We start from the raw sequence: 72089 nt of genomic DNA, 5'->3' as shown, positions 1-72089 counted from the left end.
TATATTAATGTATATGAGTAGGCAGCAAGGAATATTGTCCACCTAGTCATTTTTTGAATCAACAGTGTAGGACTTTGATGATCTCCAGACAAAATGCCTAATAAAGGTTTGTGATCGGTCACAAGCTGAAAATGCTGACCATAGAGGAACTCATGATTTTTTTTTACGGAAGCGACTGCAGCTAAGGCTTCCTTATCAATCTGTGCATAATTTCTCTCAGTACCTGATAAGGTCTTGGAGAAAAATGCTATCGGAGCTTCCAGGCCATTTGGCACTTTGTGTGCCAACACAGTGCCTATCCCAAAAGGGGATGCATTGGCAGCAAAGTATGAAAGGTAAATCCCTGTCAAATTGTATTAACACACTGTCAGATGACAGCAGAGCTTTGACAGCATTGAAAGAGAATTTTTCTTTGGGCCCCATTACCAGGAAGCTTCGCATCCAATAATCTATATAACGGTTCTGCCACAGAAGCCTTATGTGGAAGAAAAGAGCTATAGAAATTCAGGAGCCCCAAAAACGCCTGCAGTTCATTCTTATTGGATGGTGTAGGGGCATCCTTAATAGCTCTTTCCTTTGACTCAATGGGATGAATACCTTTGGCATCTATGTGGTATCCCAGAAAATCTACTTGGCTGACTGCAAATTTGCATTTGTTTTCCTTCAATTTAAGGCCTACTGTTTTGAAACAGGCCAGGACCCTTCTGTGGGCCAAACCTGAGGGAGATAATGGGATAAGATAGTAGAGATTTTTGTAGGCCAAGCCTGAGGGAGATAATGGGATAGGATAGAGGAGGTTCTGTGAGCCAAGCCTGAGGGAGATAAGGGGATAGGATAGCAGAGGCTTCTGTAGGCCAAGCCTGAGGGAGATAAGGGATAGGATAGAAGATGCTTCTGTGAGCCAAGCCTGAGGGAGATAATGGGATAGGATAGCAGAGTCTTCTGTAGGCCAAGCCTGAGGGAGATAAGGGGATAGGATAGAAGATGCTTCTGTGAGCCAAGCCTGAGGGAGATAATGGGATAGGATAGCAGAGTCTTCTGTGGGCCAAGCCCGAGGGAGATAATGGGATAGGATAGAGGGGGCTTCTGTGGGCCAAACCTGAGGGAGATAAAGGGATAGGATAGAAAAGGCTTCTGTGGGCCAAACCTGAGGGAGATAATGGGATAGGATAGTAGAGATTTTTGTAGGTTCGAGCCTGAGGAAGATAAAACCTTCCCATCTATCTTAGAAAGATTTGCTTTTAAAGAAATCTTTCTTACATAGCCTCCAAAATAAGGTAAATAAGTTACTTTGAATTGTGTAGTTATTTTGAGATATTGTCAATGAAAAGAACTGACACAGGCTTATGCATAGCCAGAAATTCCACAAATGCAGGTTACAACCATAATTAAGCCCAACATTTATTGCTTTGCCCTGATTGGGTTGTGTAGTCCATATGTTTTTGCAGTGTACGAGTTTCAGATTATGGGATAGTTTTTTTCCGAAACCAAATTGTTTATTAGAGAGTAGGTTGTTTGTCTCTAAGTGGAGGATAATGGATTGGTTAATAATTGATTCCATGACTTTACAGGTGATGCAGCATAAAGGGATTGGTCTATAATTTTCAACTAGGCTGGGGTCTCCCTTTTTGAATATGGGGATGACCGTGGCTAGTGACCATAGGTTTGGCAAGGAGCTGGTCCTGAAGGATTTTTCAAAGATTATGCTTAGAGTTCGGCTATGGCAGTGGATAGCTTTTTAAAGAAGTAGTCACATATTCCACCCAGTCCAATAGAAAGAGATGGTTTCAGATTGTGCAGTGCTTTTTCAACATTGTCTTCTGTAAAATCGATATGTATTAGATCATTGTAGTTGTCTGTGGTTCGACTAGGAAATACTGAGCATGATCCATTGCTGTTTACAAATACTGAGCCAAATAATGTGTTAAAGAGGTTGCCTTTAATGGTGTCGTTTTTGCAGTCTTTACCATTAGGTCCTTTCAGGGGTGGGATGGACCTTGAGTCTTTTAGTTTGTTGTTTACAAAATTGTAAAAAGCGCGGGTGGAATTGGTGCCTAGAAGGTTTTCCTCTTGTTTAATGTGATAATTGGTGCATTCAGTCTTTATCTGGTGGTATAAATTTTTGTATCGGCTTTTGAAGTTGGAAATATGACCAGATTTGTTTTTTCGCCAAAGTGATCTCATTTGGATTGAAGTTTCCTTATTGTTATAGGTAATCTGTTTTTTTCTGGTTTTGGCAGTTGTTATTGGTACATTTAGTTTGATGACTCTTTTGACTTCAAGTAAAATTATGTTGGATGGTCTTCAACAGTATTGCATCCAGTGAGTAGAGATTGCCAATCAAGGGATGAGAGATCATTGTCTATAACTATCATAGTTGTCTTTTTTGAAGTTATAATTGGGGATCCTGTCATTATGATGATTTTTGTGTGGACGTACGTTGAGACAAAAGTCAACCATGTTGTGGTCACAGTTGGAAAATTGAATTCAAACTATTGCAGAAGATGAGATCGAGGCAGTTGTTTAGTCTAGTATTATTGGTTACTAGTTGTTCCAGTCCCAGATTTGTTACAGCATTGTAGAATGTTGCATGTATAGGTTCAGTTTTACATTAGTTTAGGGTCCAGTTAATATAAGGTAGATTGAAGTCACCAAGAAAGATAAAAGTGTGTGGGCAGGATGTTGCCCATGTTAATAGTGAATTTAACTTGTTTACATGTTCAGTGTCATAATCAGGGGCTCTGTAACATAGTAAGAATTGAAATGTGATATTTAAGGACAGTTCACAAGTGATGGTCTCAGGAAGAGCTCCTGGGTAACTTGGATGTTTTTTAGATGTAAGGACTTTTTATAGAAGATAGCAATACCACCTCCTCTACGGATTTCACAGTCTGATTGGTAAACATGATAGTCTCTTACTGTGGTAATAGAGTCAGGGAGAGATGCGTTGAGCCATGTTTCACAGATAAATATAATGTCAAATTTAGCTGTATTTAATAAGAGGAGAAATTCAGGTATTTTATTCACAAGGCTTTTTGCATTGAGTAGCTTGCATTTAAGGCCAGTTGTAGTTGGAACTGAGTTAGTTAGGGGTGTGCATGCCTAGTTTTGGGTGATGGTGGATTGATTGAAGTAGGGTTGGATGCTGAGCTGCAGGTTTTGTGACTTACTTTTGATACAGTCAGCATGGTAGTCAATGTACAGGTCCTTCTCTCCATTGTCTATACATTTTTTGAGTTCTGTGAGGAGTTCACGGGAGTGGACATATTGCTGCAAGCTTAGGTCAGGGTGAGAACAGAGGTTCTTATGGTTGGTGTTGCTTTTGGCGAGTGAATTTATAGTATAAATGAATTTACATTTGTTAGATTCATTTTTGCAAGTGACCCTGAAGAAGTGTGGGGCCACCGAGCCGTCTCTGTTTTTGAACTCTAGGCCGATGCGGGAAATGTCAAGTATTTCATCAGGGCAGATGTTGATGCTTGATTGTAACTGATGATGTTGTGGACAATTGTGATGTCATCATTGTCATTGATGTCCTCTAGTCCAAATAAGATGGCATTTGGACACTTCTGTTCGCACTCGACAGCTTCTCTGACGAGGATTGAGATATCATTATTTGTTGGATTTGTGGTTTTTTTTGTGAATAGGATTGTGGTTGTTGGGTAGAGATATGGTTTGTAGCTATTGGATGTTCGGGTTTTTGTGTTGTGTCTTTTTTTTCAAGGTTAGTTAATCTTTCTTTTAAAGTGTCAGGGATGCTACTATGATGTCAAGGGATGTTATTTGTGTTTCTATGGTATCAACTCTTTCAGATTGGGTTTTCATGATGGGCAGAAATATTGAAATTCATGGTTGGATAATTCTAGGAATTGAGTCATTTGCTTGGGTAATTCCAAGTAGCCATGGTGAGCATAATTGTCACATAGGGAACATTTGGTGGAATTTTCATTATCCTTTAGAGTTTCATTGTATGTAAGACATGTGCAGGAGTCTTGTGGTTCATTGGTGGGGATTTCTTTCTCTTTAGGTTGTGGTTTAGAATTAAGGGGATGAACATTCTGAAACTCTATATTAGGATGCTAATTTTGGTTTGCAACCCACAGGTGAAAATATATTTCATTTTGAGACTTTATTGCTTATATTGTCCATATATATAATCTATGTATAATTTGATATTTTCAGTGTAGGGACACCTTCATTCAATTTAAATCTAGCAAGCAATCCTTTTTTCCATATTTTTCCTTGATTCTTGTGAATAATAGCTCTCTCTCTTTAGTTTAGTTGACTTATGGCTCTTTTGCCCAAGAAGAGTTCCAGACTACTAAGTTATCTTCACTTTATTGCATGGTACCACATGAGGACCATCAGTATACTGGAGTTATACAACTTCTTGTTCATTTTAAATGGACATGGATAGGAGTCTTCACTCTTGATATGAATAAAGGAGAACATTTCTTCCAGAAACTGCAACCATTGCTTTCCCAGAATGTGCATAGCTTTCTCACAAAATATTCCACAATTAGTTAATTTGGAAAACATGTCTGAATTATTTCAGGGAAACTTAATTATACATAATAAACCGATAGATCAGAATGCAAATGCTTTTCTTGTCTATGGAGAATCATGCACAATTTGGTGGCTCAGAATTGTTGCATTTCTGTGTGAGCTAGAGATCATATCATTTAGAAAAGTTTGGATCCTGATGAATCCAACTGATTTCATACTGACATATTTCAAAGAGGTTTTGATCCCCAGTTGTTCCACGAGGCTCTGTCCTTTATTGCGCACTCAAGAGAAGTTCAAGGCTTCACAAAATTTCTTCAAGTCATCAAGCCTTCAACCCACAAAAGTGGATTTTTTCAAGAAGTTTGTGAGCAATTATTTGACTGTTCATTTTCAAATGAAGTCTTCATATCTGAAAAAACTTGTAGTGGAGAAGAAAATATGGGGGATCTGCCTGCACCTCTGTTTGAGTTGCAGATGACTGACCAAAGTTACAGTATCTACAATGCTGTTTATGCAGTTGCACATTCTTTGCATGAAGCAGTGAATTCAAGATTCAGAAAGAGAGAGATTCAAAGGATTGAATTTCCAGATCTTCAGCCTTGGCAGGTAATGTCTCAAAGGATGTTTGATCTATGTTTTGTTTTATTTTTTTAATATATGTTTTATTAATATGTTTTTAATATACATAAAAAACTCCATATCAGTCTGAACAATGTATTGACTGGGTACAGTTAGTTTTGAGTAGAGTAACAACAATAATCATAATGGTAATCATAATATACATATCAATATTAATCACATAGTAATAATATGATTAGTTTATCCATCTTAAAAAAAATTCAATACATAATTAATTATCTTTTTAATCTTTTTAGTTTCTAACCTCTGTTTCTGTTAGTTAGCCATTGGTAAAACAAGTCCACTGTTAAAAAGTATTCTGTTTCTTTCTTTTCTTTTCTTTTAAGTGTTAATCTATCTATCTCGGCACATTTCAATGTTTTTTATTACACTTTCCTTTGCAGGGATCTCTTCATTTTTCCATTGCTGTGCAAACACAATTCTTGCTGCCATTTAACACATGTAAAATTAAACGTGTATTCCCTTTATTATAATGTTCTGGTAAGATACCTAACAAGAATATTTCTGGCTTTAAATCTATGTGTTGCTTTATCAATTTTTTCTAACCATGTATGTATTTTAGCCAGTATTTTATTTTACTTTTGGGCATGTCCACAACATATAATAATATGAACCTGGTATCTGATTACACTTCCAACATTTAGTTGACAGATTTTCAAATATCTTTGCTAATTTTTCCACTGGTAAATGCCACGTATATAATATTTTGTATAGCTTTTCCTAACAAGCTGTTGACATTGTTAATTTACAATTTCTATCCCACAGTTTCTGCCATTTATCTAATTCTATTGAATAACCAAAATTTTTGGCCCATGTTATCATTGTTTCTTTCACTTATTCTTCTTCCATTTTAATACTCAATAAATAATTATACATTTTAATCAAATTTTCATCTGTCCCTAGTAGTATACGATCAAGTACCATTGGTTCTTTATAAAAAACATATATTCTTGCATTTTTCTCATATCTTCATTGTATTTGCACATGTGGTCACCATGCTAAATCAATCCTTTGATTGGTCAGCTCTTGTTTAAATTTAAGTTCCCCTTTGGCATTCAGAATATCCTTATATCTTACAATTTTTTTCCATATTAATCATATTCAGATGTATCAGTGCCTGCATTGTGGAGAGCCAGACTGGTGTTTTCATATAATGTCTTTCTTTGTTTTTCCCCATACTAGCAACATTGCATTTCTAACAAAGTTTCTTTGAAAATATCCATGTATTTTATTTTTCCCATACCATAGAAAAGTATGCCACTCCAAGTGGAGATCATGGCCCTCTAGACTTAATAATCTTTTGTGTCTCAGATTATTTATCCATTCTTTCACCCATACAAGTGCAGAGGCCTGGTGATATAACTCCCAATCTGGCAACCTGAAGCCCCCTTTATATTTGGTATCTTGTAACAATTTCAATCTTATTCATGCTTTTTCCCATTGCCAAATATATTTTAATATTATATTTAGTTCTTCAAAAATTTTATTTTCTAATTTTATTGGAATTGTTTGGAATAAGAATAACTGTCTCAGCAAGATATCCATTTTTATTGTGACTATTCTTATCATCAGTACTGCAGGTTTTTCCATTTCTCCAAGTCTAATTTGATTTGTTTGTGGAAAGGGAATTTCACGAAGGCAGTAGTGTCACAAAAAACAGGAAAAGCCCAAGGGGAACATCAGGTCAGCTAGAAAACAAACTTACATAGGAAAAGGAATCAAATAAAAAGTATTAAAGAATCCCTATAGATAAAAGCCTAAGTAATTAAGAAAACTAGACAAATAGGAAAAGGAAACAAAAGATAATTTAGAAAACCCTTACAAACACAGGACATACCAAATAAGCAAAACAAACAGACAAAAGACACAAAATATAAATTACAAAAGGGACAGACAGGAGATTGCCACAGAACAAATATGAAAAACTATCTTAAAGCTTAAAGAGATTACAGAAAACCAGTAATACAATCTGGCCATCCCGTGGAGTTTGTCCTCCGACGGAAATACAGACAAACTCAAAGAGGATTTGAAACATTAGGCACAAATACAAACACTCACACAAAATCAACTTACAAAGGGAGAAAAGGGTATAAAAAACCAGGGGCTTACCTTCCTGAAAAATAAAAAGATCCAGTTTTCAAGCAGTTGTCCATATCTTTGCGCCGGAGCTCTCCCAGCGGGAAAATCAAATCCTCGAAAGAAAGGCATTTTGACACCTTTCAATATGTTGTAACAATTTCATTTTGTTTTAGTGAATTGTCATTTTCATCCAGTACTGATTATGGCTTATTTGCTTTGGCCTATGCTCACATATCAATAGAAATATCGAGGCAACAAAACTGATGGTATAAGAAGTGATCCTAAGTTATAAAACACAAGAAAATGAAATGCCTTTGTAAATTTCAGTCTAGTCAATGACATTTATATATCATCCTTGGTTCCATAAGTAACCATTTCATTTCCACATAGAATTGGTCTGTCTTGTAAATTTATCCAGTCCAGTTCCAAGAAAAAAATAATGAAGAAGGGTCTGAAGGCAGTGCTTCTTTGCTTTGTGCTCAACACACTTTTTAAAAATGTGGAGATTTCATTTTTCTTATTAGTATTTTGCAATTTAGTCAAGACAGGGTTGTTAGACTATGAACTCAGAGGCTATGTCATTTGGTGTTGTTTTTTTAAATCAATAGAGGTGCACTATTTTTATGAAGTGATGATAGTCTTTAGACTTAAAGTAAACTACCAGGAAAATTGTTGAGTTCCAAACCTCATTTATTGAACATTCAATGTGGGTTTTTCTTCTTCTATATTTCAAGATAGAAAGACTTTTTTTTTTCATTTCCTGGAAGCTATAAATAAAATAATGGAAGATTTAATCTTTTTATCCTAATAATTTGTTTTCTTTTGGACTGCTTTTTTCTTATCCTTCTTTGAGTAGCTCCACAATTTTTTTCAAGGGACTTCTTTTAACAACTCAGCTGGAGAAAGAGTCTTTTTTAAAGACAAAAGAGAAGGTCAAGGTTGTTTTTGACATTGTCAACATGATCACCTTTCTGAATAGATCTTTTCAAAGAGTTAAAGTTGGAGAATTAAGGTCCAATGCCCAAGAAGGAAAAGAACTCATCATTGAGAGGAGCACAATCCTTTGGCACCCTGGTTTTAACCAGGTAGGTAATCACAATTGTATAAAAACCTGCATAAATTTCATCTTAATCTAATATAATATGTTGATCTTTGTCTGTTAAACCATATTGAAGATAGTCACTTTCCAAATCTGATTTCGGTTGTTGAAAAGGGAAAAAGGCATGTTCTGTACAAAAGTTCATTTATGACATTGACAAACTGGATTTATGATTTTAAAACCAAGTTTACATATGAGGGTTACAATTCCATTTGAAATTACAAGGATCGTATCCTTTCCATAGTATTTTGCCATCATGCCAATTTTGTTTAATAATTAACACTGCCCCTCTTCAAGACCTCTTACATATCCTTGTAATTTCAACATCTTTTTAATGTACAGTAAAAATCCCAATTGATAAAATTCAGCAGCCTTTGGGAAAAATAGTAATCTGTTCCCATAAAGGAAAACAATCAGAAACTGTTTTAAAGATCTCCCTTTTCAAAACCTTTTATGTTTATCACCAGGTTCTTCCACTTTCTCAGTGTAATGACCATTGTTTTCCTGGATATTGTAAGAAAGGAGATGAAGAAAAAAAATTCTGTTGCTATGATTGCGTCCGATGTCTGGAAGGGAAGATTTCAAATCAAATGGGTAGGTTAGACATTCCTAGAAGCTTTCAACAGATATGCTTAAGCAAGTTGTAACATGTTACTTTAGGATGCATATAATTATTAAATTTATGAGTACTTCAGGGCAGATATTCATTTCTTTACCTGTGAATCACAATCCATTTGTCTATCAGATTCTTACAAGTCATGTTTCCTATACAAACTCAAGCTATATATGCATTGAACCATAGAGTTTATATGATGACATGATCTATATTTTTAATTATTTTGTGTGTGTGTGTGTGTGTGTGTGTGTGTGTGTGTGTGTGTGTGTATGTATATATGTATATATGTATGTATGTATGTGTATATATATATATATATATATATATATATATATATATATATATATATATATATATATATATACACTAGACTATGAAACAAAATTGACAGACCTACTCCAAGACCCCACATACAAACCCATAAACACAGACCCAACCACATATCTGGAAAAATTAACCAAGAAGAAAATTATAACCAGCCACATGAGCAAAGAGATCCAACAGACGATCATCCCAAGAGAAAAATCTTCCAGATGCCCCAAACTATACGGCCTCCCAAAAATACACAAAGAAGGCATACCTCTCAGACCCATAGTCAGCTCCAGAGGAGCACCACTACAAAACCTAGCTAAACACTTAGCAAAATAGCTACAGCCCCATGCTGAAACATCAGCTTCACATGTACAAAACTCATACCACTTCTTGGAAATGATCAAAGATCTACATGTGGAGCAAGAAGATCTGCTTGTAAGTTTTACTATTCACTCAAGTCCCGATAAAAGAGACCCTTGAAATCATCAAAAATAAATACCAACCAGCTAAACACCTCATGGAACTAACAGAACACTGCTTAACCAACACATATTTCATATACAAAGGACAAAGATACAAACAAATTGAAGGAGCCCCTATGGGATCACCACTGTCACCCGTCATTGCAAACCTGTTCATGAAAGAATTCGAATTCAGAGCCCTGGCCAATGCCATCCACAAACCCAAACTATGGTTAAGATACATCGATGACACATTTGTGATTTGGCCCCATGGAAAAGAAAACCTAAACAATTTCCTAACACACCTAAACAGCACACACCCCAAAATCAAGTTCACCATGGAAACGGAAACAAACAAACAACTACCATTCCTAGATGTACTAATCTACAAAAAAACAGATGGCACACTAGGACACACCGTATACCAGAAGAAAACACACACTAACCGCTACCTCAACGCCCAATTCCACCACCACCCAGCACAGATAAACTCCGTGGCTAAAACACTAATTACTAGAACCAAACGCCTGGCAGACAAGACACACATTAAGACTGAACTATGCACCCTGACTAAAGTACTGACAGCCAACGGCTTCCACAAAAGCAAAATCACCGGCTTGATCCACAAAAACACACTGAGACATAATAGAGACCCAGAAGATGAACAGACCTATGGAACAGCTGTCCTGCTCTACATAAGAGGTACTACAGACAAAATTAGTAAGATACTACACAGACATCACATCAAGACTGCCTTCAAAACAGACAGAAAAATAGCAGCCATCCTTAGAAACCCCAAAGATAAAATTGACCTGGAAAACCAAGGCATATACAAAGTCCCCTGTGCATCATGCCCGGCCACATACATTGGTTGACCAGCTCGTTCTTCATTATGCCTGTCTGCTATAACTTGAGGCAGCTTTGGATGAGTCCACATGCCCAGGGATGGGAGGGGGGGTGCCATCGGTCTCTGCTCCCCAATGGGAAGTGGTCTCTGCTCCTCCTACAGACTCTTTCCTGCTGTTTTAGTGCTTGGTAGGCCAGTGGTAGGCTGGTGTACATACACACACACACACACACACACAAATAAATGAATTTTCAACCTTATTTGTATAAGTTGTACTTCTCCCTAAGACTAGTAACAAAATATTGTTTTTTGTGTATGTGTAAGCTCAGAATATATTCAGCATTTAATATCTTGGTTTCTCCTGTCTTACGATGTTACCTTCATAACTTATGAGGACAACCTTCTTATAAGAGACTCATTATAAGTCCAGCTAACCTAATAAATCTTTAAATGAGAGCTTGCCAGCTAATTACATTTTATAACATAGTTTAGAATTAAAAAGAAAGTGTACTGAATAAAACAAGGACAATTTACCTGATATCTACCAAAAAACCCCACCTGAACACATCATTGGAATTTATGCTAATTGACCTGATTCAGAAATTTGTTAATTTCTTCTTCTTTTTCTTTTTGCTCATATAAAAGTATGACTGGAGGGCCACAATTTTCCTAATTTAAGCATGGCAGAGAAATAAGAATCAAGTTAAATCTAAACTTCTAGTTGCAATTTAAATAAATTCTACTGCGAAGCTGAATGAATAAGGGGAATAAATTAAATTAACATTAAAAATGACCATTGTTAAAATTGTAAAGTACAACTAACAAATATTTGCATGGCTCAGGTCAGTTTAACTGCCAATGAACTGTCACTTGTTCTGCCATTTTTCAGACTTTTACTTCCATGAAAACATAAAAATAAGGGAAACCAAAAAAGCTTCATTAGACATGGGAAGATTTGTGAATTGATCTAATATTCATATAAAGGGTGTTGCCTGTAGAACCTACTAATGTTATCTCAAAGAAACATCACAAAGGCCAGGACAAAATTCATGAACTACAGTAATGTACTTTTCCTATATTAAAGATTCATTCCTAAAAGAAATAAACCTTGACTCTTCTTTGAAAGGACAAGTACTGAAGCTAAAGCTCAAATATTTTGTCCACCAAATAAGAAGAGAGGACACACTGGAAAGATTGAAGGCAAAAGGAGAAGGAGACTGAAGAGCATGAGATAGGTAGATAGCATCATTGACACAGTGGGTATGAGTTTGGGCACATTTAGGGAAACAGTGAGGATAGCAGGGGATGATATTATATGGTCCATGAGGCAATGAAGAGTTGGACATGACTTAGGAACTGAACAACAACAATATTGAAAGTAAATTTATGTGATTTTTTGTTTTGCTTGTTAAACCACACCACTTTTTCAAAATAAAAATACTCTTTAGGAAGGATAAAAGCTAGAGGGTTTAAATAATTATATTGGAATGAATCTAAGAGATTCTCCATCTGCTTCTGTTATTCAAATCTTACATCTATCAACAGAGTTTTTTTCTCCATTTTTGGAAATTGTCTCTATTGTAGTAATTTTCAAAAAATGTTAGAAAGACTGCATTTTAAGAGTAATTGCACTTTATTTTAGGCCAATCTTAAATGATACAATAGAATTAAAACTGTACATACATAGAAACACAATCAAACTGAGAACAATTGGAAACAACTAAAAAAGAATAGCATGTGGCTATTAATAAAACTAGGGAATGCATAATGACAAATTCCTTGACTTTTTCCCCTAGATATGGATGACTGTTTTGAATGTCCAGAAGATCACTATCCAAATAAGGAAAAGATAGAATGCATTGTGAAGCCGGTGGTCTTTCTAAATATTGAAGAAACCCGAGGAATTGGTTTAGCCTCAGCAGTGCTTGGTTTCTTCTTCTTGACCTCATGGGTACTTGGAACATTTATTAAGTACAGGAATACACCTATTGTCAAAGCCAACAACCGGTCCATAACCTACACCCTCCTTGTCTCTCTTCTGCTCTGTTTTCTCTCCTCTTTGTTCTTTCTCAGCCAACCTGGCAAAGTGACCTGCCTTCTCCAACAATCAGTGTTTGGCATCACCTTCTCAGTAGCCATTTCTAGTGTCCTGGCCAAAACTATTACTGTGGTTGTTGCTTTCATGGCCACTAAACCAGGATCTCAGATGAGGAAATGAGTGGGGAAAAGACTGGCCTTTTCTATTGTCCTTTCCTGCTCTCTCTTACAAGTATATATTGGTATTCTTTAGTTTTAAATATCTCCCCAATTCCCTGAGCTGGACATGCACTCAGAGTCCCAAGAAATGATTTTACAATGCAATGAGGGGGCAACTTCATTCTTCTACTGTGTCTTGGGCTACATGGGTATCTTGGCTATTTCCAGCTTTAATGTGGCTTTTCTTGCCCGTAAATTCCCTGACAGCTTTAATGAAGCCAAGTTCATCACCTTCAGTATGTTGGCCTTTTGCAGTGTGTGGATCTCCTTCTTTCCAGCCTATCTGAGCACAAAAGGAAAAGCCATGGTAGCTGTGGAAGTCTCCTCCATCTTGTCCTCCAGCGCTGCGTTACTGGGATGCATATTTTTGCCAAAATGCTACATCATTGTTTTCAGGCCTCAGCTAAACCACAGGGAGCAACTCATAAAGAGGGCTTAGTACTTCATATATTTTTCTTGCTATATTAAAAGAAGAATAAAAAGCTTATTTGTTGTGTATATGAAACTTATAGAAACTATTTCTGTGAAAGGAAGATTTTTGGAAGCTTATGATTATTAAGATTTATTACTGTCACCCATTAAAAAAAGAAGTGTTCATGTTGCTGCATTTTCAAATATTTTTGAAGATTGTTTAACTTAATGAATAGAATATAATTCTTTATTGGGCAAGTGTGGGTGGACACACAAAGAATTTGTCTTGGTGCAAATACTCTCAGTATACATAAAAGAAAAGTTACATTCATCAAGAGTCAATCCCTTTCACCCTTTCAACACCTCACCTCAAGAAGATTTTGAGAATCTACATTTCTTGGGTACTCTTAGGAGATTGCAGATATTGACTCAAACTCATGGTTTTTATACTTTCTATACATAAACTACTGTATCAATATAGTAAAAAGCTGATTAACATTTTATGAACACATATTTGGAACAGTTTTCAAATGTTTAGGGTTCTTTGTAATGTAAAATTTAAAAAGTTTCTGAATCCTGGACATTTAATTGAATTTGTAGGTCACAAGCAGTTATTCTATTTCCAATGTGATCTGTTACTCAATTTTGAAAATATTGGAAATGAAATGAAATAAAGTGATGTGAAATGTATTTTTTCTGTCTCATCCTTTAATTGACACATATACTTCTCATATATGTACTTATAAAATTTAATTTGCTTTGGTATACATTCTTTCCTCTGTAACCTTTCCATGGAATTGTGGAAAAACAAATTGTGGATATATCAAGATGTGGTGTTCTGTTTGTTGCTCTTTAGAAGAATACCCAAAGCTTCTAAGGACAGAATGAAATTGTTATGATGGGGAAGTGATAAAAGATTGAATAAGTAAATGATTTCCCATACCCAGTTAATTAAAAGAAAAATTGTCCTACTTTCTAGTGCTTTGGAAAATAAGTTGACTCCACTCTTCTTTGTGGCAGTCTTAAAAAGATAAACAAAATACTGAATTGGTGGATAGATTTTTTTCCTCTTAACATCAACTGTGAACAATAAAGGAATCCACACTCAATAAATGTTGGTATAATTTTGAAGCTTTGATGAATATCATGTTCTACCATCTTAGGGATAGATTCAGGTAATCAATTCTAACACTTGTGAAAAATGGTCATACATCACTTTTTTCAGTGCCATTGTAACTTTGAATGGTCACTCCATACAAGCAAAGTACCAGCAAAGGAGGGGAAAAAAAAACTCCAGAGACGTTCCTGAGACAGGAAGTCTAGTCCTGCCAAGAATGTAATAAGGGTTAATGGAGAGGCAGTTTCTGTAAGCAACACCAGAATGTTTCCTTCCTGCCTTCTTTACAGGATTAGGCCAATAATTTCTTCTAACAACCGGTTTTTTGAACTGCTTAGAATGTTAACAACCGGTTCTAGCGAATAGGTGAGAACTGGTACAATCCCACCCCTGGTCAAGATCCATCTGGATCTTGAGCCTATCTTTTTGGGTGTTAGCTAATAGACATTTTAGAATAGGCTTAAACTTTATCCAGGTTATTATTTCTGGCCCTCATGACACATGATTGACCTCAGGGAAGGACTTTAAAAACCAGATTCTGCAGATAAATTCTTCATTCTTAAAAATTGTTTATTTACAACTTGGCAGGGCTTCCAAAAGAAGGAAAAGAGATAGAAATTCATACGGCCATTGTTAATTTTTACCAGTCTACTATTTGCAAACAAATTAAAAATGAGAAATGGATCAAACAAAGATTAACTTCCTTTTAAACATCACATTCCATGAGAATATTTTCATAAGCCTGAAGACAAGTAAAAAAAAATATTAGAAGCAGGATTCCAGAGACAGACTGCACACTTTAAGAGAAATCAGAAGAGCCCATGTGTTTAAATATTCATTTGTTTTAATTTCCCATTTTAAAGGAACATTGAAAAAAATAGTTTATGCTCATAAACAAATGGCATTTCCACTTTTCTTGAAGTTTTAGGGCCATATTTTTAACCTGTATATTTTTTTAAAAATATACTATTATCAGGATTTCCAAAGACATTCCAAAGATTTTAGATGAACATCATAAATTTGGGGTGATAAAATGTCTTTAAAAGTCAATTCCTAAAATAGTAATTTAATTTAAATTATTTTTTCAACACAGCCGTAACCAAATTCTATCAGCATGTTGCTGTCTTCACTGTGAAGGAAATCAATGAGAATCCCAGATCCTTGACTAACATCACCCATGGGTTCCATATCTATGACAGCTACTTGGAATGATGAGTTATTAGACCACTTTAAACCTGCTTTTCAGCTCAGGTAGACTCATCCCCAACTATAAATGGGGCACCAAGGAAACCTTCCTGGGTATCATTGGTGCACTTGGCACTGATGCCTTCAACCCCATTGCTGAGATTCTGAGTCTTTATAAGTTTCCACAAGTAATAAGTTAATATAAAGTTACTGTTTCTGACCAAGGAAAAATAACATAGTCATAAAATAGCCTCCTATTTTCAGTGGTGGAGAATATTCTGATTTGACTGGCAGTCCATTTCCTGGATCCATGCTCTGTTTTGGAAATATCTCTTGTTTTAATGGGTTCAAAATTGAAAAAAAGCTAATGATACAGAATATTTTTTTCATGTTGGATCAAAGGTTTCCCTATTGAAGGTACAGATTTAAGGATGGAATGAGATGCTTATTTGAATAACTCTCTCCGTAAAACTTGTATAACTCATAATATTTTGACACAAGTGGAAAGAAAGATTCCCTAAACTCACACTCAGTTCTCAGTGAAATTCTCGCATCTATGTGTGGTTTTTCATTGTTATATTCTCTGAATTTTTCATGACCTCCCATCTACAATAAGTACTATCCCTATAAGGCCTCGTATTTTTCAAAATCGCTAAGGTGTTGTTGTTTTTTACATATATTTTGTTGTAGTGTATTTGATTCTATAAGTTGGAAATACTAACGTCATGAACGATATTCTTTCTGAAAAATGGTTTCTTTGGTTTCATGCTGAATTAGTAATTGCATTAAGATTTCCTATTGCACATCTTGTTTATTATTCAATAGATAATTAATTTTCCTTAAAGAATTGAAATTACTATAATGTATTTATCTACTTAAAGCTCCAGAGATTTTCAGGAAAGTCATGAAAAATAAAAAGCATAGGTGAGAGAGTTTGTAAATTAATTAGGTCCATGAAGATCTTGAGCCTGTGGAAAGAGTCAAACAGGGCTATTGGATTCATTTCCTCCAGCATCTGTTCTTTCTTTGATTGGACCAATTTTAGACTTGGGTTGTAGAAATCTCAGTCATTATTTATTTCTGCATCTCCATTGAAATTAAAGATTTAGGTTGATGCTATTCTCTTAGAAGGTGTGTTGGGAAAATCCAGGATGCTAAGTCAGATCCATTGGTGTAGGTTGGTATGGTGGAGATCTCTTTTAGAAGATTTTTTGGCTGTTGATGTACTGTTCTTCCTGATCTTCCCTGTGGTGAAAGTGAATGCACTCAAGTGTCCAGAGGTTGACCCTTTTCCGGTTCCACATGAATGGTACCAACCAGGAGATCTCCTTATTGGAGGGATGGCTTCACAGATCATCTATGCATTCAGTGAGCATTCATTTTATGAACATCCATTTCAGGAGTTATATGGATTTTCTGAGTAAGCAAATCCCATACCTTTCTTCACCTAATGATAATTTATAGATATCCACATCAGTTTCTTTGACTCACAATGGTTTCAAGGGAGGCAGATAAGTCCGGCCAAGATTTCTTGATTTTTTTCCTGAGATTTCAGATCCTATGTCTCTATAGGAAATGTGATACAAGTATGAATTTGAATGCCTAAGAAATACCTAGGTTACTAAGGAGAACATGTATAGCTCAGATATTAACTATATAATTCTTGGTGCTATCTAAGCTTGGCTATTTTTGGCAGATATTTTGTTATCGGCTTAGTTAATATTTTTAGTATTGTGAAGAGCATTGCAAAGCTTTTAATATGATACTTACTGGGGAGGCAAAATATTTGAAAGAGAACATTCAAGATCTGAAAGACCCACACATTTCCCAATACCTAGAATATAAATACATAAAAATAGAAATTCATAATATAAGAAGAAAATGTTCAGAAATGATCACTCCTCATCAAAGCAATGAAAAAATGTTCTGCATGATTAACATATTTTCTCAGAAAAAGGAGAAAATGGAAGAACAAAAATGGTTAATTAAATATATAAAAGTAGGAATTCCTAATATAAGATGTTCAGAAATGATCCCCTATCCCCATAAAAAGCATACAAGCAATACAAAATGTGGAAAATGTTCTTCACATTTAACAGATTTTCTCAGAAACAGGAAGAAATGGGAGAACAAAAATGGTTAAAATAAGTGTAAAGTAAAGAAGTGGAATAAGTTTAGCTTCCTTTAAATGAAACAGAACATATCATCCTTCTCATTGGCAATTAATAGAAAATATAAAAATATAAATTAGTGTATTGTTTAATGCATGATATAGTGTAATGCACAACAACACCCACACCATGATACTTTGAAGCAGTATAAAAGGAATTTAATCTTTTTAATTCCAATCACAGGCACAAATGGCTATTCTTGATGATCGACTAATTCATTCATATTTTTACTTACAGTATGATTACAAAATTCTACCAACATGTCCTTTCCTTCGCCTTTGCTGTCAAGGAAATCAATGATAATCCAGAAATCTTGTCCAATATTACTCTTGGGTTCCATATGCATGACAGCTATTATGATGCAAGAATGACTTATCAGACCACCCTGGACCTGCTCTTCAAATCAAATAGACTTATGCTCAACTACAAATGTGGACTTGAGAAAAATCTCATGGCCATCATTGGAGGACTTGGTTCAGATACTTCATTCCATATGGCAGAAATTGTAGAGTTCTACAAAATTCCACAGGTATGTCCAGGAATGAGGAAATGTCTACAGATCTTAGTTAAGAACCTTTTCAAATATTTATTGTCATGTGTTTATCTCCACAGAAACATGATTGTAACAAAATCTCAATCAATACTTAGCAAGAGATTGAAAATTAAAATTAGCTTGGATTGGTAAAGGTGGCTTTTAACTTGCTGGCATTTGATCATGTTCCAATGAGAAAAATAAAGTCAATTCTATAAGGATTTACATGAGAGAATCATTGAGATGGGACAAGATAATGTATGCATTGTGGGAGATCTTAATGCGGTAGTAGATATAAGGAAGGATTATTTTAGTAATGCAATGAACAATAAGAAAAGGAAAATTTTGCCCAGATCCTTGTTCAATATGACACAGGAACTAAATTTGATAGATCAATGGAGGAGAATAAATTTGGGAAAAAAAGAATTCACGTTCTACTTTAACCCACACAAATCGTGGTCTAGATTAGAAATGGCATGGATGAACGCAGAACTAGGAAAGCAACTAGATACGATAGAGATTATGACAAATGTATGGGCTGATCATAACCCATTAAAAATAATTTGGAAAGGAAGGAAAAGGAAGAGTAGAAGGTGGATACTTAATCCCCAAATTTTAAAGGAGAAAGATTTTGTAGAGAAAATTAAGAAAGAAATGGAACTTTTTTAAAAAGGAAAATACAGTGGAGCAAACATCATTACAGAATATATGGGATACAGCAAAGGTAGTCTTGAGGGGGCTAGTAACAGCATAAACAGCGAAAAGGAATAAGGAAAGATGGTAAAATCAGAATAAATTACAGGAGGAGATTAAAGACCTAGAAAGTAATTACACACACAAACACACAAAACACAAGATGAAAAAATGAGGAGATGATTCTTACTAGGCATAAATTGAACATTATAAATCAGGAAGAGAACGTTAAAGAGGTGAAAAGGGCAAAACAGAATTTTTTTGAACATGCAAATAAACCAGGGAGATGGTTAGCCTATAAATTAAGATTAAAAAGAGAAAGAAGGGTGATACAAGAATTGGAGGATGGTGATGGAAAATTAGAATATCGAATGACTGAGAAAAAGAAAATAGTACAAAAATATTTTGAACAACTATACAGAGAGGATGGAATAAACCCTGAGAATATAGAACAATATTTGAAAAGGAAAGGTCTCCCAGAAATTGGAGAGGAACAGAAAGAGATATTAAATAAAGAAATAACAGTGATGGAATTGAAAAGGGCGGTTGAAAGGCAGAAAGATAATAAGATGCCAGGGCCGGATGGTCTTCCAGCGGAACTGTATAAATGTATTTATGAATGTCTTGAACCAGTGATGTTAGATGTGTACAATGAGGTATTAGACTTTGCCAAATTACCCGATTCATGGAGAGAAGTGAATGCCTCATGAATTCCTAAAGAAGATTTAGATCAGAAACAGATTAAAAATTATAGACCAATCTCACTCCTGAACGTAGACTATAAAATATTCGTAACAATAATGTTGGAAAGATTAAAAAATATATTAAATGAACTTATTCATATTGACCAGAATGGCTTTCTACCTTTTAGACAGATAAGGATTAATATAAGGATAGTATTAAATTTATTAGAATACTATGAGGCCCACCCGGGAAAGCAGGCAGCATTGATTTTCTTGGATACTCAGAAGGCCTTCGAAAATCTCAGCTGGCAGTTCTTCATCCAACAGGTCAATAATATGGGATTTGGATCTAAATTCAAGAAAATGATTGGCACAATTTATTTGAACCAAAAAGTTAGGGTAATTATAAACGGGGAGATTACTGAAAACTTTAAAATTATGAAAGGTGTTAGGCAGGGATGTCCAATGTCATCTCTGCTTTTTATCTTGACCATCGAAGTGCTTTTAAATCAGATTAGACAAAGAAAGGAGATAATTGGACTGAAGAGCAAAAAAGAAGAATATAAAGTACAGGCGTTTGCGGACGATTTAGTGTTTTTTGTGGAAGATCCAATGGAGTCAGGGACCTATCTAATTCAAGAATTAGAAGAATATGGGGCGGTAGCAGGACTAAAAATTAATAAAGATAAAACAAAAGTAATAACCAAAAACTTGACAGAAAGTAAAAAAAAAAAAGAATTGGAAAGGAAATTGGGATTACAAAGTGTCAACAAACTTAAATATCTAGGAATTTGGTTAACAGGAAGATGCTCTTCCATAAAAGAGGATAATTATATGAAATTACTTTCACAGATAAAGAAAGATCTGGCCAATTGGGGAAAATTACAACTATCACTAGTAGGCCGAATAGCAGCCATAAAAATGAACACACTACTGAAACTTTTATACAATTTTCAAACAATACCTATAACATTGGATAATATTTTTTTTCAGGAATTAAATAGGATGGTAATGAAATTTATATGGATGGGAAAAAAAGCACGAATAAAATTGAAAATGTTACAAGATAGTAGAACCAGAGCCGGCCTTGGACTCCCAAAATGGGAAACATATTATCAAGCAGCAATTTTACTATGGGTTAAGGAGTGGATAAACTTAAAAAAAATAAAAGAATTTTGGTGATAGAAGGTCATGACCTCCAAATTGGGTGGCATGCCTTTCTATGGGATAAAAAGAATAAGATCCACTCCTATTTCCATAGACATTTGATAAGGGACTCACTTTTACAAACATGGGAGAATTTTTTTTTTTAAAAAAGCATCATTTGAAAAAACCAAACTGGATCTCACCTATGGAAGCTATATTATATCCAAATACAAGGGACATTTAAAAAATGATTAGATATAAAGAATTGGTAGATGAACAGGGGGAATTAAAAACACTGGATAAACTAAAAGAACAAGGGATAATATTGGACTGGTGGGTATATTTGCAAATTCAAACTAAATTTCAGAAAGATGTAAAGGAGCTAGGGATAGATAAAGATTTACAAAAATTGGACCAAATCTTGAAAGGCAAGGATATAAAATTTATAACACAAACATATAATTATTTACTGGAGGTAGACCTAGAGGAGGAAATTGTTAAGGGACCAATGATTGCCTGGGTGAGAAATGTGGGTCATAATATAAATTTGGATGAGTGGGAAAAGACTTGGACCAAGAACTGGAAGCTGACTTTGTCAATGGCATTCAAAGAAAATCAATATAAAATGTTTTGTAGGTGGCACTTAGCCCTGGCACGACTGGTGAAAATGTATCCAACTTTGAAACCAGAATGCTGGAAGTTCAAACAAAAGAAAGGAACGTTTTTCCATATGTGGTGGCAATGTATAGAGGTCAAAAAGAAAATACAGAGATGGCTTTTTGAGATTACAAAATATAAATTTAAATTGGAACCCGAAACATTTTTATTAGGTATGATTAAAAGGAATTTGAGTAAAGATAAAAGATACCTTATTGTACACATCTTAACTGCAGCAAGAATCACGGTAGCACAAAATTGGAAGAGTGATCAAATACCACCAGATGAAGTTTTGATTCAAAAAATAATGGACTACATGACATGGGAGAGGTGGTACGAATGGGTGAAGGATAAGGATAAAAATAATGTATAGTCACAAAATAAGAAACATGTATATACAATGACACAATAACTGTTAATGGAAATGAGATTTTTGTATTTTTTTTAAAGAATATTTTTTTTACAAAAAGAGAAAAATAATGATTCTCACAATTTCAACAATGTTGCACTGGAATCCTTATATAAATAGTAACAGATATGACAAGTCTAGGAAAAATGAAATATAAATTAAACAATAAATTCATTTGACCAGCTTTTAAACAAATCCATGAAGATGAACAGAAAAAACAAAATCCTCTGATGAAAGTTCTTTTGTTTTCTTTTAGCTCCCATATGGATCCTTTCCCCCAAAAGAATTTCATATCAGTAATTTTTCTTATTTTTATTTTATGGCACCAAATGAAGGTCTTATATATATAGGGATTATCCGATTGCTTCAACATTTTGGATGGAAATGGGTTGGACTCTTTGCTGTTGAAAATGAGAGTGGAGAACACTTTTTGAAGAAGATACAAGTGATGCTTTCCCAGCATGGAATCTGTCCAGCTTTCATACAAAGAATCCCCCTATTGCTTCCATTGGATCACATCCATTCCTTCAACGATCTAATTAAAAGTTTTTACATACATTTCACAGATATTAAAGCAAATATATTTATTCTTTATGGAGAGTCTTACACGCTTGTCTGGATGATATCTCCCATATTTCTAAGTGATCCTGAAGATAAATTAAATGCATCCCTTAGAAAGGTATGGATCACTACAAGTCAAGTTGACTTCATATTAACAGGAAATGTAAGGGCCTGGAATCTCCAATTGTTCGATGGGATGATTTCTTTTCAGATACATTCAGGTGAAGTTCCAGCATTCAAAGAATTTCTGAAGACGATAAAACCTTTTTGGAGGCAAAGAGATGGATTTCTAAAAGGGTTTTGGGAGCAAGCATTTGACTGTCCCTTGAATAATTCAGAAGCATCAACAACAAATCCTAAAAAAATGTACTGGGGAGGAGAATCTGGACAATCTTCCTGGACCTCTCTTTGAAATGCAAATGACAGGTCATAGTTATAGCATCTATAATGGTATCTATGTTATAGCTCATTCTTTGCAAGCTTTGCTTTCAAAAGAATCCAGTCAGAGTAAAACTTTGGTGGATAAAATCCCAGAATCTGAACATCTACCACCTTTTGAGGTAAAGTTGTCCAACAAAAGTGAAAAATTTACTAGAAAAGTGACTTAATCACAAATGAGTTCAATCATATTTTCAGGCACAATATATCATTCAAATAGCTAAGATTAAATCCATCAATATATTATAAATAGGTAAGGAAAGCACTGTTCTGCAGTCAGTAAATTCTACCTCTGGGTTACATTCCACTTTCTAATGAAGTGGAATATGTGAAATATTATTCACAGTAATACACTACTTTTTTATATCCATGAAAATGGAAATCATTGTGTTCCTTACTGTATATAGTGATGCTCTCCAGGCTAATTCTTGATATTTATTGCATCAAGCTGCATAAAGAAATTTGGGGAAACTTTTTCTACTTGTCCAAGTAGAAAAAATACAACTCTTGCTAATTGGAAGAATAACTACAATTAAAATGAACATCCTACCAAAAAAATTTGTTATTATTTCAAGTAATCCCAATAAAATTAAGTAAAAAATTATTCAAAAATAGACTAATAGCAAAATTTATTTGGTTAGGGGAAAAAGCCATGGATCAAATTGAAAATGTTACAGGACAGTAAAAGTAAAGGAGGATTTGGGCTACCAGATTGGGAGCTATATTATCAAGCCTCAGCCCTTACATGGATAAAGCAGAAACTACAGATGAAATATAAGAAGGACACAGAGAGTTATGGATTCTATAGTAGACCACAAGATTTGGATAAGATATTACAGGGGATGGATGAAAAGTTAATTAAAAAATGTTATGACTACTTACTGAGGTTTAACATAGAAGAAGAAACAGTAAAGGAAAATATGATAACCTGGGCAAATTTTTTTGGGTAAACTATAGAGTTGGATGATTGGCAAAAACTGTGGGGAAAAAATATAGATTGTCAGCAGTGTATAGAGAAAATTTGTACAAAATGTTCTATAAATGGCATCAACCACCAGCAAGATTAGCAAAAATGTTCCCAAATAGCCCATCAGAATGCTGGAAATGTAAACAAACATAAGGAACATATTACCATATGTGGTGGACCTGTCCATTGGCGAAAAGAGATTGGGCAAAGATAAAAAATTGATTGGAGAAGATGATAAAACAACAGATAGACTTAAAACCAGAGCTATTTCTTTTGGGCATATTGAAATATAATAAGAAAACTCAGTACTTGATGCTTCATGTAATAACAGCTGTGAGAATTAGCTATGCACAAAATTGGAAAAACAGAAATACACCGACAGAGGAAATGGTAATAAGGAAAATATTTGATTGCGCTGAAAGGGACAGGTTGACGATGGAAATAAAAAATAAAGGAGAATCAGAATATTATTCCATTTGGACATCTGGTACAATTGGTTAGATAAGAGATGCAAAGATTAGAAAACTACAATGAAAGATGATCAAAGTACTAGAAACAATATGAGTATAATGATAGTTAAAAATATAAACATATAGAATAAGAAAGATAAATATGGTATTGTATAAAGAAAAGTTAAATGGTTGAACATAGAAGATATAATAGAATACAAAATGTATAATGCTGATACAACCACTATATTGCAGTTGTAAAATTGAAGCTGTACTACAAAATGAAGAAAACGTATAATAAAACTTTTTTTAAAAAAGAAATTTGGGGAAAAAGGGAAATATCTCTTAGAATGATTTATCTGACTATTCTTTAAACTTCCTCTGTTTCCTCCTCCTCCTCCTCTTCTTCTCCTCTCCCTCTCCTTCTCCTCCTCCTCCTCCTCCTCCTTCTTCTTTTCTTCCCCTTCCCCTCCCTCAACCTCTTCCTCTGTAGCTGCACCCATTTCTTCAAGGCATTTCTTTCAACAACTCAGCAGGAGAAAGTATGTCTTTTAATGAAAAGATGGAAATTGGAGGAGGATTTGACATCATCAACATGATCACCTTTTCAAACAAATCAATCCAGAGAGTGAAAGTTGGAAGATTAGATCCCAATGCTCCAGATGGAAATGAATTGATTATTAATGAAAATTTGATTGCATGGCACAAAGATTTTAATCAGGTATGGGTAATCTTCAATAGATCAGACCATTGCACACATTTTCCTAAAACATGTGTTATGTTTCTCCCTTATACCCATTGAGAAAAACTTGGTGAATCCTTTGATCAGGTCTTCCAGTTTCTTACTGTTTTGGAAGAAATTTCTTTTTCTCTGTGGTTTTAATCAGTATGGACTGCAAGCATGTAGAATGCTTATATTTTTACAACTTCCTTGGAAATGGAAAATGAAACAATGGGGGGCAGGGGGAAATCACTTATAATGTCTACAGTGAATTTCTGTTGGCCATGATTCTCTTTATAGGATTATTAATTGATTTCAATTTTTTTATTAATTGTTTTCAAATGATGAAAAACTTAACAACTTGACAACTAATTGTTCAACATTTTTCATTGTTATGAACAGGTTCTTCCAGTTTCTCTATGCAATCAATACTGTCATCCCGGATATTGGAAGAGAAAATCTGAAGAGAAAACCTTTTGTTGCTATGATTGTATTCCCTGTCCAGAGGGGAAGATTTCAAGCAAGACAGGTCAGTTATAAAGTTCTTCTATTTTTGGAGACAATGGCTGCAGATAAATTATTCTGTCAAAAATTACAATTTGTTATATTTCTTACTAACTATGAGATTTTCCCACCATTTAAAGCAACAAACAAGCATAATCCCTATAAAACTCAGTTTTAATAATCTCTCATATTTGAGAATACTATGATATTTTGTAGGATATAGCATCTATATATGCCATATTTTCTCATATGCTTTTTTATCCCAGAATTCAAAACTCAAACTATTTATTTGGGTCCCAGAAGATGTCACCTACAAAACCAAGGTTTACATAGTGACAAAAGTCAAATTTCGGCCCAGCCACTAATCCAAAGCATTAGTATAAGTGGCAATACAATAGGTGGAACTGGAAGGAAATTGAAAATTATCCATGTAATTGTTGTAAAATTGGCTGAAAAATGCAATAATTAATGTTGGAGAGGGAGAGAGAGAGAAAAACACACACACACACACACACACACACACATACACACAAAGAGACACTGTAACCCACCTTATTTTCTAAATTTCAGAAATTCTGCTTAGAAAACAAGGCCATGGCTAAGTGAGATTGGAAGGAATGCTAGTTTCCAAACAGAAGAACAGAAATCTCAGAAAGAAATAGATAATAAATAATTTTATTTTTTATATTTTTTATCCAGACACAGAAGATTGTTTCAAATGTCCTGAGGATCAGTATCCAAGCAAAGTGCAAGATCGATGCCTTAACAAAACAATGAGTTTCCTGTCCATTGAAGAACCTTTAGGAATCAGTCTGGCCTCAGCTGCTCTTTTCTTTTCCTTAATGACAATCAGCGTGCTTGTAATTTTCCTTAAGTGTAGAGATACCCCCATTGTCAAGGCCAACAACCGGGACCTCACTTACACTCTCCTTATTGCCCTCTTACTATGCTTTTTATCTTCCTTGTTATTCCTTGGTCAGCCAGGGAAAGTAACCTGCCTTCTCCGTCAACCAGCATTCGGCATCATCTTCTCAGTTGCTATTTCTTGTGTGTTAGCTAAAACTATTACCGTGGTTGTAGCTTTTATGGCTACTAAGCCAGGTTCTTCAATGAGAAAATGGGTAGGGAAAAGATTGGCTCTTTCCATTGTTCTTTCTTGTTCTTTACTTCAAGCAGGTCTTTGCATTCTGTGGCTGGCAACATCTCCTCCATTTCCTCAGTTAGACATGAATTCCCTTATAGAAACCATGATTTTACAATGCAATGAAGGCTCCATTTTCATGTTCTATTGTGTACTGGGCTATCTGGGCTTCTTGGCTATTGTCAGCTTTATTGTGGCATACTTTGCCCGTAATTTACCTGACACCTTTAATGAAGCCAAGTTCATCACATTTAGCATGTTGGCTTTCTGCAGTGTGTGGATCTCCTTTGTTCCAACCTATCTGAGCACCAGAGGAAAAGCCATGGTGGCTGTGGAGGTCTTCTCCATTTTGTCCTCCAGTGCTGGGTTATTGGGATGTATCTTTTTCCCAAAATGTTTCATCATTGTTCTTAAGCCAGAACTAAACACTAAGAAACAACTAATAAAATGAAGTTATTGTATCATGTAAACATTTTTTTCTGCAAGGATACTAAGTTTAAATGAGATGTCTATAATCAGTTAAGAGTCAATTAAATAATTAATTGGGGTTATTTATTCATTTATTAAAGGGATGTGGTGGTTCAGTGGGTAAGACACTGAGCTTGTCGGTCAGAAAGGTCAACAGTCCGGTGGTTCGAATCCCTAGTTCCGAAAAGTGGAATGAGCTCACTTACTTATCCCTGCTTCTGCCAACCTAGCAGTTCTGAAGCATGTAAAAATGCAAGTAGAAAAATAGGGACCACTAGTGGTAAGGTAACTGCATTCTGGGTGCTTTAGTCATACCGGCCACATGACCACGGAGATGTCTTCAGACAGTGCTGGCTCTTTGGCTTTGTAACAGAGATGGGCACCACCCCCTAGAGCTGGAAATGACTAGCACATATGTGTGAGGGGAACCTTTACCTTTTACCTTTACATATTTTTTTATTTCCTATTGCATAATATAATGGAGCAATGTTTCTAAACTTTGACAACGTTAAGCTGTATGAATTTTAAGTCCCAGAATTCCCCAGTCAGTTCTGTTGGCTGGGGAATCCTGGGAGTTGCTGTTGATACAGTTTAAAGTTGCTAAGCTAGAGAAAGTCTGGAATAGAGCATTAATGCATAACATTCAGAAAAAAACATCATGTAGAATATGTGTCAAAGTGAAGAACATCAGACAGTGAATTATTTTTTAAAAATGCACAAATAATGAATAAAATTATGAAAAAATAAATAAATTATGTATGATCAGATATAAGAATAACTAAGCCTATGGCCTGATATCTAGATCATTTAGACTTTGGAGAGCAGTATCCTGAAGGTGATGTAATTCTTGCAGGGAATTTGGGAACCTTCAGTGGGGCATTCAATCTTAATATGATGTAAAGCTTGCAGGACATTCTCACAGTCATATTTAGTATTATCAGCCAGACCCCATTTGTTTTTCCAATATTGGTACCTGCCTTTTTGGTTTGGATCTGATTGAGTGCTGTCTGGTTTTCCCTTCGAAGATCAAAGCCGAAAGGGTATTGAACTGTATCAGATACTAAATCAAACAGATCTGGTTTGAAATTGCCTATTCCTGGCACCATATTGTTTCAATATAAAAGTCTATCAATTAATATTAATTAATCAATTATGTGACAATCAAGCCCACCTTGCCTGCTTAAACTTAAACAAAGATGTAGCTGATCTTCTAAAAGCATCAGAAACATTCCCTTGTCTATGTCCATCATGTTTTCCTAAGCTAAACAAACCAAATACCCTGACTGACAGAGTTGATAGCATAGAATCCATGCAATCAATAGAAAAATGCTTAGCAACATGTTTGAAACAATTATACAAGAAAGCCTAATTTCTCTTGGAAAAAAAAATACAGAACTGATAAGCGACTACCTATCAGCTCAAAATCAAATCCCAATCCAACAACCACTACCACAACTACTACCGCAACCACAATCACAACTACAACCAAAAATAACCACCAAACCACAACCACAAATAATTACTATCCAATCAAATAATTCCAAAATTATATCTCCTTACTCATCAGAGACACTATGGAACGTGATCAGAAACGTCTAAATGCCATCTTATTTGGTCTTGAAGACACCAATGAATTAGATGACATCACCAAAGTTCATAATATCATGAGCACCTCAAATACAACAAACATCTCACCTGAAGATATCATTGAAATAACCAGAGATGGCTCTGGGTACAAATACAATGACTGCTCTGTGGCCCCAAAATTTTGTAGAATTTTGCAAAATTTTGCAAAAATGAGTCCAGCAAATGCATATTAATTCATACAATAAACACCATTGCAAAAACCAATTCCAACCACAAAAAACTTCGCTCAAGACCAGATTTATCCATTCTACAAAGAATCTGTTCCTGTAAACTCTGCAATGAACTCAAAAGACGTCTAGACAATGGAGTGAAGGACCTGTACATTGACTACCATGCTGATTGTATCAAAAGTAAGCCACACAACCCACAACTCCACATCCAACCCTACCTCATCCAACCCACCATCACTAAAAGCTAGGCACGCACGCCCCTAACTACCTCAATTCCAACTACAATTGGCCTTAAATACAAGATACTCAATGCAAGAAACCTTGTGAATAAAATACCTGAATTTCTCCTCTTACTAAACATGGCTAAATTCGACATCATATTTGTCTGTGAAACATGACACAATGCATATCTCCCTGACTCCATTACCACAGTAAGAGACTATCATGTTTACCGATCAGATTGTGAAACCCGTAGAGGAGGTGGTGTTGCTATCTTCTATAAAAAGTCCTTACATCTAAAAAATATCCAAGTTACCCAAGAGCTTGCTCTTCCTGAGACCAATGTCCATAAATATCACATTTCGATTCTTACTATGTTACAGAGCCCCTGATTATGACATTGAAAATGTAAACAAGCTAAATTCACTACTAACATGGGCAACATCCTGCCCACACTCTTTTATCTTTCTTGATGCCTTCAATCTACCTCACATTAACTGGACCCTAAACGAATGTAAAACTGAACCCATACATGCAACCTTCTACAATGCTGTAACAAACCTGGGACTGGAACAACTAGTAGCCAACAATACTAGTCTTAACAACTGCCTCAATCTCATCTTCTGCAATAGTTTGAATTCAATTTATGGAATACAAATTAAAGAGCCCTTTTTGAACAGTGACCACAGCATGATTGACTTTGTCTGAACATACGTCCAAACAAAAATCAACAAAATTATGTGATCCCCAATTATAACTTCAAAAAAGGCAACTATGATCTTATACACAATGATCTCTCATCCCTTGATTGGCAATTTCTATTCACTGGATGAAATACTGTAGAAGACCGTTACAACATATTTTTACTTGAAGTCAAAAGAGTCATCAAACTATATGTACCAATAACAACTCCCAAAACAACAACAACAACTACAACAACAACAAAAAAAAAAAAACCAGGTTACCCATAACAATAAGGAAGCTTCATTCCAAAAGAGATCACTTTGGTGGAAAACCAAATCTGGTCATGTTGCCAATTTCAAAAGCCAATACAAAAATTTATGCCACCAGATAAAGACTGAATGCACCAATTAACACATTAAACAAGAGGAAAACCTTCTATGCACCAATTCCACCTGCACTTTCTACAATTTTGTAAACAACAAACTAAAAGACTCAAGGTCCATCCCATCCCTGATAGGAATTAATGGTAAAGACTGCAATGATGACACCATTAAAGCCATCCTCTTTAACACATTCTTTGGGTCAGTATTTGTCAGCAGCAATGGATCATGCCCAGTATTTCCTAGTCAAACCACAAACAACTACAATGATCTAATACATATCGATTTTACAGAAGACATTGTTGAAAAAGCACTACACAATCTAAAACCATCTCTAACTATTGGACCGGACAGAATATGTGACTACTTCTTTAAAAAGTTATGCACTGCCATAGCATTCCTGGCAAACAGACAACAAATGGTCAAAATTGGGAGCGTCCTATCAAATTCTGTACCTGTCAATAGTGGTGTCCCCCAAGGCAGTGTTCTAGGACCAACTCTCTTCATACTCTACATAAATGACCTCTGTGATCATATTAAGAGCAATTGCGTTCTTTTCGCTGATGATGTAAAGCTGTTCAATACCACAGACAATACTGCTACCCTACAAAAAGATCTTGACTATGTATCAGAATGGTCAAACAAATGGCAACTTCAAATCTCAACAAATAAATGCTCTGTCTTACATATTGGCAAAAAAAATCAGAAAATAAAATACAAGCTGAATAGTCAAGATCTTGTTGATGACCCAAGCTCTGTAAAGGACCTTGGAATACTCACCTCTAATGATCTAAGTGCTAGAGCCCACTGCAACTACATAGCCAAAAAGGCATTAAGAGTTGTTAACCTAATCCACGTAGCTTTTTCTCTGGTAATATCACACTACTAACCAGAGCATACAAAACATTTGCTAGACCAATACTCGAATACAGTTCATCAGTCTGGAACCCACATTACGTATCTGATATTAGCACAATTGAGAAAGTCCAGAAATATTTCACAAGAAGAGTTCTCCACTCCTCTACTCGTTGTAGAATACCTTATGCCACCAGACTTGAAATTCTAGAACTAGAAAACCTTGAATTACGCCGCCTTCGGTCTGATTTAAGCATGGTATATAAAATCATACATTGCAATGTCCTACCTGTCAATGAATACTTCAGCTTCAACCATAACAACACAAGAGCACACAATAGATACAAACTCAAAGTTAACCGCACCAAACTTGATTGCAGGAAATACGACTTCAGCAATAGAGTGGTCAATGTCTGGAATACTCTACCCGACTCTGTAGTTTCTTCCCCAAACCCCAAAAACTTTAACCTTAGACTGTCAACTATTGACCTCACCCCTTTCCTAAGAGGTCTGTAGGGGCGTGCATAAGCGCACCAACGTGCCTACCGTCCCTGTCCTATTGTTTCTCTTATTCTTCTTTTATTTTTCTTATATGTACCCATTTCATGTATTCACAACTATGTATACACTTATACTTATTATCTTGTAAACAATTGGCAAATCAAATAAATAAAATAAATAAATAAATAATCTTTGAAAAATCCTTCAGGACCAGCTCCTTGCCAAACCTATGGTCACTAGCCACGGTCATCCCCATCTTAAAAAAGGGAGACCCCAGCCTAGTTGAAAATTACAGACCAATCTCTTTATACTGCAACTCCTGTAAAGTCATGGAATCAATTATTAACCAATCCATTATCCTGCACTTAGAGACAAACAACCTACTCTCTAATAAACAATTTGGTTTCAGAAAAAACTATCCTGCAATCTGCAACTCTTCTTTTTTAAAAAATAAACTTTATTAATTTTACAATTAAAACAAACCAACAACACATACACAAATGAAAGAAAAGAAAAGAAAAAAAGAAAAAAGAAAGAAAAGAAAATAGACAGAAAGAATAGAAAGCAATTAAAAACATTCTCATCTTCCACAGTTTGTAAGATCTCTTTTTTCCCCCCATAACCCTTAGTTTATGCCATATACACACACCTAATCTTTACATATATCTATATATTATTGCTATAGGTTTATCGTATCCTCTTTTGCCTTATAGTGTAAAATCTATCTTTGGTCAATCCAATTGTACCAACAGTTCCAGCTATCGTAGTATATTGAGGTATCTTTGTTTTTTAGTTTGTCCATTTCTGCACAACTTGAGAGTTTTTGGATGATCATTTCATCTGATGGCACCTGAGGCTGCTTCCAACATTGGGCGAAGGCTAATCTGGCCGCTGTTAAGATGTGTATTGTTATGTATTTTGCTTTTTTGGAAATTTGTTTGTCAAAGATCCCTAACAAGAAGGACTCTGGTTTGTATTCGATCTGCTTTTTTGTCATTTCTTCCAGCCAAATTTTGATTTTCTTCCAATAACTTTGGGCTTCTATACATGACCACCACATATGGAAAAAAGTTCCTTTTTTTTTTTTTTCATTTCTAGCAAATTGGACTCATTTTGGGGTTCATCTTCGCTAACCTCGAAGGAGGGAGATGCCATCTTATAGGCATTTTCCTTATATGCTACCGATTTTGTGATCTTATTGTTTCTACCCCAGACCTTTTCCCATTTAGTTAAGGTGATGCTGCGTCCTACCTGCCTACTCCAGGCAATCATGTTCCCTTTTACAATTTCTTCTTCTAATTCAACTTCTAATAAATAATTATAAAATTTTGTTATTTTTTTTTTTTTTGCCTGATCCTAATAACATTTTATCTAATTGCTGGAGCTTGTTGTTGATTCCGAATTCTTTCTTATCCTGTTTGTATCTACTTTGAATTTGAAGGTATGCCCACTGATCAATTTTTTGTCCTTGTAGTTGAAGTTCTTGCCTCGATTTCAAATTTCCTTGTGTGTCCAATAGGTCCTTATATTTAATCATTTTGGTGATATCCAAATTATTTGGGTGAATCATTGCCTCCATTGTTGAAATCCAGATTGGTACTTTTATATAGTGTTTTTTCCATATTTTCTTCCAATTAGTTAATAATGAGTCTCTGATTAGATGTCTATGAAAATATTTTTGACTAGTTTTCCCTACATCCCATAGAAAAGCGTGCCACCCCCTTTGCAAATCATGGCCTTCTAAAAATAATATTCTCTTGTTAGTTAAATTCACCCATTCCTTCAACCATACTAACGAGGCAGCAATATAATACAACTCCCCATTTGGAAGTGCCAGTCCTCCCCTGCTCTTCATATCCTGCATTGCTTTTAAATTTATTCTAGGTTTTTTCCCTTGCCAAATGAATTTAACAGTTATTTTGTTGAGTTCTTCAAAAAAAAAATTTATATAGTTTAATTGGGATCGTCTGAAATAGGTATAGAAATTTAGGAAAAATATTCATTTTAATGGTAGCAATCCTGCCTAATAATGAAAGTTGCAGCTTACCCCATGATTCTAAGTCCTTCTTTACCTGTTGCATCAATTTATCATAGTTATTTTCTTTGAGTGTCTTGCAATGTGCTGTCAACCATATTCCTCAGTATTTAACTTTCTTTGTCACTTGTATTTCCATAACTTCTTCTAACTGTACTTTCTGTTTTTTGTTAAATTTTTAGTCATTAATTTGGTTTTCTTCCTATTAATTTTGAGTCCTGCTACTGCTCCAAATTGTTCTAATTCATTCATCAATTTTTGTCCTCTATCTATTGGTTCCTCAATAAAAAAGATCATATCATCTGCAAATGCTTGCAATTTATATTCTTCTTTCTTGACCTTTAATCCTTTTATATCTGGATTCCGTCTAATTCGCGTTAATAATGTTTCTAATGATAATATGAAGAGCAGGGGTAAGAGTGGGCAGCCCTGTCTAACTCCTTTTTCTATTTTTATTGGGTGAGTATATTCCCCATTTATTATAATATTAGCTTGTTGTGTGTCATAAATAGTTATAATATTTTCAAATTTGGTGCCTAGGTTCATATTGTAAATTTTTTGGATCAAAAATTGCCAATTTAAATTGTTGAAGGCCTTCTCTGCATCTAAAAACATAAGTGCAATTTGTTTTTTGGGGTGAGCTTCATAAAATTCTAGAACATCTAGTACTGTTCTTAAATTGTTCCTGATTTGTCTGGTCAGGAGAAATCCATTTTGGTCTTCATGTATATGCGCATTTAACATTCTTTTTAATCTGCTTGCTATAATGGAGGTGAATATTTTATAATCGGTGTTTAACAGTGAGATCGGCCTATAAATGGCAACCTTAACCCCATGGGAAAGTCATAGTTAAAAAGGCCCTTATCAAACAGTTTCGCCTTCCTGCGGAGGAGGCTGCAGCTATTATACAACAATGTCCTACGTGCAGCTTACAAGCAGCTGCTCTCCCTCAGGGTGTCAACCCTAGAGGGACGCAATGCTGCCAGCTGTGGCAAATGGATGTCACCCAGTATCCTGGGTTTCCCCCCTGGAAATATTTACATGTCTCAATTGACACTTATTCAGGTTTCATAATGGCTACCCCTCAAAGGGGCGAAGCCACAAAGCATGTTATTAATCATTGTTTGCGTACCTTTACTATTTTGGGCTCCCCTCAGGAGCTGAAAACTGATAATGGGTCTGCATACACTAGTTTGGCTTTTGCCACCTTTTGTTCCACCTGGAACATAGTGCATAAATTTGGCATTCCTTATAATTCCACAGGTCAAGCTATTGTGGAGCACGCTAATCAGACTCTCAAGCGCGCATTGGACAATCAAAAAACAAAAATAGGGGACATGGGGCATGGATTGCCAGGGTTACAAAATACCTTAAATATTGCATTATATACTTTAAATTTTCTCAACTTGACTGGTACACCAGCCACTATGGCGGCCAGCAGGCATTTTTCTTCTTTCCCTTCTGCAGGAGGCGCGAGGCCACTGGTGTTATACAGAAAACTACCTGACCCCACTTGGAGGGGGCCAGCTTCCTTGATAACGTGGGATCGTGGCTATGCAGCAGTTGAAGACAAGAATGAAGTCATTTGGGTTCCTGGTCGTCATGTCCGCCCTTATCACAAGCCAGAGGTGTAAAGGGAAGAACCATGGGATGGGGGGGAAAAACTCTTATGTTAAGGATGTGTCTCGAATTGCTCAATTGGAGAACAAAACTGATTGCTGGGTATGTATGCATATGCCTACACATAAAACCGCAGGATTGCCATTGGTAGCTGTTCCTTTGAATGAGTCGCAATGGAAGAACATTGATTTTTCTAGTTATCAGGTGTTACAAGCTGCGGATGAGAACATGACCATGATTCCATTGGGCAGCCGTATACAAGAAACTGCTGGGGTATGTTGGACTCATAACATCAGCCATGGAAATTTAACAGATCATGGTCGTTATCCCCATTGTAATTACACATTGACAATACAGAATACAATGCGCAATAACACATTTTTAAATAACACTCTTAATGTATTTGCACACAACTTTACTGGATATGACTGTGCTGCGCTAGTCACTGGGAATTGCCCTCGGATACAGAATGACTGTCCGACAAGTGTAACCCACAGGAGGCAAACCGTTTCTTTGCAACATGATTTCGGGACTTGCTCAGCTTATTTTCTCCCAGGACAACAAGACTGTAAATATCATCGGTCAGGATTTGTGGCTGTTGTACACAAGGAGGGGTGTGTGCTGTGATACATGCGCACTGCTGCATGTATATTACTGATTCATCCCCTAACATCACGGCCACTATACAACACATGGAGGAATCCATTAGAGAGAATCCTTTGCTGAATTATGGGGTCCCTTCTGATTTTTGGTCATTCCTTTGATCCTGGCTTACTGACTCTGCTTGGCTTCGATCTATGATTATAGGCATTATAATTGTTGCTGTATGTTTCATCTTCCTTTGTTGCTGTATTCTATGTCTCCCTGGACTGCTAACGACATGTAGAGACATGACAAAGCCCTCAAGGGATCAGTTCCTATTGTCTGCAAAAACCTACCAAGGACTACATCGGCATGAAAAAACAAAAACAGGGGAGATGTGGGAACTATGATTCTTTGTTCTTTGTGTACGTGCTAGGACAACGGAGCCTTCTGGTGGTTGGCTGGAACACGGAGCAAGAAGCAAGGACAAATTGTTGCCATTTCTAACCAGAACTGTAGCAAACTTAAACTTTGCAGCTTTGTACGCTTATGCGAATGATCAGTGCATGTTGTGTGATGTAATGCGTTTGTGATAGGACGTTAACAAAAATTGCTACGTTAACAAAGATTGCTTCTAATAAAAGAGGGTTTCGGAGTTCGCTCTGAGCTCTCATCCCGAGACAACCTTGCGTTGTGTCTTTTTTCCATGAGAGACCACCACAGCATTCAGTGATATAATTTCTATGTTAAAATTGACCTGTATCTAATTACTTGATCTATCTGTCTACTGGGTAGCTATATTCTTAACTAGTTACTGGGATGTATATTTTATTTTAGATCCCGATTCTAAATCAAATATATAATTTATATGATCTGTGCTCAACCTCTATACTTCACTTCATGTAATAAATATTTATATAATAAATATTATACCAAATCCAACTATATCTAAATATTATAAATCTATATGTATATTTATCTAATTTTATCTTAAATGTTAAATATTCTTGAACACAGATAATATTACATTTGTAATTATTAGTCACACAATAAATTGTAATATAAATATATAGAACCCTATACTTATTAATTAACTAATACTTAATGTTCTTACTATTTCCCCTATATATCTGGTCAAAATATAACAATCTCTGTTATTAATAAGTCAATTAAATCAATTAATTCAATTATTTAACAATCTAATACAACAATCAATATTCCTTTACTCAGTATGCATATTTATAATCATTATAAAGAGAGAATAAAGAAAGAGAGATAATTCATCATAACGCCAACTAGTAAAAAAGAAGGAAGAAAAAAAAAGATCAGATATATAAAAGAAAAAAGGGGAGTAAATGGAAAAGAAAGGAGAGAAATCTAGAGGTAGGATTTTGGTTTTCTTTCTCTCAATTTAAGAGCTTTCACTCCAAACACACCGGAAGTGGGGGGGAATGCTGAATAATAACTGCAGTTACGCGGTATCCCCACTCATTCAGAAGCTTCCAATTTTGCTTTCTATATTAATGTTCCTAAGTTCAATTGTCCTGGTTTTCTTCAGAAAAAAACTGCCTTCTCAGATAGATCAGTATTCTCCCAAAGGTCTGTTAAGTAGTTTGTATCAGTTAAATCAGTTATATTGTTACAACCACTTCAGTGTTTCTAAGTACTGCCTATGGCGCCGTGCTGTCTTTTTTTCCATCGACTTCGGTCTTCTTCCCATCACCAGTTTGTCCAAATAGAAATCAAATGAAATAGTCTGAACCCTCCATGGCTTCCAGGCTCTTTCCAGATGCTGGTCTCCCAATCTCATAGATTTCCCTTTTTATTCGTTATTGTCCTCACTTTCTCTTCTGTCTGCCAAGCCCGTTCACTTTCACTTGTCTCAGCTTCACTTTTAGCCGCTTTCTTTTAGGGCTTCAGACAGACACTTGTAACACCTATAACAGCCTAATACCAGTCTGTAACTTTCCAATCCTCCTCTCCACCGCTATTTTTTTCTACCACTCTCTTCCCAAATGATCTCACTCACTTGTTTCTTTACATCGGTGGCAGTCCGGACTTCAGAGCTGCCATTAATAGGAGGCTGTTCTTGCTCGTTGGGCTCTGGAGGGCTTCCTCTTCCCTGCAGGGGGGGGTTGCCTTCCCCACACTGCAGCCCGAGGCTTCCCCACACCAGCACGAATCTCTCCGGGACTCGAGCACCCTCAAAGGATTGCGCCAACCGCAAGAAGAAATTAGATGAAACCGCGAACGGGCTTCTGCACCTCTGCTCGTCCTTGCCTTGCCACCGGCAGTTCAATCTGGAACTCTTACATTGAAAAAACATATGGACTACACAACTCAATCAGGGCAAAGTAAAAGATGCAATCTACATAGAATTCTGTAAAGCCTTTGATTCAGTGGCACACGACAAACTACTCCTAAAACTAAAATCTTATGGTATCTCTGGACACCTGCAAACTGCATAGAAACATTCCTGTCAAACAGACAACAAATGGTCAAAATTGGAAGCGTCCTATCAAATTCTGTACCTGTCAACAGTGGTGTCCCCCAGAGCAGTGTTCTAGGACCAAGTCTCTTCATACTCTACATAAATGATCTCTGTGATCATATTAAGAGCAACTGCGTCCTCCTTGCTGATGATGTAAAGCTATTCAACACCACAGTCAATACTGCTATCCTTCAAAAAGACCTTGACTATGTATCAGAATGGTCAAACAAATGGCAATTTCAAATCTCAACAAATAAATGCTCTTACATATTGGCAAAAAAATAAATAAATCAGAAAATAAAATACAAGCTGAATAGTCAAGACCTTACTGATTATCCAAACTCTGTCAAGGATCTTGGAGTACTCATCTCTAATGATCTAAGTGCTAGAGCCCACTGTAACTGCATAGCCAAAAAGGCATTAAGAGTTGTTAACCTAACCTTACATAGCTTTTTCTCTGGTAATATTACACTAATAACTAGAACATACAAAACATTTGCTAGACCAATACTTGAATACAGCTCATCAGTCTGGAACCCACATTACGTATCTGATATTAACACAGTTGAGAAAGTCCAGAAATATTTCATAAGAAGAGTTCTCTACTCCTTTACTCGTTGCAGATTACCTTATGCCACAAGACTTGAAATTCTAGACCTAAAAAAACTAGAACTACACCTCCTTCGGTCCAATCTAAGTATAGTATATAAAATCGTACATTACAATGTCCTACCTGTCAATGAACTTCAGGTTCAACCATAACAATACAAGAGCAAACAATAGATACAAACTCAAGGTTAATCGCACCAAACTTGATTGCAGGAAATATGACTTCAGCAACAGAGTGATCAATGTTTGGAATACTCTACCTGACTCTGTGATTTCTTCCCCAAACCCCCAAAACTTTAACCTTAGACTTTCCACTATTGACCTCACCCCTTTCCAAAGAGGTCTGTAGTGGGCGTGTATAAGCGCACCAATGTGCCTATCGTCCCTGTCCTATTGTTTCTTTTATTTTTCTTATATGTATCCATGTATTCATAACTGTGTTTTTATTTATGCCTATTATCTTGTAAGCAATTGACAAACCAAATAAAATAAATAAATAATAAATAAATAATAAAAAAATAAATAAACAAGGGAAATATTACAATTCATTGCCTCAATTTGAAGAATACAAGAATCTTGATTTTGTATATCACTTTTTAGCAACTGGTTGGATATATTTCATGCTCCACTCTCAGACCCGAGTGGCCTCTATGAGCAAAGATTAAAGAAAATATCCCTGCTTCACTGAATCCTGGGGGAACTCAAGGGCATCAGCTCTTAGTCCCCCCCCCCAAGTAAAATAAGTAGATGAACTAATTTTACTTTATTATAAGGCTACATTAGCAAAAAAAAAAGTTTAGATTTAAAGGTCTAAACTTCCCACTGCCATTTTTAACTGTTTGATTCATTAGGGTGGGTCCTTTTTCAGTTTTTCTTCTTCTGACCATTAAGCCCCTAGGGGTTCCTGGCTCTCTTATCTAATCCTTTCATAAGCAGCATCTCTTTCCCTCATTCTCAAATTCACATTTTATTTTATTTATTTATTTATTTATTTGATTTGCCAATTGTTTACAAGATAATAAGTATAAGAGTATACATAGTTGTGAATACGTGAAATGGGTACATATATGAAAAATAAAAGAATAAGAGAAACAATAGGACAGGGACGGTAGGCACGTTGGTGCGCTTTATGCATGCCCCCTACAGACCTCTTAGGAAAGGGGTGAGGTCAATAGTAGACAGTCTAAGGTTAAAGTTTTGGGGTTTGGGGAAGAAACTACAGAGTCGGGTAGAGTATTCCAGACGTTGACCACTCTGTTGCTGAAGTCGTATTTCCTGCAATCAAGTTTGGTGCGGTTTACTTTGAGTTTGTATCTATTGTGTGCTCTTGTGTTGTTATGGTTGAAGCTGAAGTATTCACTGACAGGTAGGACATTGCAATGTATGATTTTATATACCATGCTTAAGTCAGACCGAAGACGGCGTAATTCAAGGTTTTCTAGTTCTAGAATTTCAAGTCTGGTGGCATAAGGTATTCTACAACGAGTAGAGGAGTGGAGAACTCTTCTTGTGAAATATTTCTGGACTTTCTCAATTGTGCTAATATCAGATACGTAATGTGGATTCCAGACTGATGAACTGTATTCGAGTATTGGTCTAGCAAATGTTTTGTATGCTCTTGTTAGTAGAGTGATATTACCAGAGAAAAAGCTACGTAGGATTAGGTTAACAACTCTTAATGCCTTTTGGCTATGTAGTTGCAGTGGGCTCTAGCACTTAGATCATTAGAGGTGAGTATTCCAAGGTCCTTTACAGAGCTTGGGTCATCAACAAGTTCTTGATTATTCAGCTTGTATTTTATTTTCTGATTTTTTTGCCAATATGTAAGACAGAGCATTTATTTGTTGAGATTTGAAGTTGCCATTTGTTTGACCATTCTGATACATAGTCAAGATATTTTTGTAGGGTAGCAGTATTGTCTGTGGTATTGAACAGCTTTACATCATCAGCGAAGAGAACGCAATTGCTCTTAATATGATCACAGAGGTCGTTTATGTAGAGTATGAAGAGAGTTGGTCCTAGAACACTGCCTTGGGGGACACCACTATTGACAGGTACTGGATTTGATAGGATGCTCCCATTTTGACCATTTGTTGTCTGTTTGACAGGAATGCTTCTATCCAGTTATTCAGTTGTCCAGAGATACCATAGGATTTTATTTTTAGGAGTAGTTTGTCGTGTACCACTGAATCAAAGGCTTTACAGAAGTCTATGTAGATTGCGTCTATTGCTTTGTCTTGGTCGAGTTGTGTTGTCCATATGTTTTTGCAGTGTAAGAGTTGTAGATTAAAGGATAGTTTTTTTCTGAAACCAAATTGTTTATTGGAGAGTAGGTTATTTGTCTCTAAGTGGAGGATGATGGATTGGTTAATAATTGATTCCATGACTTTACAGGTGACGCAGCATAAGGAGATTGGCCTGTAATTTTCAACTAGGCTTGGGTCTCCCTTTTTGAAGATGGGGATGACTGTGGCTTGTGACCATAGGTTAGGCAAGGAGCTGGTCCTGAAAGATTTTTCAAAGATTATGCTTAGAGGTTTGGCTATTGCAGTGGATAGCTTTCTTAAGAAATAGAATTTAAATTAAATTAGAAATTAAGAATTTTCCATTACACAACAGTAGCAGTGGAAAGGATCAAGTTGATGGTTGTAATCTCTATTTTTGTCTCTCTCTCTCCACAACACACACACACACACACACACACACACACATCTACAACACTCTCTCTCTCACACACACACATATATGTATATGCACACACACACACACACACACCACATACACACACACACACACGCACGGATGGGCTTCAAAAAATTTAGGAAGAGGTTCTCTGCCCAGTTGCTGGGTGGGAGTGGCTGTGGTGGACGTGGCCTAGTCAGCCTCCTTCAGCATGGTGTGTGTGTGTGTGGGGGCTCCAGAGGCTTTACTCAAGCCTCCAGGAGGGCAAAAATGGCCTTCCCTGGCACTGGAGGCTCTCTGGAGGCCGGAAATGAAGCCTCCAGGAGGCCCGGTTTTTGCCCTCACCCAGCCTCTGTACATGCCCTGCACTTACCTGCATCCAAAATGGGCTGCCTGGGGACTCCTGGGAGGGGAAGGGTGGGCGGTGGGGATTTGGGGGGGTTCTCCGAACTACACAGAATCTTAGTTAAGGGCCGAAAACCCCCAGTAGCCCACCCCTCTCTGTGTGTGTCTGTGTGTGCATGTGTGTGTGTATGTGTGCATTACATACAGATTAATTTACCATTATCTGATATCACAAGAACAAATATGTGTGTATGTATGTGTGTATGTGTATATACATTTGTGTGTAAGTGTCTATGTGGGTGTGTGTAAAGTCTGGTTTTTAAAATTACTTTTATTTCCGAAAGTGGAGGAAGCAGTTCCTTGGATGAGCAATTAACAATTTTCCGTTTTTTTAAAAAAAACCAGTTATAGGAAATAGGCTTAGTAGATAATTAACTTTTCCTTGAAGAGTCCAAATTACTGTAATGTATTTACCTGCTTAAAGCTCCAGAGATTTTCCAGAAAGCAGTGAAAACTAGAAAGCATGGATGAAAGAGGTTATCAATTGATCCTGGTCCCATGAAGAACTTGGGGTGGTGGGAAGGGGACAGAGTTAACAGGACTATTGGGTTCATTTACTCCAACATCTATTCTTTCTTTGATCAGACCAATTTCAGATTTAACTTGTAGAAATCTCAGTCATTATCCAAACAAATGTCTATATCTCCATGGAAGTTAAAGGTTAGATTGATGTTTTTCTCTTAGGAAGTGTGTTGGGAAAATCTAGTATGTTAAGTCAGATCCATTGGTGTGGGTTGATATGTTGGAGGCCTCTTTTAGAAGATTTTTGGGCTATTGATGTATTATTCTTTCTGGTGTTCCCAGTGATCAAAGTGAATACACTCAACTGTCCAAAGATTGATCCTTTTCCTATTCTACATGAATGGTACCATCCAGGTGACCTCCTTATTGGAGGGGTGGTTTCACAAAACCTCTATCCCTTCAATGAACATTTATTTCAACGACATCCATTTCAGGAGTTACATGGAATTTCAAAGTAAGCAGATCCTACACATTGTTCCCTGAAATGATTACTTGTTTATTCGAAGCTTGTCTCAATGTTCACATCAGTTTTTATTTTACTTACAATGGTCTGAAAGAAGACAGCTGAAATTATAACATAGACCAACATTTACTGAATTTTTTGAGATTTCAAACCATTCTGTACTAATGGGAGAATATTTATTTATTTTGAAATATTTATTCTATTTTAAAAAAACAAGTGATACAAACATGAATTTGAATGCCCAAGGAATACCTAAATTATTAATAGGGGATAACATATGTAGCTCAGATTCAACTGTGCTATCCTTGGTGTTCTGTGACCTTGGTTGTTGTTGTTGTTGTTTGCAGATATTTTGTTACTTGGTTAGGTAATAACTTTAGTGTTCTGAAGAGCATTTCAAAGCACTAAATATGTTACCTTCTTGGGTAGCAAAATATCTGAAAGAAAACAATGAAACTCAGAAAGCACCCCAGATTCCACAATACCAAGAATATAAATAAATGAAAGTGGGAATTCATAATGTAAGAAGAAAATGTTCAGACGTATGGGCTTCCTATTACATAAAATAAGTATAAAATGGGGAAACTGTTTTTCCCAATTACCAGATAAACAAAGAAGGAAGAGGAAATGGAGGAAAAATTTATTTATTTATTTATTTATTTATTTATTTATTTATTTGATTTGCCAATTGTTTACAAGATAATAAGTATAAGTGTATACATAGTTGTGAATACATGAAATGGGTACATATAAGAAAAATAAAAGAATAAGAGAAACAATAGGACAGGGACGGTAGGCACGTTGGTGCGCTTATGCACGCCCCTACAGACCTCTTAGGAAGGGGGTGAGGTCAATAGTAGACAGTCTAAGGTTAAAGTTTTTGGGTTTGGGGAAGAGACTACAGAGTCGGGTAGAGTATTCCAGACGTTGACCACTCTGTTGCTGAAGTCGTATTTCCTGCAATCAAGTTTGGTGCGGTTTACTTTGAGTTTGTATCTATTGTGTGCTCTTGTGTTGTTATGGTTGAAGCTGAAGTATTCATTGACAGTTAGGACATTGCAATGTATGATTTTATATACCATGCTTAAGTCAGACCGAAGACGGCGTAATTCAAGGTTTTCTAGTTCTAGAATTTCAAGTCTGGTGGCATAAGGTATTCTACAACGAGTAGAAGAGTGGAGAACTCTCCTTGTGAAATATTTCTGGACTTTCTCAATTGTGCTAATATCAGATACATAATGAGGGTTCCAGACTGATGAACTGTATTCGAGTATTGGTCTAGCAATGTTTTGTATGCTCTGGTTAGTAGTGTGATATTACCAGAGAAAAAGCTACGTAGGATTAAATAATGTCTAACAGGATGTTTAAAGGATGTTTAAACATCCTTTAAATGATGTTTAAAAAAAATAAAGAAGTGGAATCAGTTTAGTTCTCTCTATATAAAACAGGGCACATAATCTTTCTCATTGGTCATTAATAGAAATATCCAAAAATATTAAGTAGTGTACTTTTTAATGAATAACATTCATGATACAGTGTATAATGCACAAGAAAATTTGAACCATGATATTTTGAAGCAATATAAAAGGAATGTAACTTTATTTAATTTAATTCTAATCACAGGTACACATGGCTATTCTTGATGATTAATTTATTTACTGCAAATTTATTTTCTAAAAGACTTTTTTATTTGCAGTCTGATCACAAAATTCTATCAACATGTCCTTTCTTTGGTCTTTGCTGTCAAGAAAATCAATGAGAATCCAGAAATCTTACCCAATATTAGTCTTGGGTTCCATATCTATGACAGCTACAATGATGCAAGGCTGACTTATCGAACCACCCTGGACTTACTTTTCAAATCAGATAGATTTATGCCCAACTACAGATGTGGACTTCAGAAAAATCTCATGGCCATCATTGGAGGACTTGGATCAGATACTTCATCCCATATGGCAGAAATTGTAGAGTTCTAGAAAATTCCACAGGTGGGTCCAGGGATGAGGGGATTTTTATTTGTCTAAATTAGTTAAAAAAATCAGAACCTTCTTAAGTATATATTCTCATGTGTTTATCCCCACAATAACATGATCGGAAGGTATCTGATTCCATACTTAACAAGAGATTGAAAATAAAATACCAGTATTAGCTTGCACTGGTGAAGATGAATTTAAACCTGCTGGTGTTTGATCATGTTTCACTTAGAAAAAAATGATGACAGCTGCTGAAATTGAACTGCGTTCTCACAATTCTCACAATGTTACATTGGAACTCTTTTATAAATGGTAAGGTATTTGGGCAGTCTAGAAACATGACATATGAAATAATTAGCAAACAAACAAATAAATGTGACTAGGTTTTAAACCAATTCTTGAAGAGGAACAGACAAAACAAAACACATTATCAAAATACTCTGATGAATATTCTTTTGTTTTCTTTTAGCTGCCATATGGATCCTTTCCCCCCAAAGAATTTTGTGTCAGTAGCTTATCTCCTTTTTATTTAATGGCACCAAATGAAGGTCCTGTATACATTGGGATTATCCGATTGCTTCAACATTTTGGATGGAAATGGGTTGGGCTCCTTGCTGTTGAAAATGAGAGTGGAGAACACTTTTTGAAGAAGCTAAAGGAGATGCTTTCCCAGCATGGAATCTGTCCAGCCTTCATAGAAAGAATCCCCTTGCTGCTTCCTTTGGATGACCTCCACACATTTAGCTATAAAATGAAAAGTTTGTATATACATCTCACAGACATTAAAGCAAATGTATTTATTCTCCATGGAGAGGCTTATACAATTCCCTGGCTCATATCACCCATATTTTTAGGTAATCCTGAAGATAAATTAAATGTATTACTTAGAAAAGTATGGGTCACAACAAGTCAAGTTGACATGATACTCACAGGCAGTCTAAAGACTTGGAATCTCCAATTGTTTGATGGGGCCATTTCATTTCAGATACATTCAGGTGAAGTTCTAGCATTCAAAGAATTTCTGAAGTCCATAAAACCTTTTAGGAGACAAAGAGATGGATTTCTAAAGGATTTTTGGGAACAAGCATTTGACTGTTTTTTGTCTAATTCAGAAATACCAGCAATGGACATGGAGAAATGCACTGGAAAGGAGAATCTGGACAGTCTTCCTGGACCTCTCTTTGAAATGAAAATGACAGGTCATAGTTATAGCATTTATAATGGTATCTATGCTGTGGCTCATTCTTTGCAAGCCTTACTATCAAAAGAATGCAGTCAGAGAAAAATATTGATGGATAAAATCCCAGAACTTACAGATCTACCACCTTTTAAGGTAAAATGCCCAGAAACTCTGAAAATTTTACTAGAAAATTATTTGGATCATAAAATAACCACAACTAACTTCTTGGTAAGCTAAAAAAAAATGGGATAGACAGCATTACCACCAGATGGATTTGTAACTGGCTGGCAAATCATGCTCAATGTATAGTCCCCAACTAAACTGCATCTAGATGGAAGGAAAGAAGCAGCGAGTACCCCAATGTTCTGTTTTAAGTCCAGTACTCTTCAAATTCTTCGTAAACAATTTAGATGGGGAAATAGAAGAGAAACTCATCAAATTTGCAGATCTAAATGCATCTTGACAGACTTGTACATTGGGCCCTAACAAAATGAAATTCAGTGTAGAGAAAAGTAAGATTTTTACACTTTAAGCAAGAAATGGAAATCAAATATATAGATATAGATCAGATGAGACTTGGCTCAATATTATTAACTATGAAAAGGATCTTGAACTCTTAATATGCAATCATTTAAATATGAGTCAGCAGTGTGCAACAGCAGCCAGAAAAGCCAATGCAGTCCTAGATTGCATTCACAGATGAACAGAATCACATAAAAGTATTAATCTCACTTTATAAAGCCTTACTATGACCACCTTTAGAATACTGCATCCATTTTTGATCACCATATTATAAAAAAAATGATGTAGTGTCTATGAACATAGTGCAGAAAAGAGCAACAAAGAATATTTTGGTACTGGAGGCTAAAACATATGAAGTATGATTGCAGGAATTTGGTTTGTCTAGTGTAGTAAAAGAAGAACTAGGGGTGACATGATAGCAGTGTACCAATGTTTGAGGGGCTGCCACAAAGAAGAGGGAGTCAACCTATTTTCCAAAGCATGTGAAGGCAGGAAAAGAAACAGTGGATTGAAACTATTCATGGAGAGAAGCAATCTAGAACCAAAAAGAAATTTCAACAATTAACCAGTGGGTCAGCATGCCTTCAGGTATTATGAGTGCTCCATCACTGGAGTCATGTAAGAAGAGACTGGACAGCCAATTGTCTGGAATGGTATAGGGTCTTCTATATGTACAGGAGTTGGATGAGAATACTCCAAGGACTCTTCCAACTTTGATATTCTGTTATTCTATTAAAATGACACAATATATCACTCAAATAAGGTAAAGGTAAAGGTAAAGGTTCCCCTTGTACATATCTGCTAGTCATTTCTGGCTCTAGGGGGATGGTGCTCATCTCCATTACAAAGCAGAAGAATCAGTGCTGTCCGAAGACGTCTCTGTGGTCATGTGGCTGGCATGACTAAACGCTGAAGGCACATGGAGCACTGTAACCTTCCAACCAAAGTGGTCACTATTTTTCTACTTGCATTTTTATGTGCTTTTGAACTGCTAGCTTGGCAGAACCTGGGACAAGTAACAGGAGCTCACTCCATTAAGTGGTGCTAGGGATTTGAACTGCCGACCTTTCTGACTGACAAGCTCAGCATCCTAGCCACTGAACCACTGCATCCCTCATCATTCAAATAGGTATGATTTAATAATATCAATAAATGGTAAACACACAAGGAAAAGACTGTTCTTCTGCACTCAGTAAATGCTAACACTAGGTTACATTCAACTTTCTACCAAGAAGAACATGCGAACTACTATTCCCAGTAATACATTTCTTCTATCCATGAAAATGGAAAGCATTGTGCTCATTACTGTACATAGTAACTATCGCCATGATAATTCTTGGCATTTATCATGTGAAGCTGCATAAAGAAATTTGGGAAGAAAGGGTAAATGTATCATATAATGTTTTATCCCTCTATTATTTAAACTTCTTCTGTTTCTTCTTTTTTTCAAGTAGCTGCACCCATTTCTTCAAAGCATTTCTTTCAATAACTCAGCAGGAGAAACAGTGTCCTTTAATGAAAAGATGGAAATTGCAGGAGGATTTGATGTTGTCAACATGATCATTTTTTCAAACAATTCCATTCAGAGAGTGAAAGTTGGAAGATTAGATCCCAATGCTCTGGATGTAAATGAATTGATTATTAATGAAGATATGATTGAATGGCACAAAGGTTTTGAACAGGTATAGGTATTCTTGAAAGGAAAAGATTTCAATTAAAATGTCTCCAACCAATCTCTGCTGGCCATGATTCGCTTTATAGGATGACTAATTTACTGTATTGTCAGCTGATGAAAAAGCTTAACAATTTACAAATTACCTCTGCATTTGTTTTTCATGTTATGAATAGATTCTTCCAGTTTCTCTGTGTAATGAACACTGTCACCCTGGATATTGGAAAAGGAAATCTGAAGAGAACATTTTTTGCTGCTATGACTGTGTTCCATGTCCATGGGGGAAGATTTCAAGCAAGATAGGTCAGTTTTAAAGTCCTCAAATTTTTGAAGACACAAAGAAATTGGCCTGTGGTGCCTCTGCGAGTAAAAATAGAGCTCGGGAGGGCCATGCACAGCCCTCCTGAGCTCCTTTTTCACTGACAGAGGGCTGCAGGAGGCCATCATGGTTAAATACAGAGCCCAGGGGGTGCACAGAACCTTCCCAGGCTCCTTTTTTGCTGCAGAGAGCTAGCAAAACAAACTAAAAAACAAAAGGAGAAATTTTCCCCATTTGCATTTGTGCATGCAAGAAGGGACAGGAAAGGAGAAAGGAAAAGAGGAAAGACAAAGAAAAAGAAAGGAAGATGGGAAGAGAGCCAGGAAGGAAAAATAAGGAAAGAGGGAAAGGAAGAGGAAAGAAAGATGAAGTGGGAAGGAAAAAAGAAAAGGAAGGAAGGAGATTATAATGAGAGTGAGGGAGGGTCTGAGGGAAGTCCTACCTTAGCACATGGCCACCAAAGGTGCCCCCAACATGAGGAGTGTTGAATTGGCAACACCGACCCTTGCCACACCTACTATCACCACACCCATCCTTGCCACACCCACCCTGGTCCCTCGAGGTCAAAACAACCCTGATGCAGCCCTGTTTGACACTCCTGTTATTGATGCATCGTTTTCAATAACTATGTCTGTTTTCAGCATTACATGTTGCTTAACAGTAAACAGTCAATCCAGCAAAGACTTGAAAGAGATTTGATGAAAAAAGATTAATTTTGCTTTAACGTTCCTAATTTTGTAAATTTCAGAAATTCTGCTTGGAACACAGGTATAGCCAAGTCAGATTGGAAGGAATGTTACTCTTCAAACAATAGCATAGAACATTTCAGAAAGAAATGGGAAAGAGAAAGTAAATGAGTTTCTTTTTTATCTTTTTATCCAGATACAGAAGATTGTTTCAAATGTCCTGAAGATCAGTATCCAAGCAAGGAGCAAGTTCAATGCCTTAACAAAACAATGAGTTTCCTATCCTTTGAAGAACCTTTAGGGATCAGTCTGGCCTCAGCTGCTGTTTCCTTTTCCTTCATGACAATCAGTGTGCTCGGAATTTTCCTTAAGCGTAGAGATACTCCCATTGTCAAGGCCAATAACCGGGACCTCTCTTACACACTACTCATTGCCCTTCTGCTCTGCTTTCTCTCTTCCTTGTTATTCCTTGGTCAGCCAGGGAAAGTAACCTGCCTTCTCCGCCAACCAGCATTCAGCATCATCTTCTCAGCTTCTGTTTCTTGTGTGTTAGCTAAAACTATTACTGTGGTTGTAGCTTTTATGGCTACTAAGCCAGGTTCTTCAATGAGAAAATGGGTGGGGAAAAAATTGGCTATTTCCATTACCCTTTCTTGTTTCTTTTTTCAAGCAGGTCTTTGCATTCTGTGGCTGGCAACATCACCTCCATTCCCTGAGTTAGATGTGAATTCCCTTACAGAAATCATGATTTTGCAATGCAATGAAGGCTCCATCTTCATGTTCTATTGTGTCCTGGGCTATCTGGGCTTCTTGGCTATTTTCAGCTTTATTGTGGCTTTCTTTGCCCGTAATTTACCTGACACCTTTAATGAAGCCAAGTTCATCACATTTAGCATGTTGGCTTTCTGCAGTGTATGGATCTCCTTTGTTCCAACCTATGAGTGTACCACTGGAAAAGCTATGGTGGCTGTGGAGATCTTCTCCATCTTGTCCTCCAGTGCTGGGTTATTGGGATGCATCTTCTTTCCAAAATGTTTCATCATTGTGCTGAAGCCAGAACTAAACACCAAGAAACAACTAATAAAATGAAGTTATTGTACCTTGTGAAAGAGTGGCATGGTGGCCTTTTGGTGAAGATGCATACCTCCCACTCAGAAGGTTGAAAGTTCAATCTTAGGTAGTGGAAGATACTTCTTGCCTAAGATGCAAAGAAAAAAATATCTGCCGTGAACTCTGTGTAGTGTCAGGAAGGACATTTGGCCAATAAATGCTCAGCTCCATTCAGTCACACTGACTCTAACCTGAACTATGCTATTACAGGGTCATAAAAGGGGAGATTTTTATTGTATCATGTGAAATATATTTTCCCAAGGAACTGAGTTTAAATGGGATGGATATTATCAAGTAAGAGTTAATTAAATAATAAATGGGGCTTACTGTATTTTTTAATTTATCAAAAGAAAAAGGATTACAAAACTGTCTTAGAAGATATAAATAGCTTGTCTATCATTTCCATATATGAAACTCTAATTTTCTTTAAATAAGAAAATGAAAAGAAATGAAAATGAAACCTATTTTAATATAGGTCATTTGTAGCTTCACCAACTATTTGGTAGAAGACATCAATTACATCACTGAAAGTCACTTAAGAAATCTCTCTTCAAAATGTCTTCTCCATTTTGTTTCTGTTTGTAAAATAAATGATGACATGGTGCAGTATGTCGTGTGTTGTTCATCTGAGGTTTTATTTATCTACTTTTAAGAACTGCTAAGGGCCAGATAATTTTTACTATATCTTGATGTTTAAAACTATAGAACTCAAAAAGGGCATATTCTCTTTTTCACATCGTTGTACAACATATGAAACACCAAAATAATTTATGAATATATGAGCTTCCAAGTCTGTCCAATATTTGTGTTAATTCATTCAGGATTGAGATTTGGGGTATGTTATAGTGTGTCATTCGTATGAAGATGACATACAGATCCCATTCCCTATCAGATCTGAGTGATGAGATATTGTAAACACTTTGAGTCCCTTCAACACTTTAAGTACACAGTGGATTGTACAGTTACAGATAGTTTAGAGTCCCACAACTGTTTCTAAACAGAACCAAGAAATACTATACTCATAGTTAATGCATACAGTTCTTTGACATATGACATTAATCTAATTCCAATATATTTTGGCAATGTTAAAACTGAAATTGCTTTATCTATTTCAATCCCATTTAAACGAGTGAATAGGGCAGAGTGGTAGGTATAAAGTGAAACTATGTGAAGTAATTGGTGTTCTCAGATAAAAATCCATATCCTCACATTTCTTTGCATTCTGAACAGAGTAAAATAATTATTTTTATTCAATTATTCAAATAAGTTTTCAACTGTCTGGTACCTATTATTTGACAAAGATAAGAGGACATGCTACCAAGTAGACAAATTTACACTCAGTGTGAAAATGTTGAATAGACAATTAATTCTCCCTGGAATTGTCCAAATCAATATAATTGGTCTACTTGCTCAAAGCTCCAGAGGTTTATTTAAAGATGAGAACAAACCCCCAAATATGTTATAAACTAACCGCAGTTCCATAGGGTGTTTGGAAGAGAAAAGCAAGCTATTCGGGTTTATTTCTTCTGGTATTTGTTTTTCATTTTACCAGAAAACTGCAAGACACGAGTTCTGGAAATCTCAGTCAGTCAGTCAGTACTCAAATTTTAATTCTGCCAAAGTAAAATTGATAGTTTTCTCTTAAGAAAATGCTGAGAAAAGGTACTATACTGAGTCTAGTAACCTGTCTTAGTTAATACAGAGAATACAACTTTCAGAAGATTTTTTTTGCTGCTGCTATGTTGTTCCTTCTGATATTTTCATCTAACATATATCCAGTGAATACTCTAAAGTGTCATGCAGATCCTTTTCTGGTTCCATATGAATGGTACCATCCGGATGATATTCTCATTGGTGGGATGACTTCTCAAATCATATACATTTTCAACAAACAGCTGTTTGATGAATATCCAACTCAAAAGCTGTTTAACATTCCAAAGTAAGCAAGAGTCTAATGTTACATTGCTTCTTGTCAGTTGCCCTGAGCACAGCAAAAATAACAAACAGATAACAAATAACAGCGTGTGTATCTATGAATAACAAGAGGCTCAAAGCAGATGAATAAAGATCTTACACAATCTACTTATTATTTCCCAAGTTTTCCTAGAATGTCCAACTCCAGACAAAGTGATATTTTGAACCTTTATTCTTTTTTTGTTTTAAAAATGTACATAATGAATGTGTAGATTTAATTATGGGTAGTGTTTTAGAACTTCCAATTGCTAAACATGAAGAAATTTCATACTTCATGCATATAAGGGAAACTGACTATAAGGTAAAGTATCTGTGCATTGTCTCTCTTATCTAGTCCTCCACCTGATTTGTTTTAAATGATTTTTATAAGACTTCAGATTCTTCTTTTCCATCTTTGTTCCACAAGTAAGCACCCACAAGAATATTATTCTACTCATCACTATTCAAGTGGCCAACTAAAAATAGTTGAATATTATGCACTACTGCATAATATAAAATATAAGGTTTTTAGAATTGCTAAGTATCAGTTAGGTCATTAAGAAATCAGGGATAGGGATTCAACCAATAGTAGAATGGCTTGCCTTCAGAAGTTGTGGGTGCTTCATCACTGGATGCTTTTAAGAAGAGACCGAGCAGCCAGTTATCTGGAATGGTATAGGGTTTCCTGCTTGAGCAGGGGGTTGGACTAGAAGACCTCCAAGGTCCCTTCCGACTCTATTATTCAATATTCTATTCTGCATTGTGATTCGTATTACTAGAAAGAAAACATTTAGCCATGATATCCCTCTACATTACATTCCCTCTATGAGAGGGAAAACCATTTAAGCCAACCCAATTTTTAGAAAGACAATAAAAAATATGTAGGAACTGGCAATTTTAGATAACATTTCTTTGAAAAAAAATATGCATATTTTCCCTAGGAACAGAAAATCTTCACATCTATCAGTATCACAGAATTATATCTTTTCTACTGATCTTGGCCTTAAAACCCAATCTTATACATATAAAAGCGAAATACCACTCACACATCATCACAAAATCTCCAGAGCCGTAAAGCCTACAAACTTGAAATTTGGCACGTATCTTCCTCTTGGCTTCTAGGTGCTCACTAAGAAAGGCTTTTTCAAAATGACCATCAGAGTATTAGTATTTTGTATATTATTATTAACACACTCTGATGCTAAGGAGTTCTACTCTCCCTCCCCACTTGAAAAGAATTCTGTTCCAAATGCAAAACAAAAGCAGAGAAGAGGAGTTTAGTTTCACAGCACCAAGCAGCTTTAGTACAGAACAGTTGAGCTGAACCACGCCCAGGCGCCTTCTGTCTCCTTCTTGCTCACACAGCAAATACTGTTTCAGTTTCCAAACAGTCCTCAACTCTCTCACACACTGACAGGACACTAGCCAGATGAAAAACAATGGATGCTAGGAGGTAGAGGCAGATTCCCCCCTCCACCCATATTTTCTTCCCTAGAAACTAAGCCCGACCACATAGTTTTGTATCGAAGCATGGGTATCGAGCTAGTTCTTTATAAAATGTGTATGTATTTAATTTGCTGAATATAATGAAATGTATAACAAAAAGTTTATTTTCATTAAACTATTTGGACTATTGTTAAGAGTGATGCTCAATTTTGAAATATCAAAAAATATTTTTCTGAATCAAATTAAAATTAAAGGGGGAAATGAGACTTCAATCAATTTTCTTACTGAAGGGTTGCTTTTCCAAACATTTTATTTCTTTGCAGCATGATCATAAAGTTCTACCAGCATGTACTTTCTTTGGTCTTTGCTGTAAAGGAGATAAATGAAAATTCACAAATCTTGCCCAATGTTACCCTTGGCTTCCACATCTGTGACAGCTACTACAGTGCCAGAATGACCTATCGGACCACCTTGGACTTACTTTTCAAATCAAATAGATTTCTCCCAAACTATAAATGTGGCTCTTCTAAAAACCTCATAGCCATCCTTGGAGGACTTGAGTCTGATACTTCATCCCATATATCAGACATTATAGAATTCTACAAGATACCTCAGGTTGGTTGGGAAACAGAGAGAATTTTCTTTTTTCTTTGTAAATAATCAAAGCTCAAGCATGGGACCCCTAATCCTAAATTTACTCACCAAAATAACAACCTCATAAACAAGTTTCAACCAAGACTTGAGCATTTCAAAATTCATTAGTTTACATAATTTATTTATTTATTTTATTTATTTGATTTGTCAAGTGATTATAAGATAACAGGTATAAGTATAAACATAGTTATAAATACATGAAATGGATACATGTAAGAAAAAGAAAAAATAGGACAGGGATGGTAGGCACATTGGTGTGCTTATGCATGCCCCCTACAGACCTCTTAGGAAAGGGGTGAGGTCAATAGTAGACAGTTTAAGGTTAAAGTTTTTAAGGTTAAAGGTGTTTGGGGAAGAAACCACAGAGTCAGGTAGACTATTCCAAACATTGACCACTCTGTTGCTGAATCTGCAATCAAGTTTGGTGTAGCTAATCTTGAGTTTGTATCTATAGTTTGCTCTTGTTTTTGTTATGGTTGAAGCTGAAGTATTCATTGACAGGTAGGACATTGTAATGTATGATTTTATATACTATACTTAGATCGGACTGAAGGCGGCATAGTTCTAGGTTTTCTAGGTCTAGAGTTTCAAGTCTGGTGGCATAAGGTATTCTGCAATGAGTAGAGAGGATTTAAAATAATTTAAAAGTAGAATTTCTTCCATCTTCAAGCACCTGGACTGAACTCCAGAAATTATATCATATAATCTTAAATCAATAAATCGATACTACAAGAACAATGTATTTAACTTTGCATTCTGCTGGCCAGTTCCTTCAATTGTTCCAATAAGCATAAAGAATAGCAATAATATATCCATACCACATCATGGAAGATTTCCCGCTCAAGCACATGATCCTATGCTATTTCAGACAAATAGCTGTCCAATCTGTTTTTGCAAGCTTCCAGTGACAATATCTGAAGGCAAGCTATTGCATTGGTTGATTGTCCTCCCTGTCAGGAAACTTCTCCTTAGTTCTAGGTTGCTTCTCTCCTTGGTTAGTTTCCATCCATTGTTTCTTCTTGCCTTCAGATCAGTGGTAGGATGTCAAATGTGCGCTGCATGCGCATACACGTTACCGGCTCCGTCAAGCATTTACCTTCTCCAGCTGATGAACGACACTCAGCTGTGCCACGCAAAGCAGCTGAGAAGGAAAATGCAGCCACTAAAGGACAGCCTAGAGTCCGGGTGTGAGGGTGGGCCAAACAGAAGACCAAAACCTCATCCCAGTGAACCAGTTCAGTGTCAGTTGTTCTTTGGAGCTACCGGTTCTATAGAACTGGACTGAACCAGTAAGATCCCACCTCTGCTTCAGATGCTTTGGAAAATAGTTTGACACCCTCACCTTTGTAGGAGCCTATAAAATATGGAATCTTTCTACTTTCTTTTAGCTCACATATGGTTCATATCCCTCAGAAATTTTTTTTAGAAATAAGGTATCTTCACTTTACTTTATGGCCCCAAATGAGGGTCCCTTATATATTGGGATTATCCAATTGCTTAAATATTTTGGATGGACGTGGATTGGACTTTTTGCTTCTCTGAATGAGAGTGGCGAACAATTTTTGCAGAAACTGCAATTGATGTTTTCCCAGAATGGAATCTGTCCAGCCTTCATACAACAAATCCCTGGAATACCCCATCTGGATAACTTGGATAATTTTTTGGGTACAATGTCCAGCATTTATAAACACTTCGCCAATCATAAAACAAGTACATTTATTTTGTATGGAGACACTTTGACTCTTGTGTGGTTCACATTTCTCATATTTTTTAGAGACCCCCAAAATAAAGAAAAGGCATCGTTTAGAAAGGTATGGATTATGACAAGTCAAATGGATTTTATATTAACAGGAATCCAGAAGGGCTTTGACCTCCACTTGTTTGATGGGGCCATTTCCTTTCAAATTCAGTCAAAGGACCTTCTGGGGTTCAGGACATTTCTTCAGGCCATTAAACCTTATTGGAGGCACAGAGATGGATTCATAAAAGAGTTTTGGGAGCAAGCATTTGACTGTTTCTTTCCTAATTCAGGATCGGTAACAATGGATAATGAAAAATGCACTGGGGAGGAGAATCTGGACAGTCTTCCTGGACCTCTCTTTGAGATGCAAATGACTGGTCACAGTTACAGTATCTATAATGGTATCTATGCCATAGCTCTTTCTTTACATATGCTACTATCAAGGAGATCCAGCTGGCAAAAAATGACACTGGATAAAATCATTCAACTTCAGGATCTCCAGTCTTGGCAGGTAATATCACTATGTAACACATATTTTTTTCTTCATTGGAAAATGTACTGGGTTGGTTCAAAGTGCTAAGATTTAAGTGAATCAATTATGTTTTGATCACCTAACAGTGATGAACAATACACAATTCTTTCATAGTCTGAAACCCTACCAAGTAGATTGTGTCCATATTTCTCCTCAGCATCACACACTATTATTTTACAGATCTTCGGTGATAATACTTTGTAGGTTAACAATTTGTTCTCTGCATGAAATTTACAAATATCTTAATGTTTAAAGAAAGAGCTAATAAGGTGTAATGACTATGACACCAAGCTAAAAACCAGGAGTTCTAGTCCCAATTTAGGCACAAAGCCAGCTGAGTCTGCCAATTATTTTCTCTCAGGCCTAGGTAGAAAAGGATAGCAAATTATGTCCAAAAATCTTGTCAAAACTGACTTGAAGGCACATATCTCCCTCTCAAAAAATGATGTCATATTGCATATTTTCCTTTTTTTGTATATCAACCTCATTGGTCTTTCATAGACAAAATATATATTAAATATCTGGAAACTTAGTTCATTATCTATGGAGATTCTCAATCATTCTGGTCATGGTTGTCCCAAAGGCACTTTTTCAAAAGGTAAGTGGACTTTATTTTTTTCTTGAAGACATTTCACTTCTCATCCAAGAAACTTCTTCAGTTCTACTTCAGAGCCTCAATGACTCTCAGAGAGTCATTATGACCAGATTACTGCAAGGAATATAAATCGTTGCATTCCCCACCATTCAATCAAAACTGAAGAAGCTTCAATCAGAACTGAAGAAGCTTCCTGGATGAGAAACAAAATGTCTTCAAGAAGAAACAAAAGCCAGTTGCCTTTTGAAAAAGCTTCTTTGGGATGATATTTTTATTTATTTATTTATTTATTTATTTATTTATTTGATTTGCCAATTGTTTACAAGATAATAAGTATAAATGTATACATAGTTGTGAATACATGAAATGGTTACATATAAGAAAAATAAAAGAATAGGAGAAACAATAGGACAGGGACGGTAGGCACGTTGGTGCGCTTTATGCACGCCCCTACAGACCTCTTTAGGAAAGGGGTGAGGTCAATAGTAGACAGTCTAAGGTTAAAGTTTTTGGGGTTTGGGGAAGAAACTACAGATAGTTAATTGGTTTGCACATCACTATTCTTTCATTTCCTTGTTTCTTTTTTTTAAAACAGCTCCATCCATTTCTTCAAGGCATATCTTTTAACAACTCAGTTAAAGAGAGAGTTTTTTTTAATGACAAAAGGCAAGTAACAGAAGGATTTGACATTATCAACATGATCACTTTTCCAAACAAATCATTCAAGAAAGTGAAAGTTGGAAGATTAGATCCCAATGCTCCAGATGGATACCAATTCACCCTTAATAAAAATAGGATTGAATGGCATAAAAGCTTTAACCAGGTAGGATCAATAACATACTTTGAAAATATGTTGTCACTTTGTTCACCTGAATTTTCTATTTTCCTATTGCATGTAATCTCATCAGCATTCAGTAGAATTATATAATACAGACATAGTTTAGGAGATGGTCAGGCTGAGCCCAAGGGAAGGGTCAAATGCATGATAAGTCATGAATCCCTACAATAAGATATAATCCCAACCTGCCTTGGATGCCTTTTTTATCTTCTGCTCATATCTCTTGACTGTTAGTTGGTCAGATGTTTGTAGAGAGTTTTGAACTGCCTGAATCTCTTGATTTCCCTAATGCTTGACATTTAGTGCAACATTATATTTCTATTTTGAAAATAAAATGATCGAACACTATGTATGCAGAATTTGTGCATATTTACAAGAGCTTCCTTAACTGTGGGTGAGAAGTCAGATAAAAAAATATTTCAAAGACTAATATAGCCACATTCCTTTTTAAAGAGATATGTAATTTACAGATGAATAAAAGAATCAAAGCCTGTCCTCTTCTTATTAAACAATGTTCATGTGATTTGCAGGCTCTTCCCATTTCTCTTTGTAATGAATATTGTCACCCAGGATATTGGAAGAGAAGAATGGAAGGGGAAAAATTCTGCTGCTATGACTGTGTTCCATGTCCAGAAGGAAAGATTTCAGACAAGATGGGTCAGTTGACTGAGATTTAAAACTAATGTATGGATCAGAATGAATAAATCATCATGGGTTGGGCATTTAGCTAGCCCCGTGGTTCTCAACCTATAGTGTGTGGACCCCTGGGGGGGCCACAATATAATTACAGAGGGTCCACAAAGGCTTGAATAAATGTTATGGTTTAAATCTTGAGTTAATTCTTGGTGGTCCATGGCCATAGGCCATGGCTCAAAAGGAGGTCCATGGTGAAGAAAAGATTGAGACCCACCAATCTAGACTATGGCTAAAGGTGATCTTTCCCAGTCTGAAGCTCAGGAATGAATGGTAACCCATGTTTTCATGTTCTTATTTTTTTTTAAAAAAAAGTCAAAGGAATAGCTCTTTTGAGGTTTAATTCAAATAATATACATGTAGGCAAATATACATGTTTCTAGAGAGGCTAGAGGGAAGGCTAGAGAGAAGGGTAGGTAGGCTAGAGAAAAATTCCCTGAAGATGGTCTCCAGCATGAGTCCAAAAGTTTGGAAGACAAAACCTCTGGTACCAGCGAACAACCCAGATTGGATCCTGCAACATGACCAAAAGTGGAACCAGAATTTTAGTTATGGAGCAAAACATTTAAGCAAGAGACCACTGTGATCACTTTGCTCAATGGCCACAATCCTAGCTCCCCCAATTGCAGTTGTTAAGTGACTACCTGTGACATTAAACAGATGGAATAAAAGAGCTACCTTTTGAAGGAGGCAGGTAGTTTCTCTCTGGTTTTTTTTTTAAAGAAATTCCTATGATGGAATACAAGAACAAAGTTGGATCTTCAGGATCTCTGCTTTGTTTCTCCAGCCTAGAACAGGGGCTTGCTTCTGCTTGTGCTTAGAAGGGCACTCCTGGTCTGGACTGAAGAAATAGATAAAGTTGTCCCACTTTATTTCTGCATCACAGAAGTTGCTCTTCCCTACATGAATTACTCTGAAGTTGTTGAGACATACTGTCAGGTAAAAATGGTATATTTAAATTTTCAGTACATGAAAACAATTGAGAAATGAATAAAAGAAGCAAAACTGTCTGTCTATCTATCATCTATCTATCTATCATCTACCTATCTCTACCTATCTCTGTCTGTCTGTCTGTCTGTCTGTCTGTCTTCGCCTATCGTCGTCTGTCTGTCTCGTCTATCTGTCTGTCTGTCTGTCTATCTACCTACCTACCTACCTACCTACCTACCTACCTACCTACCTACCTATCTATCTAAATTTATACAGCTATCTAATTATTCAATGAATTTGTATGCCATTCATCTCACCAAAGGCAACTCAAGGCACCTTACAAAAATACAATTAAAATATACTCTGTAAAACATTAAAACAATAAATAAGAATCTTGAATTTAAAATTCAGTTAAAATGAAACTGACCTGGATGGAGAGAGAGAGAAGGACCAAGGTGCACACAGGGAGTAGGCATATGTGTGTGGGTTATTAACACTGTTATCACGTCATCTATAGTTCTTCTTCTCCAGTCCCATAACCATCTTTGTTGTTTTTCTCTGCAGTGTTTTAGAATCATAACATCTTTTTTATATTGTGGCAACCAAAACTGGATGCAATATTCCAAGTGTGGTCTTACCAAAGCAACCACCCAGTTATGAGACAGCTTTCTCTATATTTCCAGAAGTTAATAATAATAAAGAAATCTGACTTTTCTTGTTTTACTTTTACTCTAGAGATGGAAGATTGTTTCAAATGTCCTGAAAATCAGTATCCAAGCAAGGAGCAAGATAGATGCTTGAACAAAACAACGAGTTTCCTTTCCTTTGAAGAAACTTTAGGGATTTCTTTGGCATCAGCTGCTGTTGCTTTTTCTGTGATAACAGCCTTGATTCTCGGAACTTTTATGAAATACAAAGATACACCAATAGTTAAAGCCAACAATCGGGACCTCACCTACATTCTCCTTATGGCACTTCTGCTTTGCTTTCTTTCTTCCTTGTTATTTCTTGGTCAACCAGTGAAAGTCACCTGTTTTCTTCGGCAACCAACTTTTGTCATTGTCTTTTCAGTGGCTGTTTCTTGTATTTTGGCCAAAACGCTCACTGTGGTTATGGCTTTCATGGCCACCAAGCCAGGCTCCAAGATGAGGAAATGGGTAGGAAAAAGATTGGCCCTTTTTATTGTCCTTTCCTGCTCTCTTTTCCAAGCCAACATCTGTATTGCATGGTTGACAAAGTTTCCTCCATTCCCTGAGTTAGACATCCATTCCCTTATGGAAACCATGATTTTGCAATGCAATGAAGGTTTCATTGTCATGTTTTATTGTGTCCTGGGCTACCTGGGCTTCCTGGCTACTGCCAGCTTTGTTGTGGCATTCCTTACCCGTAATTTACCTGACAGCTTTAATGAAGCCAAATTTATTACTTTCAGTATGTTGGCTTTTTGCAGTGTGTGGGTGTCCTTTGTGGCAACCTACCAGAGCACTAGAGGGAAAGCCATGGTAGCTGTAGAGATTTTCTCCATCTTGTCCTCCAGTGCTGCCTTATTGGGATGTATCTTCTTCCCAAAATGTTTCATCATTTTGCTGAGGCCAGAACTGAACAACAGAGAACAATTAATTAATAAAAAGAAATCAAATCATGTAAATATCATTTACCAATAATATTGTTTTATTTAAATGAAGAATATGAGTATCCAAGTAATACATGAAGAATTATTTTTGTTTAATCAAACATTGAAGATTATACAATTAAATATGTTTCTTAATGTGCAAGATAGTCCATTCTTCTGTTTTCAGGAAAAATGATTTTGATAACATTTATTTACATACATAATTTGAAGAGAAAGCAGCATATAAATTTGATTAAAATCAGTAAACCTTTAGTTTCTTCTTTTGACTGGCCTCGCCCCATCTAGTCTTTGCCTCCTGAGTCCCAGCTGATTACCTGGGTCTTCTTTTGTTGCCCTGCACAGGAGAATGGAGCTGGAAATCAGGTTAGTGGGGTGGAGAGGGAATGGGGATTTTACAGTATCCTTCCCCTGTCATGCCCACCAAGCCACGCCACACCCACCAAGCAATGCCCACAGAACCAGTAGTATTTTTTTTTGAATCCCATCAGTGGTCCCCCAGACCTGATGACAAAAGATCTGGTTTTAAGGGACTTCTGGAAAATCAACAAGGATAAAGCCAGCCTCACTTTGGTGGGGGGGATGTTCCATAGGTGGTATCATGACACAAAAGGCCCATCTGCCAAATATAGCTCCCTCACAGATGGAACTGGTAGCGTATCTGTTATTGCAGAGATGATGGAACTAACAAATATGAATGAATGGAGGAAATCCCTTAAATAACTCAGGCTCATGTCATGAAGATCTTTAAAGGTCAAAACCAGCACCTTGAGTAAGGCCAAGAAGCAAGTGGGCAACCAAAACAGGTGACAGAGCAGAGGTGTAATGAGTGCCATTCTAGGGGCATGCATAGCTACACATAGCACTGCATTGTACACAAGTTGAAACTTCCAGATAATCTCCAATGGCAGGTCCTTGTAGAACATACTGCAGTATTTCAGATGTAGGCTGATTAGGGCATGAGTGACAGTGAGCAGAGTTTCTCAGTCCAGGAATGAGCACAAATGGTACATTACTGAAAATGTGCAAAGGGTGAAAATGTGCAAAGAAGGCTCTAAGCATATAAAACCCTTAGGTGGTATTCTGGGTCTGTCTGGGCCAGTGCCACATATTTTATTATGCTGTTTATTAATTGTGTTGTTGAGAGGAGAAGAGTGTTAGCTATACTTTAAGTATTCCAATATACTTAAAAGATTATTTAAAATAAAAAGTAACTAAAACTTCCTTAGATAACGCAAATGCTGAATATATAACCCTATGTTCAAATGTTTGCTAACTTTTGTTAGTATTGTTTCATTAAATCCATAATATTTTGTTGGAGAAATCTGAAAAAAACATCCTAGTGTGAGATTGTGGCTAAGAAAAACCACCAGGATTCAAAGTTGATCCAAGGAAAAAGGTTTTATTGGAATAAAACATCTGCAGATGGGTCCTCCCCTTTTTGGCAGTTGAGGAGAGAACGAAAAGCAAAGCTTAAAGGCTCTATTTTTATACCCTAAAATCGACCCCCCCCCCAGTATACAAATGGCTTGATTTACAATTTGTTTTTCAGGATACAAGTTACATTTTATTACCTTATACAACCGGTGCTTCCTTAGCAGATAACATACATAACCGGTATCTGGCATTTCAAAAGCATTCCAAAAAAGTGTGATAGTCCCCAGCGCTTCAAAGACATTCCAAGATCAGTCAACATCTTAATCAGTGTTTGATACTGCATTTCCTTACTTCAAAAGGAAAACCTCCCTTTTTCATCTTGAGTTTTGAGTCACAAAATAGATACACTCCTCACACTAGCAAACTAAAATTTTATCAGCATGTAACAATTGCAGTCATTTTATTACTCAAAAATCCTTTGATTCTCATCTGAAAGTGATGAAATGATCCAAACACAGTGAAAAGATAAAAAGTAGATTTAATATATATTTATTTTAATAATGCTAGCTGAGGAAATAGTATAACTTTATAGCTCACTCTCTTTCTTTTCTCTCCCTTGTTTTATTTTTGTTTGGTTATGACTGTTGATTCCACACTCACTTATTTATGAAGATGATTTGTGTTTCTTTATGATGTGTATGTGTTTGTATACATACATACATACATACATACATACATACATACATACATACATACATACATACATACTGCAGTAGCCTGCAGTACTATACTCTAACTATTGTGCCACCATGGCTCCTAAGTTGAGGACTACCTGTATAAAATTATTTATCTTCTGTCCCCAAAACAAAATGTATGTATGTATGTATGTATGTATGTATGTATGTATGTATGTATATTAGAGTATAGTACTGCAGGCTACTTCTGCTGCCTGCTGCCTACAATTTGACAGTTCAAATCCCACCAAGTTCAAGGTTGACTCAGCCTTCCACCCTTCCAAGATTGGTAAAATGTGGATTCTGGCCATCCCATTCACACCCAGTTCGAAATCCATGCCATGGTTTTGTTACGTGCCATGAGTCTGGTGATTTCTGCAGACATCATCAGCCCAGGCTGTAGTTCTTCTACTAGAAGTACTGTGGTGGAGGGTGCCGGGTCTTTGACAAAACCAGGGAGGGGACAGCAACTCAATGCGTTTGCATTTGAAATGTCTTTTCCTGGCTGGTGAATTAGGCGGTAGCTGTATGCGGCCAGGAACACAGTCCATCTTAACATTCTGGGTGATAGGATGTTTGGTGTGGGTCTGTCTCTGGAGAGGATACCCAGCAAGGGTTTGTGGTGGTTATTAAGTCAAATTGTCTTCCATACAGGTATTCATGGAAGCACTTGATCCCTGCTACTGTGGCAAGCACTTCCTTATCAATCTGACTATAGTTCCTTTGTGGTTTGGATAATGTCTTAGAGAAATATGCGATGGGGGCTTCTGTCCCATTGGGTAGTTTGTGGCTGAGGACTGCTCTGATTCCATAGGGGGAGGTGTCGCATTTGAGTGTCAATGGTAGTGTCTCGCTATATTGCATAAGGATACTGTCGGATGTCAAGATGTTCTTTATTTTTTTGAATGCATCAGCCTTGTATTGTCCCCATGTCCAGCTGGTCATCTTATCAAGCAGAACTGTCTATAGAGCGGTTCTGTGATGGTTGCTTTCTGTGGTAGAAAGACATTATAAAAGTTAACCAATCCCAAGAAGGCTTGCAGTTTTTGGGGTGGGGGCTTCCTGTATTGCTTTCAGCTTCCCGTTTGTGGGTTGGATGCCTGCTGCATCTATCAGGAACCCCAAAAATTCCACTTGGGGCACAGCCAGGTGGCATTTGTTTCTTTTTAATTTCAGTCGTGCTTCTTGGAATCTCCTCAGTACTGTCCTTAACTGCTCCATGAGTTGCTCTCTATTGCTGGCCGAGATATTCACATCATTGAAATAGGGTATCACCCCCAGAATATTGTTCAGTAGCCTTTCCATAATGCTCTGGAACATAGGGGGGCTATGCTTACTCTGAACTATAGCCACTTACATTTAAATGCACCACAGTGGGTAATGATGGTTAGCGCTTCAGCAGTTACCTCGTCAACGTGCAGTTGCTGATAGGCCTGGGCCAGATCTAATTTGGTGAATATAGTTCCTCAGCCCAGGGAATGAAGGAGGTGCTGTACCACGGGCGCGGGGTAGGTGCTTTGCTGGAGGGCCTTGTTCAGGGTCATTTTATAGTCCACACAGATCTGGATTGACCCATCTGGTTTAACTGGGATGATGATTGGGGTCTCCCATTTGGCATGGTCCACGGGCTCAAGGACCCCTTGTGTGATTAATTTATCAAATTGTTCTTCAACCTTGGGCCGGAGAGCAAACAGGACTTGCTGCGGCTTGAGCTGGGCTGAGGCAATGTTGGGGTCTAAATTAAATGATATTGGGGTCCCTGTGTACTTGCCCAGTTTGTTGTCAAAGATGTCACTGAAATCCCATTCCAGTTTGGCGATGCATATCTTACATAATGCCTCTGGAAGTACTGGTATGCCTTTCATCCCATAAAAAAGTGTGCCATCCTGATTGTAGGTCATGACTCTCTAATGTTATTAACCTCCTATTTTTTATTTTATTTTTTTCAATTTTATCCACTCTTGCAGGCAATTTAATGCAGAGGCTTGGTAATACAACTCCCAGTCAGGTAAACCAAATCCCCTTGACAGTAAGAACAATGAACCAATGGAAAAGCTTGCCCTTGGAAGTTGTGGGAGCATCATCACTTGAGACTTTCAAGAAGAGATTGGACTGCCATTTGTCAGAAATGGTGTAGGGTCTCCCGCTTGGGTGGGGAGTTGGACTAGATGACCTACAAGGTCCCTTCCAACTCTGATTATCTGTTATCTGTTTGGCATCTTGTAATAATTTTAATTTAATTCTCGGTTTCCTCCCCTGCTAAATAAATTTCAATATTGTTTTATTCAAATCTTCAAAGTATTTTTCTCTAGTTTTATTGGTATATTTTGGAAAAGAAAAAGTATTTTAGGTAGGATATTCATTTTTATTGCTGCAATTCTCTCCATAAAGGAGAGTTGCAGGTTTCCCAATTTTTCTAATTCTTTCTTTATTTGATTGGTCAAATTAATATAATTATCCTCTTTTATTGTTCTATACCTTGCTGATAACTATATTCTCAAATATTTTACTTTCTTCACTATTAGAATATTTATCTTCTCAGCCAAACCTTTTTTCTGTGAATTTGTCATGTTTTTGTTATCATTTTAGTTTTATCTTTATTTATTTTTAGTCCTGCTACTTCCCAGTAGTCCTCCAGTACTTCCATAAACCTTGTGCCTGATTGCAGTGGTTCCTCTATGAGGAATACAAGGTCATCTGGATATGCCTGTAATTTGTATGTTTCTTTCTTAATATTTAGCTCTCTAATTTGCTTGTCTTTCAGAATAATTCTTTTTTTTTATATTCTAGAAAAAAACATTTATTTGACATACATTTAAGTTGTTGTAAGTTGTTTTATCTTGTCCCAAAGTAGAGGGTGGATTTTGCTGGGGACAAGATAAAACAACTTACAACTTGGAGAGCTGAATCTGAAACCACTTACAAAAATGATAAACTCTTGAAAAAAATTAAAGAAATTAGAACATGACAAGAAAACCCCCAACAACTCACAACAACACCTGAAACAATTAGTATACAACGTTTCCAACAGAGAACTCACCAAAACAGAAACAGATGTCCTAACCAAAGGATTCAATTATGCTATAGCACCTAAAAAAATCCCCACAGAATCCATCATATGTGCAGTAGAATCCAGCCTAACCAAATTAAATACAGATGAAGCTGATAGAATAAGACACCAAGTTACCAACATCCTATGCACAAGCAAACCACGCAAAAGCAACTTGCAGAAAGAAGAAATTAAAGCACTACAAACCCTGAAAAGAGATAGCAGCATAATCATACTTCCAGCAGACAAAGGGAATGCCACAGTAGTAATGGACAGAAAAGACTATGAAACAAAATTGACAGACCTACTCCAAGACCCCACATACAAACCCATAAGCACAGACCCAACCACATATCTGGAAAAATTAACCAAGAAGAAAATTATAACCAGCCACATGAGCAAAGAGATCCAACAGACGATCATCCCAAGAGAAAAATTTTCCAGATGCCCAAAACTATACGGCCTCCCAAAAATACACAAAGAAGGCATACCTCTCAGACCCATAGTCAGCTCCAGAGGAGCACCACTACAAAACCTAGCTAAGCACTTAGCAAAACAGCTACAGCCCCATGCTGAAACAGCAGCTTCACATGTACAAAACTCATACCACTTCTTGGAAATGATCAAAGATCTACACGTGGAGCAAGAAGATCTACTTGTAAGTTTCGACGTGGTTTCACTATTCACTCAAGTCCCGATAAAAGAGACCCTTGAAATCATCAAAAATAAATACCAACCAGCTAAACATCTCATGGAACTAACAGAACACTGCTTAACCAACACATATTTCATATACAAAGGACAAAGATACAAACAAATTGAAGGAGCCCCTATGGGATCACCACTGTCACCCGTCATTGCAAACCTGTTCATGGAAGAATTCGAATCCAGAGCCCCGCCAATGCCATCCACAAACCCAAACTATGGTTAAGATACATTGATGACACATTTGTGATTTGGCCCCATGGAAAAGAAAACCTAAACAATTTCCTAACACACCTAACCAGCACACACCCCAAAATTGTGTTCACCATGGAAACGGAAACAAACAAACAACTACCATTCCTAGATGTACTAATCTACAAAAAAACAGATGGCACACTAGGACACACCATATACCAGAAGAAAACACACACTAACCGCTACCTCAACGCCCAATCCCACCACCACCCAGCACAGATAAATTCCGTGGCTAAAACACTAATTACTAGAACCAAACACCTAGCAGACAAGACACACATTAAGACTGAACTATGCACCCTGACTAAAGTACTGACAGCCAACGGCTTCCACAAAAGCAAAATCACCGCCTTGATCCACAAAAACACACTGAGACATAATAGAGACCCAGAAGATGAACAGACCTATGGAACAGCTGTCCTGCCCTACATAAGAGGTACTACAGACAAAATTAGTAAGATACTACACAGACATCACATCAAGACTGCCTTCAAAACAGAGGGAAAAATAGCAGCCATCCTTAGAAACCCCAAAGATAAAATTGACCTGGAAAACCAAGGCATATACGAAGTCCCCTGTGCATCATGCCACATACATTGGACAGACCAATAGAAGAATAAGGACCCGCCTGGATGAACACAAAAATGCAGTCAAAAAGCTGGAACACACTTCCTCACTAGTCCAACACATGGAAGCCACAGGTCATAGCATCAACTTCAATGGCACCAAAACTCTAGCCACTATAGAAAACCCCAGATACAGAATCATCAGAGAAGCCATAGAGATTGAAAAAAGACCAGAAAGCATGAATAGAAGAGATGATTCCACCAGACTGTCAATCATTTGGAAGCCTGCACTCACAAACAAAAAAATCTCAAGCCAGGCAAACACCTGGGCACAAACAGATCCCCCCTGATATCTCCAGCTCAAACACACCCCAAACACACCCCAACCAGGCACCCAGATGAAACCTAGCTTCCTAACTAATGATAGCCATCCATTTACCCGGAGCCAAGCTGCACTAAAGGCCTCCAATAAAGTAACACAATGTTGCCAGCCAATCAAGATACAAAAAGAGCCAAAAAACAGACAGATTATATTAGAAACACCAATCAAGCAGAACACAGCAAACTCCAAGACCAATAAACACAGACCAAGACACCCAACCAATCAGGATGAAGAAAAAACCATTCTGGCACAGCAATAGGCTGCCCCAAATTCAAATCTGAAACCACTGTAAAAGTCTGACTCACAGATGAACACTATACAGAAGCCTGATGATGGCAGATGAGATTCTGCCGAAACGTTGCTACAACTTTAAAAGTACAACTACAATGACGTGGGAAAATACCCAACAAAGCTGAATGCCATACATACATACATACATAAATACATACATACACACACACACACACACACACACACACACACACACACACACACACACACACATATATATATATATATATATATATATATATATATATATATATATATATATATATATATATATATATATATCTTAAGTTTTCGTGGGTACTTACATGTACAGCTTTGTTCGGATATTTTCCCACGCCATTATAGTTGTGCTTTTAAAGTTGTAGCAACGCTTCGCAGAATCTCATCTGCCATCATCAGGCTTCTGTATTGTGATCGCTCAGAGTCAGACTTTCACAGCCGTTTCAGTTTTAAATATGGGGCTAGCCTACTGCTGTGCCACAATGGTTTTTTCTTCGTCCTGATTGGTTGGGAGTCTTGGTTTGTGTTTATTGGTCTTGGAGTTTGCTGTGTTCACCAATCAAGCAGAACACAGCAAACTCCATATCAATGCTACTTGTTTTTCACTGTGAACCTCATAATATTCTAAAATGTCCAGTATCGTTCTCATTTTATTACATATTTGTCTTTTTAGGAGAAACCTGTTTTGCTCTACATGTATAAATTTGTATAGGAATCTTTTAAGTCTTTCTGCGATGATTGCCATAAATATTTTGTAACCTGAATTCAATTATGATATGGGTCTGTAATTTTTAACCATTGTTAAATCCACACTTTCTTTTATGTTTTCTTCAGTCCATGATGCTGGTGTTTTTTATCCTTTTAAAATTGAATTAAACACTTTTAATAATATTTAGCCTAATGGTTTCTGGAATTCTTTATATATTTCTACTGGTAGTCCATCAGGGCCTGTCATTTTATTATTCCTCTGTTTTTTCAATATTTCAATTAGTTCCAACATTTTTATTTCTTCTGTGATTCTTGGCAGCTCTGCTTTCTCTAGACATTGTATTAGCTTTTCCTCTATGGGGCATTTGTCGTAGCTTTTCAAAAAACTCTTGATCTATTTTGTTTTTCTCTTTACTTTGATAACACATAGTTCCTTTCTCATTCTGTAATTTACTAATCCAACATTTTTCTTTTTGTTTTTTAATTTATATGCTAGCCATCTCCCTGCTTTGTTGGCATTTTCCAAGAAATTTTTATTGTTCTTTTTTAAATACTGTTTATAAACCCTTCCTTGTCAGAAATAAAAACTTCTATGTTCCTGTAGGTTTTATATTAATTTCCTATAGACATCAAACAGATTTTTATAATTTATTTCAGCAATTTCTCTTGGACAGAAATTTCACATGTGGTATTAATTCTTCTTTATGAGTTTCTCTCTCTGATTTAACTCAGGCCGAAAAACAATGATGTAGCATTTTGGCAGGAATATGCATCCCAGTAAAGCAGCACTGGAAACCAAGATGGAAAAGACCTCCACAACTACCATGGCTTTGCCTTTTGTACTCAGATAGGCTGGAAAGAAGGACATCCATATGCTGCAGAAGGGCAACATGCTGAAGGTGATGAACTTGGCTTCATTAAAGCTGTCCGGTAATTTACGGGCAAGGAAAGCCACAATAAAGCTGAGATAGCCAAGATACCCATGTAGCCCAAGACAAAGTAGAAGAAAAAAGCTGACCCTTCATTGCACTGTAAACTCATTTCTTGAATCTCTGAGTGCATGTCCAACTCAGGGAATGGGGGAGATGTTGACAACCAAAGAATACAAATACATACTTGGAAGAGAGAGCACAAGAGAACAATAGAAAAGGCCAATCTTTTCCCCACCCATTTCCTCATCTGAGATCCTGGTTCAGTGGCCATGAAAGCAACAACTACAGTGATGGTTTTGGCCAGTACACTAGAAATGGCCACTGAGAAAGTGATGCCAAACATTGATTGTCGGAGAAGGCAGGTTACTTTTCCAGGTTGGCTAAGGAAGAATAAAGAGAAGAGAAAACAGAGTTGAAGAGAGACAAGGAGGGTGTATGTGAGGGACCTATTATTGGCTTTGACAATGGGAGTATTCCTCTGCTTAATAAAAGTTCCAAGTACCCAAGATGTCAGGAAGAAGAAACAAAGAGTTGCTGAGGATAAACTAATTCCTAAGGTTTCTTCAAAAGTTAGAAATACCATTGTTTTCAGGATACAGTCTTTCTTTTCTTTATGTGGATAATAATCTTCTGGACATTCAAAACAGTCATCCATATCTTGAAGAAAAGTCATGGAATTTGTCAACTAGACATTCCATATTATTGAAACTGACTTTATTAATCTTATGCATCCTAAAGCAGTATATTAAAGTTTGCTACAAGCTTACCATTTTGATTTGAAATCTTCCCCTCTGGGCATGGAACACAGTCATAGCAGCAGAACTTATCCCCCTCAATCCCCTTCTTCCAGGATCCAGGGAAACATGGGTCATTGCATTGAGATAATGGAAGATCCTGGGGATAAGCATAAAAGGTTTTGAAAAGGAGGGTTTTTACGTTGTTCTTTTTTTATTTTATGGGCTAACCATCTCCCTGGCTTGTTTGCATTTTCAAAATAGTTTTGTTTTGCTAATTTAACTTTTTGGGCCAGGTCTTCCTGCATACTTAAATTTATCTTATGTTTTACCAAATCTATTTCTTTACTAGTATTTTGATTATTTGGATCAAATTGTCTACTTACTTCTAAATCTTTAAGCTTCTCTCTCCACACATTTTGTTGTTGTCCTTTTTCTTTATTTTATTTTTTTAATACTATAGCCAATAGTTAAACCTCTCACATAGGCTTTTGTGGTATACCAAAGATTTTGAAGAAACGTATGCTCTCTCTTGTTTATTTCAAAAAATATTTTCAATTCTTTTCTCACCATTTCAATATATTTGTTATCTTTTAATATACTATTATTAAATGTCCATCTTCCAATTGTTCTCTTTCCTTTCTATTTAATTTGAATAGGGTTATGATCAGCCGATACATTTGGCAAAATCTCTATATTTTCAATGTTTTTCATTAAGCCTGGGTCCATCCAAATCTGATCTATTCTAGACCAAGAATGATGGGGATTGGAAAAGAAAGTATATTGCTTTTTGGTTGGATATAGTTCTCTCCACACATCTTTCAAGTTTAATTCCCTTACCATGTAATTAAAAGACGATGGAAATAGTCTCCTTTTATTTATTTATTATTATTATTTTGGGAACTTTTAAAGTCTTTGTCCTTGTCTGAAACAGCATTTAAATCTCCTA

The 72089-nt window shown here is 36.4% G+C and overlaps 1 protein-coding gene and 2 pseudogenes across 3 annotated transcripts; all 3 read left to right on the top strand.

The window, feature by feature from the left end:
- Positions 1-16461: 16461 nt before the first annotated feature.
- On the top strand, positions 16462-27230 carry LOC113427821 (vomeronasal type-2 receptor 26-like; annotated as a pseudogene). The gene is made up of 6 exons (XR_015745875.1): positions 16462-16948; positions 17937-18228; positions 22076-22940; positions 24728-24955; positions 25358-25484; positions 26159-27230. The product of XR_015745875.1 is annotated as a vomeronasal type-2 receptor 26-like (transcript).
- Positions 27231-42595: 15365 nt separating this feature from the next.
- LOC113428582 (vomeronasal type-2 receptor 26-like) lies at positions 42596-50840 on the top strand (annotated as a pseudogene). The gene is made up of 7 exons (XR_015745736.1): positions 42596-42608; positions 42753-42924; positions 44630-44921; positions 45376-46239; positions 48063-48290; positions 48457-48583; positions 49482-50840. The product of XR_015745736.1 is annotated as a vomeronasal type-2 receptor 26-like (transcript).
- A 3278-nt stretch (positions 50841-54118) lies between these two features.
- LOC113428581 (vomeronasal type-2 receptor 26-like) lies at positions 54119-61441 on the top strand. The gene is made up of 4 exons (XM_026691134.2): positions 54119-54409; positions 57912-58139; positions 58685-58811; positions 60513-61441. The coding sequence occupies exons 1-4, from the start codon at positions 54119-54121 to the stop codon at positions 61439-61441; spliced, it is 1575 nt and encodes a 524-aa protein (XP_026546919.2).
- Positions 61442-72089: the final 10648 nt, after the last annotated feature.

Source organism: Notechis scutatus, chromosome Z (genome assembly GCF_049901735.1).
Source record: "Notechis scutatus isolate UNSWTSFEM ecotype Mainland chromosome Z, rNotScu1.2, whole genome shotgun sequence".
Lineage (NCBI taxonomy): Eukaryota > Metazoa > Chordata > Lepidosauria > Squamata > Elapidae > Notechis > Notechis scutatus.
Note: the sequence above shows the minus strand (reverse complement) of the source record. Positions and strands in the feature narration are given on the sequence as shown.

Bases quoted from the DNA above. Each gene is read 5' to 3' on its own strand.
- LOC113428581 (XM_026691134.2), top strand. From the start codon at position 54,119: ATGATCATAAAGTTCTACCAGCATGTACTTTCTTTGGTCTTTGCTGTA. The intron at 54,410-57,911 runs GTTGGTTGGGAA...TTTTTAAAACAG, and splicing joins AATTCTACAAGATACCTCAG to CTCCATCCATTTCTTCAAGG. The intron at 58,140-58,684 runs GTAGGATCAATA...TGTGATTTGCAG, and splicing joins GGCATAAAAGCTTTAACCAG to GCTCTTCCCATTTCTCTTTG.